Raw genomic sequence first — 54,459 nt, forward strand, 5'->3', positions numbered from 1 at the left:
ATCTCAATCTCATCATATTATACTAAATCAATGATTCGTCATATAAACAAATACATATCATAACATGATTGATCATACATGAATCATAAAGTAAAACTGAACATAATATTCTAAATGATATATACATTCTATTACTGATAAGAAAACACAAAAAAATCATGTATAGTAAAGGATTACTCATGTGATCATAACCAATAAGTTCCCATAGTGTAAGCATGTTGGTATAATTAACATACTTGAGTTAACGACTGTCCTTACCTTACTCAAGTTGTAAATAGATTCAATGATTACCAAGTATGGTCCCAAAATCAGTGTTGATACCCTAGATAATCATACAATTAATGTCAGAGAAGAAAACAATTGAATTGGGGTTCAAATGGATCAAATTGGCTGAGTATAGGGCCTTAACAACTCTTGGTTGACTGGCTTGGTCGACTATCAGTTGACCAAGCAGTCGACCAAGACTTGTTATCTTCAGGACAACAATGGAAACTTGATCCAAAACTGCCCTTCCGGTGCTCCGATCGTCATGAAATTTGGAGGGAATTTTTATAACAGTAAGAGGATACTACACACTAATTTTCATGATGATCCAACGGTTCAATCAAAAATACCCAAATCGAATTTTAGGTTCTATATGATACTTAGCAAGAATTAAATTGGAACTTATAGAAATTGAAAAGGATTATAAGAATCAATCAAATGAGTGCCAAGAATCAAGCTAGAATCTTAATTTCATTACAGCCTAAGCTTATCATGCATATACATATCAGATTAGAATCAAAATAGGTTAGATTGAATAGAATCAAAGTGATGGAGTGCAATTAATCTCATTTGAATCATAGCATAGCAAGAGTGGGGAAGGATTAAGAAATTGAAAGGGGGAAACTCATGGTTAAGTGTTTGCAAGGTTGCAGCATTTCAGCCATGGTTTCAAGATTATTAATTGATAGAAACATGAATAGATTAGAAGAGGAATAGAAGAAATCATACCTTGAGTTGATGATTAGTGTATACAATAAAGAATGGAGTCAAAGATCTTCCCAAACATCAAGGAATAGCCCAAGAGAGTGTCCAACCTCGAGCTCTGGAGTGCAAATGATTAGTTTAGGTCCTCATTCACGAGTTCCAAAAAGGTAGGGGCAAAATGGGAAGAGATTTAGTGCAAACTCGAATTTCATTACTCTTGGTCGACTGGCTGGTCGACTGTCAGTCGACCAAGCACTCGACCAAGCTATGACAGCAACTTCAGGAGTGTATTCGGAAGGCTATACAGGGTCAAATTGAGCGGGATTTTCTCCTACAAGTCAATCAACAAGTCTAGTTTCAGAAAATACCTTCGGATTGATCACGAGGTTCCGGGAAGTGATTCAACTAATTCAATCTTCATCGATGCGCAGATTTTTACTCAACACTGACAAGGTGCAAAAATGAGGGGCATCATTGTCAATGTCCATAGGCTCAGTATCAAGCATTGAATCATCCACTAAGAGGGCCCACAGGTCTCTTCTACCACCACTTCGGGTCTTCAGACCTGCAACAGTATAAAATCCGGGCCAGGTCAGGGTTAGGATAAGGCCGGATTTTACACAGACACCAGTGTAACTAAAGTCATTCAAAATATCAAGGACATACTTATGTTGACATAAGAATAGACTGTGTTTGGAACGGGCAACCTCAATTCCCAAAAAAAAATATTTGAGTTGATCAAGATCCTTGATCTGAAAGGTGTTGCGAAGCATGTTCTAAACATTTCGTGGCAATGAAGCATTAGCTCCAGTAAGGAGAACATCGTCACATATAATAAAAGAACTATGACTACAAAACCTCAACAAAGGATGAAGAGTGCAGGATCGGCAATTGAGTGGCTAAAGCCATAATCACATAAAGCTGTTCAAAATTTAGAATACCATTGGCGAGAGGCCTACTTGAGGCCATAAAGTGACTTATGGAGATGACAAACAAGTTCTCCTCCCTTTCGTCGATATCTTGGGAGGGGTCATGTACACTTTCTCATCCATTTCACCATGTAAAAAGGCATTATTTGAAGTCCATTTGTTGGAGGGGCCAACCATGAGCAGCAACGACAACCAATATAATACGAACAATGACAAGTTTGGCTACTGGAGCAAATGTATCCTGAAAGTCAACACCCTCAATTTGTGTATATCCCTTGGCAACAAGGCAAGCCTTGTAATGCTCAATATTGTAGTTAGAGTGATGCTTGATTTTACAGACCCATTTAGAACAAATAGCACACATCCTAGGAGGAAGTGGGACAAGAGACCAAGTTTGATTTTGAGATTAAGCCTGTAATTCAGATTGCATATCAACCTTCCATAACTAGTATTTCATTGTCTCAATAAAAGTGGCAGGTTCATGATCAAGAGCAACAAATGTAAGAAGAGCCTTATGAGAAGGATTAAAACGATTAGAAGAAAGATAATTCTATAAAGGATAAAAAGTGATACCTGAAGAAGACAATTGTGAGGGAGTACAAAAGTAATGATAATCCTTAAGATAGGAGTGTGGTTGGCAAAGGGGAGGAGCCTGACTAGTGTGGGAAACTGGTGTAGCTAGGGTTGGTTCAATGGTCACTATAGGGAAAGCGGATTTGTAAGGACTTGATGCTGGTGTGGTGGGAGGTAGTGGGTCAATGGAATCTTCATCAGTAGATGAAACAGGTAAGGGTAAAATAGTGGATCCAACGGGTAGAGGGTTTGGCCTAAGGAAAAATGTGTCCGTGAAGGTGACATCCTGAGTAACACACACTTTTTATTGGAGGTCTAAGACATGATGCCGATTTTGTCCATAGGGATAACCAAGGAAGACCTCTGTGGCTGCCTGTGGATCAAACTTGTGATTGATGGCAATGTTACGACCAAAATAGAAGCACCCAAAAACTCATAAATGAGAAAATGTGGGGGGTTTTATTGTGAAGAACCTCAAATGGAGTTTGCCCATTCAATACAGGGGTAGGTAAATGGTTTATAAAATAAGCGGTAGTCAAAACACATCCACCGCAAACTCAAGAGGAAAGTGAGCTTGGAAATGGAGAGCGCGAGCAACATTGAGAAGATGACGATGCTTACACATAATGATGCCATTCTACTGAGGTGTGCCAACACAATTTGATTGATGAAGCACACTAAGAACTGAAGAAAATTAGAAGAGGGATGATTAAAAAATTCTATAACATTGTCATTTGTCAATATAAATGCATTTGAACAATTAGAAAAAAATTTGGAATTAAATGGTCAACATTAGATTTAGAAGTCATGAGAAATAACTAGATACTTCAAAAAATATCATCCAATAGTTAAAAAATATAGAGCACCAGAAAAAGGAGTATGGAAACATCAAAATGCACAAACTCAAAGCAAAAGGTAGTAGTGATAGAACCAAGGAATGAAATATTGCTGACTCAAGAGTTTTCCCAGCTGGCAAAATGGGAAAAATCCTATATGTCCGTGATATTTTGCTAACATGTAAATGCGGTTCGCGGCTTTCGCTGGTGTGGAGAAGTCTTTCTTTCTTTCTGCTAAAGTGAAGGAAACAGAGGAAAATGCAAAGGATAAGAGTGATGGCCATAGATCAACATTAAAATACAAAAAGAGCTTGTTATTTATATGGGTTACCCAATTTTATATAGAGGATGATAGACATGAAAGTCAGCATGGTGAGAATTGAGAAGAATTTGTTTCTTTTGTGAATCACGTGTGAGTTTGAGAAGCTAATGTGTTTTTTAAGGGAAAACTGTGAAACCCGGCCCTAACCTTAACCCGGATACTCTTTTGTTTGTAGGTCCGAAGACCCGAAGTAGAAGTGAAAGTCAACTAGGGGCTATACTCCAAACCCATGGAGATTGACGATGATGCCCCATACTTGGAGACCTTGTTGGATTTAGAAAAGAGACTACACCTTGATGAAGAGAAGATTGGTTGATGACCTAAGAGCTTGGTTGGACATGATTTGAAGGCATTCCTCCATGCTAGGTGAGTTATAGTTTATGTTGTGAGAAGTTCATTTGATTCCGATAAGAGTTAGGCTCTCAATTCCCTAATTCAGGCTTTACCGTTAGCCTGAGTCGACTAGGCCAATCAACCCAGCCAATCAACCCAAGGAGTCAAAATCTATGCAAGATCTTCTGTTTAGGTTTATGTTGCTATATTTATATAGGACTTCGTATTTTTAGTTTCCCTTGCCTCCAAAACACCTAGAAAATGAAGGGAACTCCTCTCCAAGCCTCTATTAGTGTGGAAGAAGATCAACTCTTGCAACTTTCAAGTTTCCTCTCTTGTTCTTCAATCAAAGGTTAGTAATCACTTTAATATGGTATTGATCTACTCTTACTATGATTCATTCTCTGTACTGAGATTATGAAGAAGATGCTGCATCCTTGCAAATATCTCTTTTAAAATCTCCATTCATTCTTTCATGCTATGATCTTCATATTCAATCCTAACCATGATTCTTATGATTTTCTTCATGAAACTATGATCATACTCTTATTATGATTTCTCTAACATTATAGATGCATCTTCATGATTATTCATACCCTTGATTTACTGTGTTAATCTACTAGAATGAGATCTCATCATCTCTAGTTCTTCTCTTGAATTCATAGCTTGTTTTCATTGAAAACTATGATTTTTATCAAATTAGAAAGTATGATTCTAAATTAGTAAGTATTGGTTAACCTATGCAAGTTAGTCTTAGATTACTGTGTTAGACATTCTCTCCAAGTTTCGTAGTGTTTCGGATCTTGTAGAATAGGTTTCGGAAAAAAAATCAGATTTTGGATGCATACTGTTCACTGGGTCGACTGCTTGGGTCGACTAGACCAATCGACCTAACCAGTCTTCCCAGCATGACAACAAGGGATTTCTTTGACCGTTTTGATTCGTTTGATGCTTATTCTTTTAGGATTGCTTCCTAATGATTGTATGATGCTTATCTAGGGTTTGTTTGCTAACTTTGGATCCATTCTCTTGTTCGTCCGAATATGTTCGAATCTATTTAAGGTAAGGACAATTGTTACCATATTAACATAGATCGCATGAATCCTAGTTTCTGAATTGGGAAACACCTAGATTTGCTACTGATATTGTAGTTTCTAATTATGATATGAATGCTGTAAGTATAGTAGGATCTTACTTTTAATTTCCTTTATGTACTTGATCATGTATGGACACTTACTCATGTATGTTGCTTATTCAATTGATCTTGTCTTTATGTATTCTTTCATATGATGTGATATCAGTTGTGCACTTTATAACTGAATTGGGATTGTGATTGATTAGGTATGATTTGGGATTTGGGAATGTCCTTTTGACATTTCTGTCCTTGGACATCAATGGGAATAGTATGGGATATTTCTGATGGTGCCCTTTGACGCTTTCCTGGATTATTGGTTGTCATACCTAGGGCTGTCTAGCGGTGTTTGGCTAGGATGTCTCTGTTATATTAGACCTAATTCAGAAGGGTATTGAGACCGAACGACTCGTGGTAGCAATGGGGATTTGTGGTGCTCAAGACCGGTAACCAACTCGTGAGAGGACATGAATCACATTGTGGGGGCCATTCATTGGTAGGGTCTCATTTAGTAGACTTGGGCTCATGGGTGCTCAAGACCAGTAGCCAATTCGTGAGGGGTCATGAGAGCTTCCCGTCTACTATTTGTGGATGACCAATAGGGTTGATGAGTCTGTAGTCCGGGACTATGCTGACTTTAGTGTGAAGGATACCGGAAAAGATCGCCCGGGGCGAGGAATGGACATATATGGATCAGAGTTGATATAACCAAGTAGATGACTTGCATTTGGCTAGGCTTTACCCTGACATGCGCAAATACTTAGACCAAATGGTGATGTGAGAGAGAGGTGACCTAAACCCCAACCATGGAATGTCCAAGAGGGATCCAAGACCCAACTACCATTGGCAGAGCCCAAGATGCCTAGATGGCTGAGGGAGAGTGAATGACCTTCCCAAAGAAGTATGGTGCTATGACTTAAAGCATGTCTGCTATAGAGACCAACATACATAGAGTTAGACTCATACATGCATTGTCTATCTTATATCATACTGCATCATGTTATGTTTCTGCTATCATGTTATTTATGTTGTTATGGAATAACTTGCCTTGTTGAGTTCTCTTGAACTCACTCCTTTCATGCAAATATCTTTTGTTAGATTATTATACAGATATAGATGAGTATGAGGGCCAATACGAGGAAGCGTAAGCTGAAGAGGCGTACTTCATGCAAGGTCTTGGCAGTTATGAAGATCTCAATGATGATCCCTCGTGTGATCATGCTATGTACCATGATTAGCTCTACTGTGGAGTGGGAGCATCCGTGCTTAATTTCTGAAGTTTATGTTTATGAAGACGTTCTTTATAAAGTAGAATAAACTCTAGCTTAGTTTGATTACTTCTTTCTTTCTTTTCTCTTGGAACCGGTTGTAATCTTCTTTTGACTTTCGAGCTACATTCAGCTGTATCCGTGGAGTGAGATTCCGCCTCACTCTACATTTTGATTATATATATATATTGGTATCATTTCCGCACTCTGATGTATTTCGTTACTTTGCTTTGATGTACTAATTAATATTGATAACCTTGATTTAGTCTTGTTCTTGATTATATTATTGTGAATGTGGGAGGTTGATTTCCTCGATATTGATCTTCGGGGCTGTGGATCACACACTCGGGTATGCCAGGTAGGGTACCGGCTGGGTGGATGAGAGAGAGAGAGAGAGAGAGAAGAGATCGCAGAGATGAGAGAAGCAAAGAGCAACATTGAAGGACGAGAGATGAGAGAGATTTACTGAGGGAAGAGAAGGAAGATGAGAAATCGACGAGTGCAAATGTAGATTTGGAATCTAAAACTTTCGATATTTTTGGAAATTTTCTTGATATTTTAAAGTTATCGGTGATATCGACCTTTCGATAATATATCGCGATATTATTGGTGATTTGTCGCCGATTTTTCCTTCCTTGGATAGAACTAGGGGAAAATGGAAGGCAAGGTTGTTTCGCCACAGGACATGTAACTACATTTATTAGAAAAGGAAATAGAGGAAGATAAACAATGAACAAAGGGAATGGTAGAAGAACTGGGATGGCTTAGCCTCCAATGCCAAAGATCAAAATGATTACCTGGGGTGGCTACAACAATAAATGTGGGGCTTGTATACAGAAAGGAGACCACCATGCTTAATTACTCCCCATCGCAATAGTCTTCTTCAAAAGCAAGTCCTGAAAAATATAGGAATTATGAGAAAAGGTAACAAGAACACTAGAAGCATAAGTAAACTTACTAATAGATATTAAGTTAACTTTGAATGAAGGAACAATAAGAACACAATCAAGGAGAAAACCAAGAAACAATGTCATAATATCAATATGAGAAATGGGAGGAATCATTGGGTAAAGTAATTGGTAAATAAGATTTGCAAGGTGTAAGTGAAGTGAAGAAAGAGGCATCAAAGGCAATGTGCTCAGTTGCACCGGAATCCAAAATCCAAGTAGAGGGAAGAAGTGGAAAATTGCTTGTCATATTGACTAAGGAATGATTACCAGATGATTGAGAAGAAGAATGCATACATGCACTAATCGGATCGCTAGCAATGATTGCATCAATAAATGACTAAGAGTCATAATGATGCACAACGCAAACAACATATCCACGAAGTAGAGTTGTGCCAACCATGGCGGAAAAGAAAGAGGATCAAATTCTTAGGCTCTGATATCATGCTAATCATAGAATAATCAAACAATTTGTGTGAAAATGGCTGCATTCTCTTTACAATAAGAATGCAATTTATACACGAATGTTTCCTAATCTACTCATACTAGTTAGAAATTATAATCAAGATGACTTACAAAATCTTACACAATAATACAAGATAGAAAAGATGAAGTGGGAGGATAATGATGTGATGAGGATGGTGATTTGGAGAATCTTGGTACATATGGAAATATGAGGTGGGGGGATAATGTGATGAGGATGGAGATATGGGAGATCTTAGTGATGTGAAGAATCTTAGTAGATAATAGTTGCTAATTCGTAGTTTTGGGTTCTACCACCGTCGCTTAGAGTTTGAGCGGTTTCGGTGAAGTTGTTCTTTCACTGTTGTTTTGAGTTGAGCGGTTTCTATTGAGTTCCATATTCCTTTTTAAACTAAATTAGGTGACATCAACAGTTGTTTTCATTTTGGAACACTTGCAAGCTCTCAAGATAAGACAATAGGATTATGACACGTGGACAAGTTTTTTTATTTTTTGTATTTATCAGTGTATTTTGGGTCTTAAATGGGCGGGCAAGGTTGCTTGATTAAGCTTATTGTAGCCTCTTGAAGAGATTCAAAAGTTGCCTTCATCTTTCATTTTCCTTAGTTTTAACTAAGGCATCATTTGATTGTTACATAAAAAGGGGTGGGAAAATAGACACATGGGACCTACATGCAATGGACTGGGAGAGTAGAAAAGTAAAGGAAAGGATTTTTGGAAAAGTTGGAAATGTGGGCCCCACATTTATCATATCCCTTGCTTTCCCCAAAAGCCCCACTGATTTAATGGGACCTTAAGAAAGGGTCCGGTGGGGAGAATAGGGTGCCATGTCAACAGACATGGTTCCTTAAATTTCTATTTGTTTTCTAGTAACAAAGCATTTTTATTGAGATGGCTAACGAAGGAAACATAAGTACATAGAGTTTGTAACCAAGGAGTGGATATGGGCTAGCTAGTTGAGCACGTCAATGACTTGGCCCTCCTTGCTAGGAGATCCACTACAACATTAATCTTCTTAGGAACATGGAGGAAGTGCATTCCTCAAAGTATGTACTCATGTGTAGTACATCTAAAATCAAGGGACAGTGTTCAAGAGGAGGCATATGGCAGTTGTGGAGAAGATGTATCAAGTACTACTAGTCTAGTTCCACTAGAATGCAAATGACACCCTCTACCAAAGCTTGAATTAGGGCTTCCTTAATGCTTGAGTCTTCTCCATGACTGCAAAAGTGGCATGGCCTAGTTGAGAAACTGCCCAGACTGGTTCTCTAACTATATTTCTCAAAATAAACCCAAGCCCCATTAGTCCAGGGCTGTTCTTCTAGCCCAAATTGGGACTTAATCAAGGATGGAGAACTAGAGGTGGGTACAGAGTATCAATGAGGCTCAAAAATTCAGTCATTATGGGTGTGAAATCCCCTAAGATCCTAACCCGAAAATCTTTATTGTAGGTTCAAAAACTTGAAGTGCAGGAAGAAGGCAACTATGGGCCATCTAGGTAGAAACCATTAGGTTGGATTCCAAACCAATGGAAATAGATGAAGATGATGCTGAATTAGGAGTTTTGTCAGAGTTGGGAAAGAGATCTAATTCAGACATTGACGGACTTGGTAGATGGATCAAGTATATTGTGATGACACGTGTAGAAAGTCTCGAAAATCAGGTAAGACTCTTCTATAGTATAGAATAGGAACTAGGGCAGAGCATGGGCTTTCAAGGCCTTGATTCTACTCCTGGAAAAAAAGCTCCAGGGGTTGGTTGATTGCCCTAGTCACCTAGCCGACTAGCCCAGGAAACCAGCCCTGTTCTAGGTGAAAAAGGGCAATTTTGAAAATTTGATTTTGAAGCCCTATTAATGTGTTTTCTTTCCAAAATGTGTCATTATAATCTAAAGTCTTTAGAGAACGTTAGAGCTGGTTCACAGTTGTCTGGAATAGTGGAGGTCGCTTGACCAATCAACCTCCCCAAGCAACCGGTTGGTTCACAGTTGTTAGGAATAGTTGTTGCTCTGTTTTGACTATCTTTCTTAATGTAACTTTGTAACCTATCTTTAGGTGATCTCTAAGGTTTACTGGGACTGTTGTTAGAGAGGTTTGATTGCACTTTTATAAGTCTTTCCAACTCTAATAGGTAAGGACACATTCTTATATATATATATATATATGTAGAGATATGATCTATGATGAATTGTCTCATTATTGCATGCATCATTGTTCTTATAACTTGCTGTAATAGTAGGATTCAATGATTCGTAGTTGAATATATACAGTGAATAATGTTTAGATGTATTTCAATTACTTTATGATGTTGAATGACTGATTATGTAATGATGAGTTATGATGTGCTATAACTGTGATGGAGGGTGTCCTGTTGGGTATCCATTGCTTGGAATATCAGGGGTTTTGGTATGGGACACTGCCTACTGATGCCCCCAACACTATCATGGTTGCTAGATGACATACCTAGGAAGTCTAGAATGCATGGCTAGGTACCCATACATACTACTACCACCCTTTTGGTAGGAGAATTGAAGCCGAATGACCGGTGATAGCAGTGAGGTGACTCTATTTCATCCTACAGAGGTAGCCAATCCGTGCGAAGATTCAGTGGTCCATTATTAATCATGCATTGGTAGGGTTGCATATGTTAGGGTTAGGCCCATGGGCATCCAAGGAGTGGCCGAGAGTCGTGAGGGGTTATGAAAGCTTCTGCCCCAACAATATGTGGATGACCATAGGGTTAGGGAATGGAGTCCAACAGAGGTGGCCAGCCCGTGAGGATTTTCATTCCTAGGTAGGGAAGGATACTGAATCGAGTTGGTTGATGCCATAGGGGAAGTATCTGGACTACATGTAGTATGTCACTAAATGACTTTGCATTGGATTAGAAACCCTGACATGCGCTAGTACTCATGCCAATGGTCGTGGTGAGAGAGTGTAGACCTAAACCCCAGCCATGGTTGAGTGACGAGGACTGAACCCCTTGCCCAGGATCCCAACAGAGATAAACAGTCCGTGAGGGATTAGAGTGACTAGACCTACCCAGAGGAGGGCTAGTGTTATATCTTAAAGCATGTCTGCCATTTAGAGACTTTCATAATTAGATTCTAGCTGCATCCATATACTTGCATATCATTCTTTATATATGTTGATTGCCATGATACAATGTCGATATGTATGTGAGATGTGTTTCCTTATTGAGTTAGTTAGAGCTCATTCCTTTTTGTATGTTGCATTTTATTATACAGATGGGTATTTTGGATCAGGAAAAATTCCGTGTGACTGGAATGACTCTTGTGAAGAAGTTATGGAGGTGCCAATGGGAAACAAAGATATATGTCATGAAGCCACTTGTGGATGCTTGGAGTGCGTTTATAGCACCCATTGATGGCAGGAGGAGGCAGATAGTGCGCCATTTTGAGAAGTTAGTGGAGGAAAGTTGGATGGCTCCCTTCATCGCAAAATTAGAAAAAAAAAAAAAAAAAAAAAAAAAAAAAAAAAAAGAAAGAAAGAAAGAAAAAGACCCTTGCCCTTAAGAGAACTGAAAGAATCAATTAGAATTTATTTAGCTTTTGCTTCTGCTGAACTCTATAAATTTTGGAACATATTACTTTATTTATTTTCTTTGACTCATCCTTTGGAGTATTTGGACTCCTGTCATTCCTTTCAATTAATTATTTGAATTTATTCTTGCTCTTGATTATTATTGTGTGTATTTCTTATCATTGATGGTAAACCGTGGATCTTGTGATTGTGCATTGCACCCACGGGTTGTCGGGCGGGACCGATATTAGCAGGTGGGGTGTGAAGTTGAGTGTCCAACTTGGTTAGCCAACGTTGTGATGGTGCAGAAGGCAAACAAGAAATGGCTGATGTGTACTAAAAGACCTCAATAAAGCTTGCCCGAAGGACTGCTGCCCTCTACCCCGAGTAAATCTCTTGATTGATGCAACAACTGGCTATGAAGCTTTGAGTTTCATGGATGTGTACTCGGGATACAATTAGATCTTGATGAATGTTGAGGATGAAAGTTCACTGCATTCATGACCGATCGTGAAAGCTTCTATTACAAGGTCATGCCGTTCAGGCTAAAGATTGTGGGAGCAACCTATCAAAGGGCGGTGATCAAAATCTTCAAGCACCTGATCGGGAAAAACATGGAGGTGTATGTCGATGACATGCTCATGAAAAGCCTTCAGCTTTCGGGACATATTTCAAACTTGATAGAAGTTTTCTCTGTTTTAAGGAAATACCAAATGAGACTTAATCTTGAGAAGTGTGCCTTTGGGGTATCTTCCAGAAAGTTCTTGGGATTCATGGTTTCCCAATAGGGGATCGAAGAAAATCCAGTCAAAAGACAAGCTTTGATTGACATGGTCGGGAGCAAACTCCCAAAACCATTCGGGATGTGCAGTGCTTAACAGGCAAAGTAGCAGCTTTGAATAGATTCATTGAATAGTCGAGAGAAAGATGTTTGCCTTTCTTCAAGGCTCTGAAAGATCCAAGGGGAAGCAAAGAGGCACGATGGACAAAGAAGTGCCAGAAAGCGTTTGAGAACATAAAGTTAATGCTAGGCAAGCCACCTCTGGTTATTCCAACCGAAAAGGTGAAACTTTGCAAGTTTACTTGGCAACCTTGTCCTCTGCTGTAAGTTCTCGTTCGGGAAAAGGACAAGAAGCATTGGCTAGTCTATTATATTATCCATGTGCTCTTAGATGCTAAAACAAGGTACTCGGAGATCGAGAAGCAAGCTTTGGCCCTTATGATGGTAGCAAGGAAATTGAGACCTTACTTTTGGGCGCACCCGATTGAAGTATTAACTACTTTTCCCGTGAAAGTACTTTATAATCTAGATCTGTCAGGAAGGATGGTAGCATGGTCGATAGAACTTGGAGAATTCCAAGTGGATTTTAAACCTCGAACAACTATAAAGACCCAGGCCTTAGCTGATTTTATGATGGAAACTACGACCCCTATAGAGGAAGTAATCAAACAAACATTCCCGCCCACATCAAACATTTAAGTGGACGTTCGAGCAACAAGCAAGGAGATGGAGCAGGAGTGCTATTAGAGAGTCCAGGGGTGTAATATCCAGCCTTATTTTGACCCTGACCCTAGCCTGGATCCACTGTTGTATTTATGTCCGAAGACCTGAAGCGGTGGTAGAAGAGACTTATGGACCATTCTGATTGATGATCATGATTCGGAGACCGAGCCCATGGACATTGACGATGATACCCCTTGCTTAAATGCTTTGTCAGTGTTTAAGGAAAGTCTGCGCATCGGAGAAGATTAATCTAGTTGATGTATCTAATGACCTCCTATGCACAATCCGAAGGTATTCCCCGAAACTAGACTTCTTGATTGAATTGTAGAAGAAAACCTCACTCAAATTGACCTTGTATAGCCTTTCAAAACCCTACTTGAAGTTGCTGAACTAAACCTGTTTTTCTACTGAGAAACATTTTGGTCGATCCTTTTGGTCGATACCATCGACCAAGGACCATCGACCAAAGTTTCCCAATCTGCCAAGTTAATGATTCCATGGAATATTCCCATTCTATTTATTGTAACCTCGAGCCTTGAGCCCTGTTGCAATCATTTTCTCACCTGAAAACGTGGGGGGAGCTTCCCAAAGCAACTCCTTGGCTAATGTGAAGGGCACTTCACCAAAAACTCATTGTTTATCATTGATTCTTGTCTACATCTTCCACACCAAGGTATGAATCACCATTCCACTCTCTATCCTACCATTTTCTATTCTTTTCTATTCCTATCTTGCTGTTGAGACATTGGAGATGGTGCTGCAACCTTGCAACCACCACTCCAACTGTCTATACATGATTAACCTATGATCTTCTTAGCCATCCATTGATGCTATGCCTCCATCTCATGCCTAGCATATGTATTCCTTAATTTTTCTATTAATATCATGCCATTTTGTACCAAACTGAGTTCTAGGGTATGCTATGTTCATGTATATCACTACTATATGATTTCAATCGAATTCCTATTAGTTTCCCTAGCTATTACATGCCATTTCCATGTCAATGCAATCAATTCCAACTCATGCCATGATGTTTGTCACTTGAACTTGTTAGCTCAATTTGGGGCTTTTTGTTTGGACCATTGGATTGAGTAAATTTCTTGACTTATAGTGTCCTACTACTGTTGTTAAGTATTCCTCCAAGTTTCAGATTGATCCGAACACCGAAAAACCAATTTCGGATGAAAACCCCCAAAATCCACTATTCTGTCCCGAAGAGAATTTTGGTCGATCCTTTTGGTCGATACCATCGACCAAAGTTGTTGTTGACAGCAACCTTGGCCAGTTTTGATCCAATTAGCATCCAATCTTCCCAATTTCTTCTCTAACTTATTATTGATGTTTATTTAGGGTCTTAACAATTCTTTTGGACTATTTCTTGGTATTCTCAATTCATCATCAATTCAACCCAAGGTAAGGATGGTTATCTCCATAAACATATAGATCATCAACTTATGATTTATGTTCTTATTTATGAATAGAATCTCTTGATCACTTTTAATCTTTATAAGATTGTTATATATGTGTTAGAACAGTAGTATTGAAATCTTTATACTCTTGTCATGTTACATTACTATTCTTGTTTAATTATGTCTATGATGATTCATTTCAATATCATGATTTAACTTTTATGATAAGATGTATTGGATGCATGAAAGATGATGAACTTGAATATGTGATTGCCTACGTATAACTTGGGATTGGGGAGTGTCCTATTGACACTTCTGTCCTTTGGCATCGGAGGGAATAGTATGGGATGTTCTCCGATGGTGCCTATCGACACTCTCCCGAGTTATTGGATGACATACATAGGACTGTCTAGTTGGGTGGCTAGGTTTATCCTTGTCGTGTCAGACCCGAATCGGAAGGTCATTGAGACCGAATGACCCGTGGTAGTGTATGGTTGGATGGGCGCTCTAGGCCGGTAACCAATCCGGTAGGGGACATAAACCATGCTACGGATACCTGAGAGGGGTCATTTATTGTTAGGGTTGCAAATAGCTAGACTTGGGCTCACGGGCGCTCAAGACTGGTAACCAACCCGTGAGAGGACGTGAGAGCTTCCCGTTTACTATTTGTGGATGACCAATAGGGTTGATGAGTCCGTAATCCGGGATTACGCCGACTCTAGTGTGAAGGATACCGGAAAGGATCGCCGGGGGCGAGGAATGGACGTATCTAGATCTGACTTGACCGACTGAGTAGATGACTTGCATTAGGCTAGGCTTTACTATGACATGCGCCAGTACTTATACCAAATGGTGATGTGAGAGAGCTGTGACCGATCCCCTTACCATGGTTTTTGAGATGACTTTACCGATATTCCCTTGGCAGACCCAAGATATCTTGTATGATTGAGGGGGAGTGACTGACAACCCAGAGAAGTATTGTGCTATGACTTAAAGCATGTCTACCCTAGAGACTAGCATTTATAGAGTTAGAATCATATTTGCATCATATGTTCCATATCACATTGCATTATGTTATGTTCTGTATGTGTATGATTTCTAATTATGGAATAACTACCTTGCTGAGTTCTTCGAACTCATTCCTTTTGTACAAATGTTTTTAGATTATCCTACAGGTACCGAAGATTATGATGGCACCCCCTTCGAGACGGACTATGATTCCGCATACTACCCTTCGGGTAGTGGCATCTGTGAAGATCCAAGTGTTGGTGCCGAGGAGGATTACTATTCGCACCAGGGTTAGCCCCACGGTTGTGCGGGAGCGGCAGAGCTGGGTTTTCTTTATCCGTACCATTGAGGAGACTATTATTAGAGTAGAAGAAACCCTAGCTTAGTGCCCCATTTCCCTGGTGTATTTATGGAGTATTTGGACCTGTAATTAACTTGTTTGGATTTATCTTTTAGATACTTGGACATGTAACTAACTTTATCACACTTCTTTTCCGCTGCTTTGAGAGGGTGGTTATCACACCTTCTCTCACCTTTATGATTATGTTCACACTTTGATATTATTTGTTTTCCACACTCTGATTTATTTAATCTTACCTTATTCATGATACTTAGTATTAGTTGTTTTTACCCTGATTATTATTGTTCATGATTATGTCATTGTGTATGTGGGAGGCATGGACCTTCGAATCTTGATCCTTGGACTGTGGATCACATTCCCGGGTATTCCAGATGGGGTACCGGCTGGGTGGATGTGACAAGGGGGATTTGTCATCTGTTATGCATTGAGGTTCGGGTTCGAGACAAGTAACAATGAGGCCGAATATGAAGCTTTCCTGGCTGGCCTTCGGTTAGCAAAAGCTCTAGCTATATTAGAGATAGTTGTTTACAGTGACTCTCAGCTCATCATTAATCAAGTACAAGGAGAGTTCGGGACGAAGGAGCCTAGACTAGTGAAGTATCAGGTAATGATACAAGTTCTAAAAAAAGAATTCAAAGAAGTCCATGTTTTTCAGATTCCGAGGAAGGAGAACACTATGGAAGATGAGCTGTCAAGGTTGGCAAATGCGAAGGAGAAGACCCTTGAGCCTTCAGTATACATTGAGGAGCTGAGTTTCCCGAGCACAAAAGGGAAAGAAGTATCATATGTGGAGAATGAACAATGCTGGATGAACCTGATTGTCGAATACATTTAGGCCAACAAGTTGCTCGAAGACCCAAAGGAGGATAGAGTCATTAGGGTTTGAGCACCAAGGTTCACTATCCAGAATGGAAGATTATATTGAAGATCCTATGCTGGGCCATTACTCAAGTGTTTGGGACCCGAAGGATCGTGGAATGCCTTAACAGAAGTGCACGAAGGAATTTGTGGATCTCATATGGGAGGTCGAGCATTGGCACACAAGATATTTAGGCTCGGGGATATATTGGCCGAAAATACAAGAAGACGCTCTTGAGTAGGTACGCCACTGTAAGAACTGCCAAATTCATTCAACGGTGTCAAAGTGACCAGCAACAACCTTGACACCAATCCTTGACCCGATCCCATTCACAATGTGGGGGATTTATCATGGGGAAATTCATCAAAGCTTTTGGTGGTCGAGAATACTTGACCGTGGCAATAGATTACTTCACCAAATGGGTTGAAGCAAGTCCACTGGCAACAATTATAGAGAAAAAGGTAGAGAAATTCGTGTTGGAATACATCATACACATGTTTGGCATCCCAAAGGTCCTTGTGACGACCATGGAACACAGTTTGATAATCCATAGTTCACTCAATTTTGTGGAACTTATATGATTGAGCATCGAATGTCTTCTGTGGCATACCCTCAAAGCAATGGTCAAGTGGAGGTAACTAACCAAACTTTGCCAGATGGAATCAAAAAAAGGTTGGAGTCCAACAAGGCCTTATGGGCAAAAGAGCTCCCGAATGTCCTCTGGGCCTATCGAACAACTATTGGAACAACAAAGGGAGAAACACCATATAAATTGACCTACGTGTCATAAGCTTAGGAAGTAATGGTAGGGATTCGGGACTCTTCGAGAACGGGAGTTTGAAGAAAAAGCTAATGAGCAAGGCTTGATAGATAGCTTAGATATGCTGGCCAAAGTCCGAGCGAGACCATTGCTCGAACTAAGCATTATCAAAAGAACATTGCATCACACTATAATGCCCGAGTGAAACGCCAACAATACCGTTCGGGAGATTTAGTTCTCAAGAACACCCTAGCTTTTGATCCGCGTCATGAAAGAAAGTTGGACCATTCATGGGAAGGACCATACATGATCATGAAACCAATAGGATCGGGGGCCTATAAGTTAAAGAATCCAACAGTTGATTGAGAGCTAGACTGATCATGGAACGCAACACACCTCAAAAAAAATTCTATCCTTAGATGTTATTACAGTTGAAATTTTGTAGGGTAACCTGAATCAAATTTTCAAATTTTAATTTTTAATGCAATTCGAGTTTTGTAAACCAAACCTCTTTTGGATGGGAGGCCATAGAAAGGGTATACAGGATGTACAAAGCAATCAATTCAAAAGGCTTCGGTTTTAACCGATTGAGTCCTTCCAACACCAAACGCTTAGAAAAATTCTCAGGACTTTTCTAAGTAGAGGTCATTATACTTGAATGAGACCTCCAAACACTTAGAAAAATTCTCAACAATTTTCTAAGTAGAGGCATCGGTTAGACCCGAATGAGACCTCCTAACACTTAGAAAAATTCCAAGGAATTTTCTAAGTAGAGGCATCGGTTATACCTGAATGAGACCTCCTAACAACACTTAAGAAAAATTCTTAAAAAATTTTCTAAGTAGAGGCTTCGGTTATATTTGAATGAGACCTCCTAACACTTAGAAAAATTCTCAGGAATTTTCTAAGTTAAGGTTCCTACTATGCCCGAACAAGATCTCTTAGCACTTAGAAAAAAATTCTAAAGGGTTTTCTAAGTAAGGACTTTAGTCATGCTCGAATAAGGTTTCTTAACACTGAGACAATTTCTCAATTAACAGAGCTCGATCAAGGATCTACTGAAGCATAATATTGAGGATTGAAATTTGATGCATACAAGTAGGAAACAACAAACATGAAAAGAAATAGTTTCTTTATGCATAAGCCCAGAGGGGGGCTAACCCTTACACAAAATAATAATAATAATAATAATAATAATAATAATAATAATAATAATAATAACAAAAATAAAAATAAAAGAGAAGTAAAAAGATACCTAATGCAGTCGGTAAAAGTAAAAGAGGAAAAATCATGGAGCTTGTTCGAGATTTACTGCGGCAAGGGCTTGTTGCATCGGGGCTGGATCTTCTTTTGGGGCTTGACCTTGGATTGGGATTGGACTTTGGGAGGAATGTTCTCTTGTAAACCTTCAACCTTGGGAGAGAGGGAAGGAGAATCACTAAGGTAATACTTGATGTTCGGATCAACGGCAGGGGATCCATCTTCTGTTGCACCCAGTCAGGAAGAGGCTGTCAAAGACTCTCGAACACCTCTGGATGGTAAACTTCTTAATGAGGGCTGGTGTCGAACTTGGGATCCACCTTTAAGATCGACTTCCACACTTATTTGGCCCATGCCGATACACCATGGTGTTGTAGGGGACTAACAAATCATTGAAGGGCTTGCTGTTCAGATATTTCCAAACACAAGCCTTCCTAGCTTCGATTGCAATGTGTTCGAGCTCAGAAGGTGCTACCTGATTTTGGTGTTCGTGCTTTTCTTTCACCGAGCTCTCAAACTTGGCCTCTGACTCCTTCAATATTCCTTGAAGTCTCTTGACCTCCCAATCAAGATCTCTGATTCTCCAGATTGCCACCTATAGGTCCCTAGCAATCTTCCCCAGTTTCTGATTCTCCTCCTTTAGTTGAGAAATTTCAGCTCCCTTTGCTTTAATCTCCTTTTCTTGAAGCCTCGTTCGAACATTGAGGCGACTGATTTGAAGGATAGCTTCCATCTGCCTATGGAAACTATCGGCAAGCACCCTGCAAAAAGAAGAAAAAAATTAGCGTTCAGGAAGAAAAACTTTGGACAATTGTAAAAATTTTCTGCAATATGAGTCGAAGAACTTACTTGACTGAGGAGTTGACGAACTTCTCATCGGTAATGGCTCCAAGGATATTGCTCTCCGCAGGCATCTGAGCGAAGGTTCCCCACTCTGGTGCTCGATCAGTGTCTAGTGAAACGCAGTCATTCTCCATTAGCTGCCATCGGGGAATGTATACATTCCCTACATGCTTGGCTTTATTTGAAGCCGCATCATCTTGGAGGTCGTGCTTCCTCTTCTTTAGAATTACCTCATCTTTGGTAAACTCCTCGACGTCTATTGGAGCCTTCCCTCTTTCGGTAGCCCCATGGAGCAGCTTCAGAACTCCCTTTGGGGCATGTGTGGAAGTCTTTGGTGAGGGTGCAGCTGCAGATTTGGGCTCTTTCCTTTTGGACCTGGAGCTCTATCTTTTGAAGCTTCCAACCCTTTGGAAGCCAAGGCTTTAACCGCCTTCGGGTTGTATCTGGGAGGCACTGTATGGAAAAAGAAAAAAAATTAAGTAAAGTATGCAATATAAGGAAAAATACAACAATAAAAGCTGCAAAGGGTTCGGGAGCTCACTCGGGGCTAAACCCCACATCTGGAGGACAACATCGTACTCCATTGCCAAGCCATGGATCTCCTGACATGCCTTGATAGATTTTATCTTCTTGATAGCGCGTTCATTGTCAGGAGACAATGGCAGAGCACGATTCACTTGTATGTAAGAATCAAGCCGATTCTAGGCGATTTGGAAGTTGAGCTCGAATGGGGGCACTCGGCATAAAAAGTACCGATGACGCCATCCCGTATGATTGGAGGGGTAGGTGCCCTCAGCAAGGATACCGCGAGACCACCCTAGTTAAGTCTTGCAGCGTTTGGAAAGAAAAACCCAACTTGGAGGGTTGGACTTGCTAATATAATAAAAGTGAGAGAAAAGAGGAAGTGAGGGGTATATTTCGAGCTCAAAGCAAAGCCCGAGGAAGCCGGCGATGTGGTGCCAATTGTTCGAGAGGAGCATTCCTAGGCAAATCTCCCAGTGATTCAAAATTTCTGAGAATAGAGGAGAAAATAAAGGAAATCTAACACCACTCTATAAGGAGTCTAGATAGATAGAAAATTCCTCGGGAGGGTTAGAGTTAACCCTCTTGTTTGGGTTGGGTACTTGAAGGAGGAAGGAGAAGGGCATGGAGTAGTAATCGGAAGCAGAGGCAAGTTCATCATTGTTAAGATGAGAGACAAAGAAGCTAGGACCTTGGGCTGGTCTCTTAGATGGTCGGGAACTTCCAACGACCACATGTTTGGGGACTTGTTGTTTCGGGAAGTTGAAGGAAAAGTAGTTTTCCTGCTCACCATCTCATTCCCAGTCTGTTCTCTAGGGTTTGGGCTTTGGAAAACGGAGGCTAACCAATGATTGGTTATCCTCTCACATCCATCGCCTGACAGTTCCACTTAAACAGAAAGGGTAGGTTGATCGCCGGAATCTTCCCTCCCAACAGCATGATCAACAAATTCATCGTCAGATGTTTTTCCACTGCCCATTGAAGAGGAAGAAGGGATTTTCTACTGATTTCTACTGGAAGAAGAAACTAAAACTCTAAGAGTGGAGATCCTAAACCTAGAAAAAGAAAAGAAAGAAGAGAACTGAGAAGAACAATGCAGAACGATATGAAAAAACTTACTTGTTCAAATTATGTGATGGAACAAACTCGGATTTGGAGAATTGGGAATCAAAAAAGAAAACACTGAAAGCTTGAGTGCAAATTCAAGAAATAACAAATAAAGTTTGAAACAATAGATGGAATGGTATAAATAGGCTTATGGATAAGAATGTGTACGGTCAGGATGGACTTCAATCAATAGATGAGGACGAACAACGATTCTTCTGATTACACTCAACAAACAAGATTAAGAGATGAAATTTGATGGTTCACGATCATTAGCAGCTCGAACGTCAAAGTAATAATCACTATGGCTGTTAGGGGCTACATGGCATAAGTGACATAGGTTACGAGAAGTGTGTGCAACTCAAGAGATGTACTGTTGCGCAAACAGGTGCAACAAATATGATGTTTGGAGATCGAGTGGACGTTTGGATTTTCACCTACTGGGTCTAGCAAACGTGATCGAGGAAAAACAAACCAAGCCATCGGTCGTTTCATCTTAAGGGCTTGGCCTGGGAGGCTCATGATAAGGATAAAATAACACCGAACCGGGTTCAACCATGGTCGAGTCAATAACCTCGGTCGGGTCAGTTTGACTGATTAACCGGTGAGTAGCGTGAAGAAGAAGGAACTCGATGGTTATGGGAAGAAACGTGCTCTCGTGAAATTCGGGATGCGCAATCGTGCTGTATGAAGAAACCATAACTAACTTTGAAGGATGGGGAGGAAACCCTACAATCGGAAGACCGCCAAAAAGGTTCATAAACGAATCCAACGATCGAGAACAAGAGGTAAACCCTATATAAACTCAAGGGTCACACAAAATAAAGTTATCTGAATCGTTTTCCCTCCACTAGCGTATTCAATTAAGCTTTGTAATCAGCCAGAGCATTGTGGTGTTCCACTTACTAACTTAGGCGTAGGAGGTGGCTACCCGACCGTGCGATCGGCCCATGTCTAACTCTATTTTGTAGGCTAACGTTAAGGAATACAAAGGTTAAACGGTTTTTGGATGGATCACTTTCATATCTCTATTCACATTGCCTCCCTGATGGGAGTAGTTTTGCATCCATAGATAACGTTGATTACAAAGCTTTGGTTTTTTTTTTTTTTTTTTTTTTGTCAAGAACGAGTAAACTTCATTAAATAAAACTGTTCAAGCCAGGAAACCTGGACGATAACAAAGAGGAATTAATCATGAACATTGGTGGAACATGCCACCAAGATCTAGAAAGATCCAAACACCTAGCTCCTTTGGCTAGAAAATCAGCCAAGAGATTGGAGCTCCTAGGGACATAGCAAAACAAACCAGAATTGAAAACTGAGCAAAACCTAATAACCTCTGAGACAAGGATATTACAATTCCAATCAAGGGAAGACTGAAAACCTCTTAAGGCTAAAACCACTGGCAAACAATCTGAGTTAATCCTCATATTTAAAATACCCAAAGCTTCGATTTATTTGTACGTCAACAACCATCAGCATGAAATGGCATGGAGTGACTTTAAAAAAATAATAGAGGAGAAGCTCATACTTGTAGCCTTTGGGCCTTGTAGCATGTGATCACATGATACACAGTAGATGGATTCACCAAGGCACAATACCTGGTATTGACATGATACATGTGGTGCCAACACATGTATATATACGTATTTGTATTTGTATACTAGATATTTTATAATGATGTTTATTGTCCTTGGACATATTTATTTTGATTTAATTATTTAAAGTAATGTTATAGAATCCCAGTTTTACCTGTATGGTCGAATATTTGCCGAACGAGAACACCAATTTAGGTGAGATTATTGGCAAAACCTGCAATTTCAATGTATTTATTGGTAACAAATTAAAATACACACTAAATCTAAGCCTAAAATGATCAAAAATATCTTCTGAAGTAGGGGTTGAAATCTGGCAAAAAACAAGGCAAAATTTGGCGGGTGAACCGGCGAAAATTTAACACCTTGGTCTAGGGCTGCAACTGGGCCGGGCTGGGCCGGGCTTTTGCAATCCCAAGCCCAGCCCTATATGGTATAATTTGAGCCCATTCCCACCCTGGCCCTAGTTCAGGGCCAATAATTATTGTCCCTGGCCCTAAGCCCTACAGGGCCAAGCCAAGCCCATTCCCGCCCTAATTGGCCCTAATTGAGCCGGGTCGGAATGGGTTGGCCCTGATTGGCCCTGTCCCTGGCCCTAATTGGCCCTGTCCCTGGCCCTGATTGGCCCTGTCCCTGGCCCTGATTGGCCCTATTCTTCGCGCTGATTGGCCCAGGCCCTAATTGGCCTTGTCCCTAACTTTAATTGGCCATATCTTTGGTCGTAAATATCAAATGTAAGACAGGTAGTAATTAAAATACATATTAAAGTAATTAAATACTTAAATTCCAAACTCAATTCTGGAAAATAAAATATTAAAGATGTCGACAAATAATCCAAAACTTAGATTCAATATGTATTTAACTATTTATACCCATTCTGTTTTTTCCTTTGGTTTTTCTCCAGCAGCAAAGAGTTAAAATTATTCATGAAATAGAATAAGTAGAGAGAATAATTGTAATTAAATTTAGGCATATTTGAAAGTCAAGTCAATTATAGAGAATGTCACACAAACTCTTTTTGTAAACTTAGAAACATCAGAGATTCATAATTCAAAAGGAATCTGATAAATGAAAATTTTATCTTCAAAGTCAAGAATTTAAGCCATAGGTAGGTATGTTTTCATTCACAACTGTTCAATAAATTGATATCTTTATTCAATACAAAAAAAATCATATTCAAAACCTTGTTAACAAGTAAATCGACAATAATTTAGTATTCAACAAAAAAAAAAGTATTTTTTTCATAGTTAAAGAAAATGATGTTTTAGTTACAAACATAGCTATATGTTTTTAATAATTTTTTTTGAAATATCACAGTAGATTTGTTAGATATTCATGATGAGAAGTTAGGGTATAGATTTGTTAGATATTAATTCTTTATGTAATAGTTTTTATTATTTATAATATATTATCTCGCCTTAGTCAAAAAACAAAATCCATATTTTATTGAACTAAAAATGACTTTGTTGGAAAATTAAAAATTACCTTAAAAATAATATAAAAAGTGAATTTATAGTCTAATATGATCAAAGTGACTAAATATCAAAATCAAGACTCATATCAATGTTAGTATGAAGATCAGGGTAAAAATCTAGTACTGTAGTACATGATCATCGTCAAATTATTATTAAGATTAGAGCCAAAATTATGGTCAGGATCAGGGCCAAAATCAAATAGATGCTTATTACATTGGTAATGAGGTTATAATTTATTTTTATTAATTTTCTACAAAACATGATCATGTTTTTAAAATTTGACACGTGTTAAGTATCCACCTATATGTATTACAATTAATTCCTCTCCATGTGGGTGGAGGGTCCAGAGTCTTTAGACTCAAATCAGGGCCAGGATCAGGGTCATGGCTAATATCAGGGCCAAAATCAGGGCTAGGATCAGGGCCAAAATCAGGGCCTGGGTCGGGGGGCCCATGGCTAATATCGGGGGCCAAAATCGGGGCTAGGATCGGGGCCAAAATCGGGGCCTGGGTCGGGCGTAGAAATCGGGCCTGGGTCGGGGCCGAAATCGGGGCCTGGGTCGGGGCCTTGGTCGGGGTCAAGATCGGGGCCAAAATCGGGGCCAAGATCGGGGCCAAAATCGGGGCTAAAAATCGAGGACGGGCGGGATGGATGGGCGGGGCGCAGAGTAATCCCAGGCCCGCCCTTGGCCCTAGTTCAGGGCCAGAATATTTTGGCCGTAACCCGCCCTTAGGGCCAAAATCTTTAGCCCAAGCCCTATTCGGGCTCAGGGCGGGCTTAGGGCGGGTCAGGGCCGCCAGGGCCAAACTTGCACCCCTACCTTGGTCTCCTCAAAAGTCATGTTCCATTTTTTTTTTTTTTTTGGCCAAAACAAACAATTAAAGTCATGTTCCTAACCATTTAAAGAATGAGAGTACCACAGGTCCACAGTACTGCCCGTTTGCTGAAGTCGAACCCGTTAGTCTGTGTATGTGTGTGCTTTTTCTTTTCATTTCTCGTCTTTCCTTCTTCCAAAGGAATGACTTTTCAGTTCACGATTTAAGTTGGAGAATTGAAAAGTCTTTCGGTTGTAGAAATTGAAGAGGTTTTGCATTGTCGAAGTCCATGAGAATTGATGAGTGGTTCTGTGAATTGTGTGATGGTTGTTTTTGGCAATTTTAATTTTAATTACAGAGAAAGAAGGTTTGAGAGGAGGTGCGTTGGAATTGCTGAGGCTTGAGAGTGATTACTTTCGGTGGTGGCGTTGGTGGTGGTGGAACGGTGAGTACGGCGGCGATGGCGACCGGTGGAGTTGCAGAGGCGCACTATCAAAAGGCGAAAACGTCGGTTTGGTGGGACATTGAGAACTGCGCTGTTCCGAGAGGCTGCAACCCACATGTGATCACCCAGAACATAAGCTCTGCATTGACCGAGATGAACTACTCCGGTCCGATCACTATCTCAGCTTACGGCGATACTAATGGTATCCCTATCCCTGTTCAAAAGGCACTCTCCAGCACTGGAATCGCTCTCAATCACGTCCCTGCCGGTAAAGATTCCTTTGATTTCCTCTCAATTTATGATTACTACTGTATAACTCCACTGAGTGGAACTATTTTCTACCTTTTTCTGTTGATCCCGTAGATTAAACCAAAGATTAGCTCTTATAGCTTTATCTTTTCCCGTTTTCGTTCATCATTTACTCATCGGTGACGTGCCAACTGTAATTCACTGTTTGCTCTGTTGTTTAATTATCTGACGATTATCTCCTGAATTTGTCATTGTTAAGTTGAAAATTGTGAACGAACGAAGAAAAATTCGGTTGTTTTGACGGTATTGCTGCTCCTGTCTTTGATAATTTCATACTTGTTTCAATGAAATTTGGGCTTGACTCCTAAAACTTAGTCATTTGATGACTAATTTTGTAAATGTCTAGCTCTCACGAGTATAGATTTGCTTGTTTGTCTTCTTTTTGAGGAGGTCCATCTTTTATTTTCATTTTATTAAGATTCATGAGCTTCAGTCTGTTGTATGCAACTAGTAAATGGTGTTACTACTGAAGCACAAATCCATACTCAGGATCCATTTTATTTCTGAATGTAAAATTTTGAGGCATTAGAAACTAGGTATTACAGCCTTGCTAAGTTACCATTGACAGGATACCTGCTGTAATGCAAGACGATGTTCCATATTGATGTAATCATTTAGTATTCCTGAATAAGGTGTCATGCTTAAGAAAACAGACACCAAGTTTCACTGGTCCTTTTTTTTCACTTGTTTCTGGCACACTGCACATGTTGGTTCCAATTTTATTGTGAATCAAAGGAATACAACTTTATAAATAGTGAAGGCTATCAAGTTGGGCCTAACAGTCAGTTTGCTCCTTTTTCTGATGCAATATGATTCTTGGGGATGGCACAGACTTTGTCTGTGTATCTTGGGGGGAGTCTGGTATTTCGAGAACTGGTTGTTAGCATGCTTTTCTAATTAGAAGAACAGCTTTATATCAAAATGTGTTCTAGGAGCCATAAGGGTCTTGTGGCAGTGGTGGAACAGCAAGAATGTGTTCCAGACACATTTCTAAACTGTATCATAGATTTTTCTTCTGCATACCGGTGATCAATTAATAACATGTTAGGGTATCCAATCATGGGATAGATGAGGAATTTTTGGTGGCCAACATTCACATCTGCATTGCTTGACCATAAGACAAACCATATATTTATGGTATTTTAGATCATCTGACCATTTGTTTCATAGATTAGATTGATTTTACATCCATCTTTCTACCCGTTATTCTACCTCTTGGTGAACTCTATGATGCAAAAGTGAGTTGATGGGAACATGTTGCTTTATGTCCACAAACATATGGGTGCCAACTAAGCTGCCAGATCAAAAATACCTTCCATTTACAGTTTTAAACTATGATTCTTGTTATTGTTCCATTGTTAATATATGCTTCAATCTACTTCCTCGTGTCTCCTAGTATACAATAGATATGTATTTACCTGTCTTACATCTCATCAAATGGTTGTATTCCTATCTAATTTTGCCTGTTTCCTTTCTAATCTGTCTCTAATCATTATATCTGAAGATCTCTCTATCAATCTCTGATTGTTAGTCATAATGGTGTTAATTCATATTTCTGTTATAAGTTCCCCTAGTTTCAAGTGCTATTTTCTAATGTTATGTCTTTACGTATTGATATTTGTACATGGCCTGAGCCTTGTCCATTTTTCCATGATTTCTGGAGGCTCTCAGTATGCTCAACAACATTCGGGGCTTGGTGCTTAGTACCGGTGCAACATACCTAGGAATCATTGTCTTAGTCAGACTCTCCTGTTACCTTTCAATGACCCATTTTTACCACATTGTGTTATAGAAGTACTTGTGTTAAACTTTAATCACTGGCATGCTAATTCAAACAGGTGTTAAAGATGCCAGTGACAAGAAGATTCTTGTGGATTTGCTGTTTGGGCTTTGGATAATCCTGCTCCAGCAAACTTCCTGCTGATTTCTGGTGACCGTGATTTCTCCAGTGCACTCCATCGGTTGCGTTTGAGGAGATATAATGTTCTTCTTGCACAACCGACGTATGCTTCTGCTGCACTTGCTGCTGCTGCAAAACATGTCTGGCTTTGGACAAGTCTGGTTGGAGTTACAGATGGCGAATCATTGGAGCATGCTAGCAGTAATGGTTCAACCAATGGTGAGAATTCACAAACACCAACAGCTAACCCTGGACAGACAAACCACTTTGTTGATCCCAATTCTAAAATCCGAACATCTCGAAGTAAAAAGTTAGTCACCACTAAAAGGGCTGGTGATAATAAACATAAAGGGATACTTGTTCGGAAGATACAAATTGGTGTAAGTCGAAGGCAACCCAACACATCAAGAACTTCAAGTGTGCCGGTTGGGATTCCAGGGGGTCAAACCACTGCTAGCAACAGCCCACCTGCAGCGGCAGCCACTGACAGCTCTCAGCCTCTGCAGCAGCATGCTCCGCTGCCATTGTCCAGCAACAGCAGTAGCAGCAACCGCAGACGCCAAGCTGCAGTAGTAGCCAGTGCCACTGCCCAGCCGCAGCAGCTACTGTCACTGCCCACCACCATCACCAGCAGTAGCAGCAGCATCCGCCGCCGCCGAGCAGGCCAGCAGCCACGGTCAGTGTTAGTGTCCAGCAGCTGCAGCCACCCATCAGCCACTACCACTGCTCTGGCCCCGCAGCAGTTGCTCCCATCAGTCAGCAGCAATGGCAACTGCTGCTCCCACCAACCAACAGCAGCCACAGTCACCCCCACCAGTGCCCAGAAGCCGCATCATCTGAAAAAGGAAGAGGTTAAGGGGAAGGAGGAGAAACAGGAGAAGAAGAAGAAGAAGATACAGGAACTAGAGACAAAGAAGAAGGATCCAGAGAAGGAGGAAGCGGAGATGAAGAAGAATAATAAGGTTGAACTGGACCAGAAGAAGAAGAAGAAGAAGAAGGAAGAGGAGAACGAAAAAAAAGAAGTAATTCACCTGACGGCAGTAGTAAAATAGAAGGTAGAACTTGGAAGTGCTGCATGCATTACTGGAAGTATATTTCACGAGATTATGATGGCTCATCTGTTATGCGTTCAATTAGATCTTCAGCTTTCATTAGTAGTTGTGTAATTAGTTTTTCTTCTGACCTTCATTTAGTAAAAGTTGGTTAAAACCATCACAACGTAAGTTCAATGCGAGCAAGCTTTCAACTCAGTTGTTTCAGCATGCTCTAGTCTAGTGTGTAAGCTATAAAAACAGCATAACTAGTATGATATAATGCTGTCAGGATTATGCCTTGAAATGTTACTGGATTTTAATTTTATTGGTAGTGGCTCCAGACACAGTTTATGGTGAATAGATTATTACAGTTTGTCTCAACTTTCTCAACAAGTGGTTTGGAAGTTTGCATTTGTCCGATCAGAAGCACATAAAGCATGACCAAAGAACAAAAAGAAGCATGTAATGTAATATGTGGCTCTCAAAAGTGAAGTTTGCAATAGAAAGAGATACTCTGCTAATAAGAAGAAAGCTGTGCTTAATGCTAGAGATACTCTGCTGAAGGGATAGAGTTGTTCTTTTGGAACTGATACCTTTATATTTAAGGGTTGAGGGGTGTTGGAGGGAGAGAGAAAACTATTAAATATATATAACGTTTGGCCCTTGATTCTAAAGAGATTTGAATTGTTGATTTTATACTATCAGACATTGGTCTTTATTGATTGAATCATCCCCTTGGGGTTGGAGAGACAGAATTATTCTTAAATGAATTTTTTGTAATCAGATTTCACAGATGTCTTCAAGATCACCTCCTGAATAGAACTAACTTCGCTCTTTAGTTTTCTCATACTCCTGTTACTCTTAGATGCAAGGAACTTAGTTTTGCCGGGTTCGCTACCGAACTGACGAAATATCGCCGATATTTCGCCCCTAATTTTTTTGAGTATTTTTACTCAATAATTTTGGTAAATTTGATGCCTATCTTAATTTGATGCAAATATGTGGTAAATTTGAATTATTTCCTAACAATTATTCCATTTAAATTCTCTTACCTAGTCACATTTAATATGTTACCTTATGAGGCCCTACATCATTAGGACATAATTGGAATGATTATCAAATCACTCTGAAGATTCTTTTATAAGATTCATTAATAATTTAAATTGTTTCCATAAATTATTTCATGCATACACTCTTCCCTAATCACATTTGGCATGTTGACTTTGATAATTTTCACCCACCAGTTTCGGGGTATTTTTTTGTCATTTTGAGCCCTAATTTGATGCAAATACGTGGTAAATTTAAATTATTTCTTAATAAATATTTCCATTTAAATCTCCTGCCTACCACATTTAACGTGTTACCTTTTAAGGCCTAAATCATTCGGACATAGTTGGAACGATTAACCGACATTCTATTACAAAATCTCTTCATAATTTAAATTGTTTCCATAAATTATTTCATGTATATACTCTTCCCTAACCACATTTGGCATGTTGACTTTTGAGGACTAGATCACTAGAATATAGTTGGTAAGATTGCTCATTAATCTTGAAGATTTTGCTATAAAATGTTTTCCTATTTATAAGTTATTCTATGTAGATTCTCCTCCTAATTACATTTAGCACATTAACTTTTGAGTATTGAATCATTGTGATAAAATTGGTAAGATTGTGATAGAATCACGAGAGAAATCGCCTAAAAAGTGCAAGAAATAGTATAAAAATTACACATAAAAAAATTAAAAAAATAGATTTTTCCAAAATATCACTATATATCGCCGATATCTGGTAAATATCGTTTCGCCTCCTGGCAAATTTTCTCCGATATTTTGGCAAAATTTACCGAAATTAAGTTCCATGCTTAAATGTAACAAAATTCAGTTATTGGAACAAAGATTACTTGTGGAACCCAGATCATAAAATTGGATAATCTATGCATTAAAAGATGGACCGGGAGGTCCCACACTCAAGTTGGCATAATTTTTTTCTATTCTCAACGTACTTAGTCCACAAAACTGCTCCGCCTATTCCGTGATAGTTTATCACATTTTCGTCAAAAGCCTAACTGCAAAGATGGATCAATAATTTCTTTGCCAGGTAATGAAGGCTCACTAGACCATTGGACGGTTTGCAAGCCATCTAGAAGAGCCAAGATTTCAAAATGGGGAGAACTATGGCTGGTATTTCACACATGGAAAGAGGGTACAATCGTCTCCCAAGGAAAATTTAAAAAAAATCAGGGGAGGCAAGTACTTTCATTTCACAAAAATACCCTCTTAATATCTTTCCATTTGCATTGGGGCCATAAGAAGACTTGATCACAAAGAAATACTGAAGAAATTCAATGTCACCCCTTGAGTTACTAAATTAATACCACCTTTGAGTTACCTATTTTATTAGTTATTAGACACCTTATTATTATTATTATTTTTATTTTTTTTTTTTGAATCCGAAGAGTTTATATATAGGGTGAGGGGAATATTACTAATATAGGTGCCGCCGGATGGATGCGAACCCAGGACCTCCCCGTGGGAAGTTGGGCTTTTAACCGCTCTACTAATCCACCATTGACTATTAGACACTTTATTACTGACACATTTTAGTCTCAATTAGTTTTTATCGTTCATTTCCAATGTTACTCCAACATCCTAAGGGAAGATAGAGCAAAGAACGAGAAAATATTCAGGGGAAAATAGAAATCATGTAGACGACGTTAAAATGGAAGAAGTGGAACAGTTGTAAGCTGTAAAAGAAGACAAAGATAATGAGCATTCTTCACTCAAGGATATTTTTGTTGTTTTGAAAAATTTAATTTGCTTTTACCAAAAAAAAAAAAGAAAAATTTAGTTTGCTGTTGAAAATTTATCAGATATTCTTTCAATTCTTCTATTTTGCTTCTAATCATGTTTTTTTCTTAATGGGTGTTGTAGACACTTCCAATCCTTCTAGTTGGAAGTTTCTAGTGGATAACATGGTTCTTACCTAAGCTGATCCAGTGAGTATATTTCAAAAGCACTATGATTAATAGTGTCCCTACAGCTAATATAGGCCGAAAGTAAAAGTTGAAAAAAGAAAAATCAAAGATATAAAGAGTGTTCAGAGAATAAAGAAGAAAATGCACATGGGTTGTGAAGCAAGTGAAGTTTCTTCCTTAAGCTAGTGAAAATCATTGCTAAGTGTTTGATCAATAGGCTTAAACCCATCTTAGGGTCCAAAGTTAGTCAAACCCATCTTAATGGTGGACATATGCTTAAGAGGGCCTTCGTCCCTGGGAGAGCAATTTCTGATAATGTCTACCTAGTCCATGAATATCTTCATTTCCTCAAAAATTTTCAAACTAAAAATGATTATATGGCCTTGAAACTTGGCTTATGTAAAGCTTATGACAACCTTGAATGATCTTTTATTGAACAAGCACTTACGGCCAGTTTGGTTATGTGAATCTAGAGATTTAAAATCTCTGGATTCACAAATGGGAGATTTTTACTTATTTGGTTATGTGAATCCCTAGATTTATGAAATCTAGGGATTCACCTTTTTACACTAAAAATCCAGAGATTTCACCCCTACCATCAAAGCGTTAAACATTTGAACCATAATTCAATAAATATTTTTTAAAGATAAATTTACAAATTTCATTTCAAAAATTCAAGCTATCCAAATACTTAATTTTATGAACCATGAATCCAGAGATTTGAAGCCTATAGATTTTTTAAATTTACAGACTTAAGTAACCCAACAGGCCCTTAAACAATTGGGTTTTACTGAAAATAGATTTAATGGGTTATGTAATATATCACAACTGTTGAGTTTTAGATTAAGTTCAATGAGGCCCTTTCTGAAAAAATTATTCCACAACGGGGAATTAGGCAAGGTGACAATTTGAATCCATACATCTTTATCATGTGTCAGGAAACACTTTCTCAAAGACTAACTTCCCATTTGAGCATCCCTAGACTGTCTGGTATTAGTATTCAGCATGCTCATACTATTAATCACTTTTTTTTTGCCAATGACTACATGCTTTTTTCTCCTACATCTATTGAAAATGCATCTTTAATTAATGTTTTCTTACAGGATTATGAGCTAGTTTTTGACCTTCATATCAACTTTGACAAATCTACAATTCTCTTCAGCCCTAGGATTCCTACCTCCCTTATTGATATCATTTCTACCCTAGATATCAAAAAAGTCATATCCCATAGAATATACATCGGTCTCCTGTCTTTGTTTGGTAGATAAAAAACCTAAACCTTTTCATTCATTTTAGATAGGCTTAAATCCAAACTGTTAGGGTGAAAGTCAAAACTTTCCATCTCAGGCTAGGAAAGAAGTATTAATTAAAGCAGTGGCTTCATCTCCACTAGTGTATCCAATGTCTTGCTTTCTTTTACCCACTGATTTATATCATAAAAGGGAACAAGCCATAAGATCGTTTTGGTGGAAGAATGATACAAGCAAGGGTATGGAAAACTCTTTGTAAGAAAAAAAATGAAGGTGGTTTTGGTTTTAGGGACTTTAAGTGAATCAATAAGGCCCTTCTTGGCAAACAATGTTGGAGGATTCTCACAAATCTTACTAGTTTGTGGGCCCAGGTTGTTAAAGCCAAATGCCTTAGAAACCACTCTTTAGTTGAAGTCACAGTTAGATCTAATTGTACTTATTCTTGCAGGTAGATATTTATTACTTTCAAGTCTGATCAAACATATAGGAAATGGTCTCAACACTTTGATCTATATAGACCCCATGGCTACTTTGATCTATATAGACCCATGGCTACATATGTCCCCTTTTAAAGGAATATTAAGCCCTCAAACTCCTAATGGTCCAACTTTAGTGGTTGAGTTGATATACTGGCATCTGATGAGATGGAATGTCCTACTCTTAAATACTCTCTTCTTTATCCGTGAGGTAAAAGCAATCCAAGCCATTCCAATCCAATCCAATCCCCAAATCCTTCTGACAAATGGGTATGAACCAAATCAAGAAATGGAATTTTCACTATCAAAACAGCTTACCATTTACATATGATTACTCTTAATCTTTATGAAACTTACAAAGTCTTCATTTTTAAAGATCAAAAAATTTTCAGGGCATGGGTAAGTCTTTGTAATGTTTTTTTTAGTCCTTTAATTGACATAGACCCAAGAGCTCTAGTAGAATAAATTGCACGATGAGGTGATTGGAATATTCAATTAGAGGTAACACCTTTTAGTACTATCTCTTTGGAAATTATGAACATCTATGATCAAAATTATTTATAACACTTTCTATTTATATTTTTTTTAGTGGTCTGGAGAACTCATAAATTCCATTACTAAAACCGAAAAAATACATAAAGAGAGATTTGCAATAAAGGGTGGTGGTGAATGATTTCAGAGCAGCATCTGTATTAAATTTTTTTTTTTTTTTTTTTTTTTTTTTTTTTTTTTTTCTGCAGGTGGGTCCAACTCTGCGAGGGCGAAGAGGGCGCTGGTGAGGTTGGATTCTAAGGTTTGCTGTCCACGAGCTCTAAAAAATCTTTTTTTCTTGTTGTGCTACTTCGATTGGTGAGCAGTTCCTTCATTTGAAGATTGAGTTCAGGTAAACGGGGAATTGGATTCATTATCAGCGATGCAAGAGGGGTGAAGGTTTCGGTCACTCATCCGATGGAGTTTGATTCAGCTTCCCAAGGGGAAGCCTTAGCAGTAAGGGAAAGCCTACTTTATTGTGTCTCGGAGGGATGGATGGATCTAGAGCTGGAATCGGACTGCCTTTGTAACAACCCCCATATTTCTAACCCAAGATCCCTATTGTAGGTCCGAGAACCGAAAGGTCTAATCGGGTAAGTTTGTGGAGTGTCCAGATAGAAGTCCATGATCCATACCCTGAACCCATGGATCTGGATCCTTTGTCTGAAGAGCCTGCCTTGCTTGGTAGTTGGTCTTCTGGAAGACAAGTGTTGTTCGGAGATGTCCGGAATGAAGGTAAGATCTCCCCCATCTCTTCTTTAGGGCTAGGTTGTACTTGAATATCAACCCCCTAGCAAAAGCACCCTTGTATGGCAAATTACATGGGGGTGGTTGCTAGTGGCGGTCGATCAAACCAAGCGACCGCTTGGAGCGACCGCCCGGTCTGTTTCCAGAGTTTTTGCCCTATTTTGCCTCCTGACTTCTATAAAAGGTAACCCTCGTCCAAGTAACGAATATTTTATTCGTGCTTGCTAATTTTGGAGGTTAGACGACTGCGGGGAAGTTCCGAAAGTGGATCTGAAGTGCTGGCAGTGATCTGGAGATTAGTCATTCCTTTTTTCTGGCTTTCCGAAGTGAGGTAATGAATTCACCCTTCATTCTTTATCTTCTTTGATCATTGTGACTCTCTTTCCAATCTACTTGAGGTGACTCATCCGAAAACGAAACCTGCTTGTCGTGAAAAGGATAATCCAATCAAGGGGAGAGTTCTGGGTAACCCAATGATGGTAATTGTTAGGATTTCCTTCACCCTTTGGCTTTGGGAGTATTAGATTTGAGACTTAGGCCATGATCACTCGAAATTCGGATTGAAAATGGGTGATCAGAAGCCTGAGTTTTGGATTGAAACTCTTTGTTTTTGGGGCGGTCACTAGCGGCGGTCGCTCATAAGCGACCGGTTGGTAAACAGTGACCAAATGACTTTTGGTTCTGATTCACTTTGATTCAATTAACTCATATAATATTGTAACACTGTGTTTAGGTATACTCTGTTTGAAAAGAAAGACTTGTAATAGTTAAGGGATCTCTTTTTACTGGCAGTTTACTTATATGCAGGTAAGGACAATCAATCCTATCTTTTGAATAGACTTGAACATGCTAGTCCAGTGTCTATTAGAATTAGTATTTCTTTATATATGTTGCTGTATTCATGTCTTATATATTAATCTTGTTATATTACTGCTGTTTGTCTTGTTTACATATATACTTTGTTGATTATGAATGTTATGTATTGATAATGGTTAGTATATGGTTTTGATGGAAGAGTATATGCCTGCTGATGTCTCCAGCATTGTCATGATTATTGAATGACATTATTAGGTAGAGTCTAGAATTGCATGGCTAGGTACCCCACATGCTACTACCCTTTCGGTAGGGGGATTGAAACCGAGTGACCCGTGATGACAGTGATGTGACGTTGGTCCACTATTAGTCATATAAATGGGAGGGTTGCATATGTTAGGGTTGGGCTCATGGACGTCCAAGGAACGGACCAGGTGTCGTGAGGAGTCATGAGAGCTTCCGCCCCAATAATATGTGGATGACCATAGGGTTAAGGAGTGGAGTCCAATAGCGGTAGCCAGTCCATGAGGATTCTCATTCCTAGGTTGCGAAGGATACTGAACCGAGTTGGTTGGTGCCATAGGGGATGTATCTGGACTTCATGTAGACATGTTACCAGTATGACCTTGCATTGGATTAGAAACCCCGACATGCGCCAGTACTCATTACCAATGGTCGTGGTGAGAGAGTGTTGGCTTAACCCCAGCCATGGTTTGAGAGCCAGGTGTGGACTTTCGCTTTTGCCTAGGATCCCTACAGAGGTAACCAGTCCTTGCTGGATCAGTGCGACTAGACCTACCCAGAGGAGGGCTGGTGTATATCTTAAAGCATGCCAACTGTTACAGACCTGCATAGTTAGAAATCATGGTATCATTCATACCTTGCACTCATTCATATCATTTATGTATTTATGCTTTGTTGGATAATTGATGGGATTTGTGATTGTTTCTTACTGAGTTTTTTAGAACTCACGCCTTTATTTTGTATATGTTTATTAGCCTACACAGAAGAAGGAATTGTACAGGAAGATGGACTGGTTTCCTATGAAGGAACCATCCCGTATGAAGAGGATGTCACACCGTCAGTGGGAAATGGAGATAGCTTGTGCGGGAGTCCCTGCGGGTGCATGGAGTGCGCTCATCGCACCTATTGATGGTCAAAGACGGAAGGTGGTTAGAAAGTTTGATCAGCGAATGGAGAAGAACTGGAGGACTCCTCACCTTGTTAAACTTGAGTCTAAGTTTATAGCCTTAGAAAAGGAAACTGGAAAGAAATTGATATAACTCTTTTGTTTACTTCCGCTGAACTCGTATTCGTTTTATTTATTATTCTTTCCTTTTATTATTGTTATTGGAGTATTTGGACTCCTGTAATTCCTTTAATTCATTTATTGAACATTTATTGCTCTTGATTATCTTTATTTGTATTTAATATTGTTGATACTAAAACCGTGGATCCTATGATGGATCACTCCCACGGGTTGTCGGGAGGGTAACCGAGACCGGCGGGTGGGGTGTGACAGCCTTGGTCTTGTTAACACATTGAACAAAAACTCCCCTCCTCCATTGGATAGTTGGGGAATTGTCCAGGATGTTTTTAAATTGGCCAATTGTGTAAGGCCTATCACCTTTATTCATATTCCTAGGGAGCTTAACAGCTTGGTTGACTCCCTGGCAAAAGTTGCTCTATCTGCTACGAGCAGGATGGAGCGAAACTATCCTCCTTGGGTGGTTGAGTCTGGTTCAGTTCCCTTGCTTTCGTCTCGCTCTTATGAATGAACATCTTTTGACAAAAAAAAGAACTCGACCAAACTGAGATAATTTAAAATGGGAACAACTAATGCCAAAAAATCCGAATGTAATTTTCTTTTTTCTTTTTTGTACCAAAGAAATCCGAATGTAATTTTCGGACCTACAAAAATGTCTTCACTAAACCGAAGCAAAACTTCAAACGAGTTGGGACATAATCTCCAAAATTACAGTAGTAGCCTAGTCCACCTATGCTTCTGAGCCGTTAAGCCAAGAAATAATAGGAAACTGACTGAGAAGACAGAGATGTGATCCAACTTTAAGGCTGCCACAAAATGTGGAGCATCTGCACAAGCTTCCGCCTCCATGGCAGTAGCAAAAAACAACACGCCATACATCACCTTGCAGCTTCAAACCCATCTCCTGGTCCCACACAGCCACACTCCCTTTCTCTTTTGAGTCCCCCTTCCACACTCCATAGGTACAAATATGTTTTTGTTTTTGTTATGAATGTTTGGCTTGAGCCTCTGGCCCAGGTGAACCAACCAAACCAATACTTTGGTTCGGTCTTGATTCATTAAATTCGTAAGGTACTTCTTGGCGAGGTATTTTGGCCCTGATTCTGGCCTTGATTCTAGCCCTGATTTTGACCCTAATCTTGGCCCTGATTTTGACCCTGATCTTGGCCCTAACTTAGACGCATGATTTTGGCCTTGATTTTGACCCTACTTTTGAGTATGGACTCTTCACCCATATGGAGAGGAATTAATTATAATCCACATGGGTGATTCACTTGACACATGTCAATTTTTTAAAACATGATCATGCTTTGTAAAAAAATAATAAAAATAAATTAAATCTTCATTACCCATGTAGTAAGCATCATCTGATTTGGCCTGATCCTGACCCTAGTTTTGGCTCTAATCTTAATGTTAATTTAACTTTGATCATGTACTAGATTTTTACCATAATCTTCATATTAAAATTTATATAACTGTTGGAAAATGCCATGTCAGCATTTGCCACATCAGCCTCCATTGGTTTTGATGATAACAAACATGAATTACTAATGGCTATATTGAGTTGTGATGTTTTAGTTCAAGATGAGAACAAGTGGACCAACTCCAAGTCAAAGCCATATGCTCATACTCAAGTCAAGCCCAAGCCAAGATCATGCCAAAATGGACATAAAGATGGACAAGAAATCTAAGTCAAGATGACCATGCCAAGATGAACATGAGAATGATCATGGAGTACAAGAAGGCTCAAGAACTTCAATGATCAAGACTTAGATGAAATTAGGACTTAGGACACTTCCATATGCACTTTAATGTAATTGTATGTAATCATGTGCATATCATGTCACTAGACTAACCTAGAACATAGTAGGAAGGTGTATGAGGCTTAGGGTTGAACAAAAAGTCCAAAAACCCAAGCCAAGTCCATGTCCTAAAGTAGGACAGCAAACAGGGCACCAGACAGTCGACCGTCTGGGCAGACGAACGACCGTTTGGTTTGCTGTGACTGATTCTAAGTCATAGAAGCTCAGACGGAATTCTTCCTGCAAGACGGCTGACCATCTGAGACGGAATTCCGTCTGGTTTAACGAAACCATAACGGCTAGTTTTGAACGGATCTTTTCCAGACGGACGACCGTCTGACTAGACGGACGACTGTCTGGACTGAAAATTGGACTAAAATTATGTCCATTTTCTATCCATTGGGGATTGGGCTAAGGCACTCAAAGGCCATCTATTTAAGCCCAATTCACCCCTTTTGAGAGAGTTGAACCTCACACTTGATCAACTACTCCCCAAGTAATCTTAAGCTCTCAAAATACAAGAAAGCCATTGGGTTTTGCCTCTCACCCTCTCTCCAACCTTGAAGAACATACCATGGTGTTAAAGTAAGCTTGCGTGGAAGTCAAGCTTGAGGTGATTGAAGGCTTTGGTGGTGCATGCATTTCATATCTTGAGCATACAACTCTTATTGCATCACATACACACAAGAGGTAAGTGTCACACATCTTGTTAAGGTAACATCCTTCTCTTAGAATTGTTTTCAATTTTAGTCTAGGTAGATTAGAATTGGTTTTAGGTACTCTTGCCCGTGAATAAAGATTGGTTGGGTGCTCTTGCCCATGAACAAAAATTGAAGAGGGTGCTATTGCCCTAAGATAAATAAAGATTGTAAAGGGTGCTCTTGCCCCGTAACAAAAATTGTAAAGGGTTTGATCTTTACCCATTGTATTGAAAAAGAATCACTAGTGAAATACTCTCTTGAGGCCAAGAGAGGAGTGGACGTAGACTTGCAAAGTCAAACCACTATAAAATATTGTCTTGTGGTTGATTGTATTGTTTAATTTCATTTGAATTCTCAATTTACCTTGTATTTCTGCACAAACCGAAAAATTGGGACAATCTACGAGTTGCAACCTAATCACCCCCCTCTAAATTGCACCAACAATAACTATAAGTCTTGACTTTGGCCTTCAGTCATTTTGATCATATTAAACTATGAGTTCACTTTTTATATTATTTTTAAGATAATTTTTATTTTTCGAACTAAATCATTGATTTTTTTTTTGGGACTAAGACAAGATAATATATTATAAATAATAAAAGCTACTATATAGAGAATTAATATCTAAAAAAAAAAACTTATTATGGACAAATAGCTATATTTGTAACTAAAATATAATTTTCTTTAACTACAAAAAAATATCAATACTAAATTATCATTGATTTACTTGTTAATAAAGTTTTGGATATGTTTTTTTTTTTTTTTTTTTTTTTTTTTTTTGAATAAGGATATCAATTGGAGGGGTTTTCAATTTCTATCATCAAAGTAATGGGAGAGGTTTACGATTTTCATCACCAAAGCAATGAGAGACTTTTAGAGCTCGATATAGAATTATGGAGTATGAATTTATTTATGTTTAAAGCAAAACTATCAACTTATTTATTATTTTATCATTTTGTATGAGCTTGAATCATCTTATATTTCTATGAATTTTATTTTTAAATTTTCTTATATATATTTTTTTATGAATTTACATTTGATATTTTAGGTCAAAGGATATGACCAATTAAAGCTAGGGCTGAGATAGGGCCAATTAGGGCCAGGGACAAGGCTAATTAGGGTCAGGGACAGGGACAAGGCCAATCAGGGTCAGGGCCAGGGCCAATTAGGGCCAACCCATCCCGACCTGACCCAGTTAGGGCAGGAATGGGATTGACTTGGCCTTGTAGGGCTTAGGGCTAGGGACAATAATCCTTGGCCCTGAACTAAGGTCAGGGTGGAAATGGGCTCAGATTATAACATATAAGGCTGGGCTAGGGATTACAAAAGCCCGGCCCAGTTGCAGACCTAATCCACGTAGTTTACCTGTTTCTTCTTGAAAAAGATGTGTTCCACCAAAGTGTGGTTTGCACGTGCCAACATAGCGATTGGGTCTGGTATGACATGCTTGAAGGTGAAACAATTCCTTGATTTCCATACCTGCTGCCATACAATACAATTCATGATGTTCATAGCCAAGTTATGTCGTCCATATCCGTGCCCTTGAACCTTCCTTGAATGAAACAAATTAAAACCAGTTCCTAAGTCAATACTATGGTAGTTTGGTGTACAAAATCGAGGAGGGAGGGGGAGATTTCCCAAGTGATTGTAGAGTGGGAACATCGAAAGCGAGCATGTACCAGAGATTCATCATCACCTTTGCAGATTGGACAACGAGTATCAACCATAATTTGTCTATTATCACACAGGTTCTTAATTGTTCACTGCAACAACATTGCTGTGGCATTTCCAAGTAAAGGTGATTTACTTTACTTTGTTGAACAAATCACATTTGTATTTTTTTTAGTTGAATAATATTATTTACTTCTTACCTGATTGAATTAAATTCTACTTTTGCCCCTGTTGGGGTAATCTGGTCATTTACTTCTAAGTCATGTAACAAGTGAACCGGTTTGGTTCATTCGGTTTAAGTCATTGTATATGAGAGGCTTTGGGGTTGGTTCATGGTTAAATGCAATTCATTTTCTGATTCAAGGGCAATCGTTTTTTCACATTTGTATCTGTTCTGTTCTACGGTTCTTGAAGAACTCTTGGAGGTTTTCCATGGCAGCCATGCTCGAGCACCTACAACTCTGAGTTCCTTTGGATCTTGACGACGATTGTTGAGGGCTTTTGATCAGCAGGAAAGGGCGATCACTCGATGGTAGTTTGGGAGCATTTTGTTGCCCTGTACAGGTGTATTCGTGAACTTCTCCTTTCTTCTTCTTGTCTATAACATCCTTTACTTAGTGCAATTGGATTCAGTCCTGAATCCCGGAGAGTAGGCATATTGCCGACCTCCGTAATCATCTCTGTGTCTCTTCTTCTTCTTCTTGCTTCTGTTTTCTTGGTAATTCACATGACCGAATGGTTAGGCTAGGTTAGGGTTTACAGGTTGCGTTTCTTCTTATTGATTCAATTGATAATTCATATATGTTAATCACCTAATGCGAACATGAAATAAGATCTGGGAACATCAAATTGGCATCAGAGCTGAGGTTACCCTGTTAGCCTGAGACTGCCTATTTTTTTTTTGGTTAGGTGATTCGGTGGAATAGCCTGAGACTGCCTATGTATTTTGGTTAGGTGAATCGATGGAATCATTGATTAATTTTGATTAATCTGATCTCATAGATATTACAGATTTTTTATTGTTAATACTTTTGATCTGAAAATTGCTTCTGCTGATTATAATTCGGATGATGCTACTGCTGGTTATATAATCTGATTTTTTTTTTTATAATTTCAGCAAGTGTTAACCTGTTAGCCATGTTAGTCTATTAAATTGATAGCATGTGTTTCGGTTAATATATAGAATGATTTATTGCTTCTGCTGCTTACCATTCTGGTCTGCTGATTATTTATTGGTTCATTTCCACTGTTAATCTATATATAAGGATTGGTGATTCTGATTAGATTAATTTGCTGAATTAATCTCATATGAATATAGGTTGATTACTATTATATGTTGGTCATATATACTACTGCTGCTCCTGTTTGTTACCAGTATGTATTTGGTTCTAATTTTTTATGACCTGTTTTGACTTTGTAATTGTGATAATCTATGTATGAGATTTATTCTGTTTTTTTATTTAACTGTTAATTGATCACTGGTTATATAATTTCTGCTAGAATTTTATACAAGACTGCAGTAGTGATCTCAATTGATAACTTAGGTACTTTATTTGGTTTATATTGGCCTATTGAGTTAATAAATGTTTGATTGAATACTGCTAACACATGTATATAAGTAGATAATAAAATTGTGATCGATTAATTCTATTTATTATATTTTTCAGAATTGCTTATATCAGTATTGTGATTTTATTCCAATATATACTGATTGTGTGTGATTTACCTGCTCCAAAGTGGAGTTAAGCAAGGGATTTGGTCTACCAGGGGAGGGCACTCCTCCCAGTGTGGTCAGTGGGTTACCACAGGCTCGAGTAGAGCAGTAGGTCTAGGGGAAAGTCCTAGTTACCTAAGTTTAGATACTCCTATGGCGGGGTTCCAGGGTAGATATTGAGAAGTTTGATGGCACAGGGGATTTTGGGATTTGGAAGAGGAAGGTTCGAGCCTTAATGGCTCAGCCAAAGCTCCTAAGATCAATAGATGACCCAGATGCTTTCTTTGAAAGTATTGATCCAGTCTTAAGGACTGAAGTGATGGAGAATGCAATTGGTTGCATGCTCTGGAACATCACTGATGGGGTTATCAGGTGTCTTGATAATGATGACAATACTCCTATTAAAGTTTGGAATAAGCTTGAACAGATCTATCAGAAAAAGAATCTAGGTAACAAAGTTTATTTAAATGAGAGGTTGTATGGGTTTAAGATGGACCCTACAATCAGCCTTGACAAGAACCTAGATATGTTTAAGAAGTTGATTCAAGACTTAGCCAATACAGGGGAGAAGACTAAATTGGAAAATCAGGACTTGTCTATTATCCTATTGAATTCACTTCATAATGATTATCTTGTTGTTAAGAACTCAATCAAGTATGCTTGTCAAAACATTTCCCTAGAACAAATGATTGATGCCTTAAAGAATAGGGAGTCTGAACTATTGGCTTCTGGTAAGACTAAGGACAGTGGGGAAAATCTGTTTGTTAAGGGCAAAGGCTCTTACAAACAAGGGAGACCCAAAGGGAAGGGAAAAATATTTGAAAGTCATGAGAATAACAATAAGAATAATAATGGAAACAACAATTCTGATGCAAACCTCAAGAGATGCTTCTTTTGCAAGAAAGTAGGACACTTTAAGAAAAATTGTTTTGCTTATAAGAGAAAATTGCAAGAAGATGAGACATCTAATAATAATATACCTAATTCTGGTGAATTAAATATGTTTGAGGTTTTTTGATGACCTAGGTGCTTTCTATGTTAGCATAGACCTTGTTTTAAGACCTAGTGTTTGGTTTTCCATTGAGTGCACACTTTGGTTTATCCTATTTTGTTCCTTTGTTAAAAGGAGGTGGTCTATTTATCATTAAGGTGATATGCTTGTGTAAGGAAGCTGTTTATTTTCATAAATCTGAGACAACATGTTTTATGCCTGATTTTCTATTGGTTAAGATATGCCTTGTTGTGTGAGAATTCTTGACCAATTATGATAGTGTTGGCATGTTATGTATTTGTTGTTGTTTTTTGTACTCTCATGGATACTTTTATTTGCTTTGGTATACATGTCTGACTAAGTTTTGTAATGCTAGAGTGATAATAGGTGGTGTTGAGACTGTTTATTACAGTTGGTTACACATGAGGATTCCTATTTCACTTGGTATAGCATTAGGTGTATCCCTAGTGTTTGGAGAGGTATAGTTTCCATGTTTAGCATGAGTGCTGGTTTTTTGACACAGTGTTGTCAAGTGTTTGGAGAGGTTGGTCTCCAGGGGGAGAGGTTTGTTCTCCAGTTCTGCATTGGTGCTGGTCTTGACATAGGTGTTGTCAATAGGGTGTGTCCTCACAGGTTGGGGTTCACATGAGATTCAGGGGATATGGTCTGTCAGCTTGTATGATTTTGAATGGGAGTAGTTATTGTCAGATTTATTGAGTTGTCTGGTTAGATGACTTGCACCAGTTTTATTGGTTAGGTTATGTCTTGTTTGCAGTTATATTTTTATGTGGTCATTGAGTCTGGTCTTGTAGGTCAGAGTTGTTAAGTCTTATTGAGTTTACTTCTTTTATCTCTGGTTTGGTTTCTACTCTAGGTGACCTGGATGTGTCTAGTTGTGACTTGTGCCTGTCATGTGTGGTGAGTGGGTGAAGAGGTCCTAGTTTGAGTAGTGGTAGTAAGCCAGTGATGGATTGAGGAGCGTTATTGCCTATTTGGGTTTGTTTAGAATATTTTCATCTTGTTGGTTAAATGTAAGGCTATTAGAATATTTGCTATCTTGAGTTACTCTCTTCATTATTTTAATGGGTAATTGGATACTTGTTGTCTTTCTTTACTTTAGTGTGGAAGAAAGAAAGATTTGCAACTTCTTTAGCATTTTAACAGCTGAATTTGAAAATATGACTTGTTAATGAATCCTGTTGTGATTTCATTTGAATACCCTTGGCATTGATATATAAGACTTGATGTTTGAGTTTTTTGCATTGTATTTGCATTTTAGGTTGACAGTTGCCTCTAGTTTCTCATTTTATTTTTTGTGTCTTATATCTGCATCTATGTGGTTTACATATTGATTGCATGATTGTATTCCTTGGGGAAGGTTTTAAAATCAGAATTTTGAAATGAAAATACATGGATTTGTTAGGAATTTCCTAAGTTTTGGGATCTACTGGTTGAGGGGGAGAGATTTATGTTTACGTTATATATTTGAATTGTTTAATCTCTCTTCTCTAGGTTGGTTAAGTTCTCTTATGTATCATGTGATATGTTTTAGACTTGACTTGGCTTATATTGTAAGCATTTGTAGATTCATAGGCTGTGTTGGCATTGTCAATTATGTCTGGATCCATGTTGTTCATCTGTTGATGTGTGTGAGGTTCTGTTAATCTAGGTTGTTTTTTGGATATCACCATGGATTTCTTGAAGTTATACTTGTCTCTTGTTTAAAGTTTTACTTGTTTTAATTCATATATTTATTATGCTTTAGTTAGCATGAGTAAGTCTATGTGGTGGGCTATTATCTTTTGTGGAGATTGTATACTTGTTTTTCATTTATCTATGGTGTGGTGATGTCCAGGTATGTTTGTGTTTGTTTATCAGGTTTTGCATTTGTTGCAGTTTTAGGGGAGATGCTGCCCAAATTTTTATAACTCTTTCTTTGTTTGTCTCAGTTATGAGATATTTGCCTGGTGTGTGCATATGTGCTCTTTATAGTTATATGAGTGAGTTGTGAGTTATGAGTTATGATTAGGGTTGCTCTACCTGGTGCAATTTGTTGCATGGTGTATCTGCATGGAGTCCTTAGTGTTGCATAGTTAGTATATGTCTAGGTATTTTGCATCTTTATTATTTGCTTTATACTGTGGTCTCTTTTGTTTTGTGTGCGCAGGTACACTTGGATGATGATGGTTGTTATCCAGCTCACTATAGTCATTTTGGATGTACAGATTAAGGGGGAGATTGTTGGGGTAATCTGGTCATTTACTTCTAAGTCATGTAACAAGTGAACCGGTTTGGTTCATTCAGTTTAAGTCATTGTATATGAGAGGCTTTGGGGTTGGTTCATGGTTAGATGCAATTCATTTTCTGATTCAAGGGCAATCGTTTTTTCACATTTGTATCTGTTCTGTTCTACGGTTCTTGAAGAACTCTTGTAGGTTTTCCATGGCAGCCATGTTCGAGCACCTGCAACTCTGAGTTCCTTTGGATCTTGACGACGATTGTTGAGGGCTTTTGATCAGTAGGAAAGGGCGATCACTCGATGGTAGTTTAGGAGCATTTTGTTGCCTGTACCAGGTGTATTCGTGAACTTCTCCTTTCTTCTTCTTGTCTGTAACATCCTTTACTTAGTGCAATTGGATTCAATCCTGAATCCTGGAGAGTAGGCATATTGCCGACCTCCGTAATCATCTCTGTGTCTCTTCTTCTTCTTGCTTCTGTTTTCTTGGTAATTCACACGACCGAATGGTTAGGCTAGGTTAGGGTTTACAGGTTGCGTTTCTTCTTATTGATTCAATTGATAATTCATATATGTTAATCACCTAATGCGAACATGAAATAAGATCTGGGAACATCAGCCCCCAAATATTTTTCTAAATCCCAAATTAAACTTAACTGAAATGATATTTTATGTTTGAATTTTCTACATAAGCCCCTTCCGTTTCCACTAGAAACAAGGCGTACTCTTCCAAAATCAAAATGTTAAGAAGACCCCGACACTGAACACTGTTATTGAGCAGATGCCTTGGACTGTTAAAATTCAAATTGAGTTTTTAATACAACCATATTAACCCCCCAGTTGGGATAAAATGTCCATACTGCCCCCACTTTAAATTCTTATTTTTTAAGTTGTATCATCATCAATGCCAACCCTCATTCCTCCCAAGTAAATTCAACACTGATGACTACCATCACAACCTTCTCACTTGGAGCTGCGGCGGCACTCGTAGAAGATATGCGGCAGCCAAGGATTGGTAATTCCAGTGCCAATATCATGAGGGTCGACACTAATGATTTTATTCTTTATTCTACGTATAACACAATACCCCAGTTGAAGAAAAAAATCATAATCTGAAAGGGTTGAGCTAGAAGAGGCACTATGTTACATTGCAGGTGGATCTCATGGCTGCTGGAGGTATATCGAAACCAAGGAAGAAGAGAGGAGGGAAGGGAATAATACTAGGATATACTAGTCATTCAGATATAGTTTTAAAATAATTTATATAAAGTAATGATAAAAGCGTAAAATCACATCTCATTTTAATATGTTAGTAACAACACTAAAAGTAGAGGGGCTCTTAGTAAGATTTTTATTTTGACAAAAGATGCACCCTATTTCCTATGGAAATGGAAGGAACTCATGTAAAATTTTATTTTATTATTATTTTAAATCACAAATTACTTGCAATTGTACTAGTACTTAAACCCCTAAATCATCCTCAACTAATATTATTATTGAAACTTTAAAATACTCTCTATTATCTTAGCATTTAAAATGCTAAATTACTTGAAAAAGATTGGAGTTGAATTTGAAAGTAGGTTAGGGCTTTTTCACGGAATTTACTTTCAAGTAGGATAAAAATTTAATGTTTTAACTGAGTCTTTTAATATTCACTAGACACTATTGGAAGATATCCTCTGAAGAGAGTTAGCAGGCATGCAAGATAATTACACCATATCCTCCGAATCCAAGCTGATTCAGACATGCAAGATATAATAAGATTCCGATGGAAAAGAGATTCGGTAGGAAAAAGCAACAAATAAAAATTTCTTATTAACGTAAGCAAATTGCAAATGAAAGGATTCCTTCGTAGAGGGGTAAGAGACGTGGCAGGTTAACAACACGGTTTCTTTAAAGTTTATGTACGGAAAATGGTCGATTCAAGCACCAAACAGAGACTGACTGACTGAGAGACCCTTGATGCTTTGTTTTTTTTTCAACTTTCCGTACATATGATTGCTTTCCCAACTGCCCTTCCCTTTCCCTTTCCCTTTCCTTTCCTTTCCTTTCCTTTCAAGAGGAGGACTGACTGGAGAAGGTAATGTGAAGGTAACGCGGCTAAGGAAGATGGTAGTAGTGTGTGCATGTGTGTGTGATTTTTCTTTCATTTCTCGTCTGTTTTTACCCAAAGGAATAACTTTTCAGTTCACCATTTAAGTTGGAGTATCGATTGAGTTTTTTAAGGATTTCAGTTGTAGAAACTCAAGAGGTTTTCCAATGTCGGAGTGGTTGTTCTGTGAATTGTGTGATGGTTGTTTTCAGCCTTTTTGATTACAGAGAAAGAAGGTTTGAGAGGTGGTGGGTTGGAATTGCTGAGGCTTGAGAGTGAGTGATATATACTTTCTTTCAGTGGTGGCGTTGGTGGTGGTGGTGGTGGTGGAACGGTGAGTACGGCGTCAACGGCGGCAATGGCGAGCGGTGGAGTTGCAGATGCACAGTTTCAAAAGGCGAAAACGTCGGTTTGGTGGGACATTGAGAACTGCGCTGTTCCGAGAGCCTGCGACCCAGATGCGATCGCGCAGAAAATAAGCTCTGCATTGTCCGAGATGAGCTACTCCGGTCCGATCACCATCTCAGCTTACGGCGATACGAATGGTATCCCTAACCCTGTCCAAAAGGCACTCTGGAGCACCGGAATCGCTCTCAATCACGTTCCTGCCGGTAAAGATTTCTTTGATTTCCTCTCGATTTTCTACCTTTTCCTGTTGTTCCCTGTTCTTCCCTGTTCGCTGTTGGCGACCTTTATCTTTTCCCAGTTTCGTCCACCATTTACTCATTCGTGACTTGCCAACCGTAATTCACTTTTTGCTTTCTTCTTTGATTATCTGATCATAATCTCCTGAATTATTTGTCTCTTTGTTAAAAGGAAAATTGTGAACGAAGGAAGAAAAGTTCTTTTGTTTTGATGGTAGTCCTGCCCCTGTCTTTGATAGTCTCATTCTTGTTTCAATGAAATTTGGGCTTGACTCTTAACACTTATTCAATTGATGGCTAATTTTGTACATCTCTGAAACTCACGAGTATATCTTTTGCTTGTTTGTCTTCTTTTTGAGGAGGTTCATCTTTTTATTTCATTTTATTAAGATTCACGAGCTTCGCAATCTGTTGCATGCAACTAGTAAATGGTGTTCCTACTGAAGCACAAATCCATACACATGATCCCATTTCTTTTCTAAATTTTAACTTTCAAATGTGGGAATTTTGAGGCCTTAGAATGTAGGTTTTACAGCCTTGCTAAGTTACCATTGGCAGGATACTTGCTGTAATGCAAGATGATGTTCCATATTGATGTAATCGTCTAAAATTTCTGAATAAGGTGTCATGCTCAAGAAAATGGGCACCAAGTTTCACTGCTCCTTCTGTTTTTCACTGGTTTCTGGCACACTGCACATGTTGGTTCCAATTTTATTGTGAATCAAAGGAATACAACTGCATAAATAGAGAAGGCTATCAAGTTGGGCCTACCAGTCAGTTTACTTCTTTTTCTGATGCACTATGATTCTTGGGGGGGGGGGGGGGATGGGGGAGTCTGGTATTTCGAGAACTGGTTGTTAGCATGCATTTCTAATTAGAACAACAGCTTTGTATCAAAATGTGTTCTAGGAGCCATTAGGGTCTTGTGGCAGTGGTGGAACAGCAACAATGTGTTCCAGACACATTTCTAAACTGTATCATAGATTTTTCTTCTGTATGCCGGTGACCAATTAATAACATGTAAGGGTATCCAATCATGGGATAGATGAGGAATTTTTGGTGGCCAACACTCACATCCGCATTGCTTGACCATAAAACAAACCATATATTTATGGTATTTTAGATCATCTGACCATTTGTTTCATAGATTGATTTTTCACCCATCTTTCAACCCGGTATTTTACCTCATGGTGAACTCTATGATGCAAAAATGAGTTGATGGGAACATGTGGCTTTATGTCCACAAACATATGGTGCCAATTAAGCTGCCAGATCTAAAATACCTTTCATTTACAGTTTTAAACTATGATTCTTGTTATTGTTCCATTGTTAATATATGCTTCAGTCTTCTTCCTCGTGTCTCCCAGTATACAATAGATATGTATTTACCTGTCTTACATCTCATCAAATGGTTGTATTCCTATCTAACTTTGTCTGTTCTCCTTTCTAATATGTCTCTAATCATTATATCTGAATATCTTTCTATCAATCTCTGATTATTAGTCATAAATATTTCTGTTATAAGTTCCCCTAGTTTCAAGTGCTATCTTCTAATGTTATGTCTTTACGTACTGATATTTGTACATGGCCGGCCGGAGCCTCATCCATTTTTCCAAAATGTCTGGAGGTGCAATATGCTAAACAACATTTGGTGCTGGGTGCTTAGTACCAGTGCAACATACCTAGGGATCATTGTCTTAGTCAGAGTCTCTTGTTACGTTTCAATGAGCCAATTTTACCACATTGTGTTATAAAAGTACTTGTGTTAAACTTTGCATGCTAATTCAAACAGGTGTTAAAGATGCCAGTGACAAGAAGATTCTTGTGGATATGCTGCTTTGGGCTGTGGATAATCCTGCTCCAGCAAACTTGCTGCTGATTTCTGGTGATCGTGATTTCTCCAATGCACTCCATCAGTTGAGTATGAGGAGATATAACATTCTTCTTGCACAACCGAAGCAGGCATCTGCCGTGCTTGCTGCTGCAGCAAAACATGTCTGGCTTTGGACAAGTCTGGTTGGAGTTGGAGTTACAAATGGTGAATCATTGGAGCATGCTAGCAGTAATGGTTCAACCGATGGTGACAATTCACAAACACCAACGGCTAACCCTGGACAGACAAACCATTTTGTTTATCCTAATTCTAAAAGCCGAACATCTCGAAGTAAAAAGTCAGTCACCACTAAAAGGTCTGGTGATAATAAACATAAAGGGATACATGTTCGGAAGATACAAATTGGTATAAGCCGGAGCCAACCCAACACATCAAGAACTTCATGTGTGCCGGTTGGGATTCCAGGGGGTCAAACTAGTGGTAGTGACAGCCCACCTGCAGCGGCAGCCACTGTCAGCACTCAGCCTCTGCAGCAGCGTGCTCCACTGCCATTGTTGAGCAACAGAGGTAGCAGAAACCGCAGATGCCGCCCCCGTCAAGCTGCAGTAGTAGCCAGTGTCACTGCCCAGCAGCCGAAGCAGCAGCTACTGTCATTGCCCACCACCATCAGCAGTAGCCGCCGCAGCCGCCGCAGCCGACCGGCCAAGCAGCCGAAGCAGCAGCTACTGTCATTGCCCACCACCATCAGCAGCAGTAGCCGACCGGCCAAGCAGCAGCTACTGTCATTGCCCACCACCCTCAGCAGCAGTAGCTGCCGCAGCCGACCGGCCAAGCAGCCACAACCATTGTTAGTGTCCAGCAGCAGTACTGGCTGCTGCAGCCACCCAGCAGTGACTACCACTGCTCTGGCTCAGCGGAAGCCACTGCCAACAGTCAGCAGCAATGGCAACCGCTGCTCCCACCAACCAACAGCAGCCACTGCCACCGCTGCCCAGAAGCAGCATCTTCTGAAAAAGGAAAAGGTTAAGGGGAAGGAGCAGAAACAGGAGAAGAAGAAGAAAAAGGAACCAGAGAAGAAGAAGGAACCGGAGAAGAAGAAGAATAAGGTGGAACTGGACCACAAGAAGAAGAAGAAGGAAGAGGAGAAGAAAAAAAAGAAGTAATTCACCTAACGGCAATAGTAAAATAGATTATGATGCATGTACTTCATGAGATTATGATGGTTCATCTGTTATGAGTTCAATTAAGTCCTGTGCCTTCATTAGTAGCTGCGTGATTAGTTTTTCTTTTGACCTTTATTCAGTAAGGTTAGTTGAAACCATCACAAAGCAAGTTCAATGCTAGCAATATAAGCTTTATAGTCAGTTGTTTCAGCATGCTCTAGTCTCAGTTTGTAATCTATCAAAACAGCATAATTAATATATTTTAATGCTGTACATCATGCTTATGCCTTGAAAAGTTGTTGGATTTTAATTTTGTGGGTACTGGCTCCAGATTAAGTTCCTGGTGAAGATTATTACAGTTTGTCTCAGACTTTCTCATCAAGTGGTTTGTAAGTTTGCATTTGTCCGAACAGAATCACATAAAGCATAACCAAAGAACAAAAGAGCAACACGTAATGTTATGTGGGTTTTGTAATAGAAAGACGAACACTTCATATAAGATTGGGCGCCTTCAGGTAAGTATGCAACAGAGGCCATTCGCTTGCCATTTAGTTTTGCTACTGAAGGCTGTGCTTAATACTAGAGATACTTCACCCCTGGCTTGATTCAAAGAGGTAGGGGCTCTTGATCTTATACTATGAAGCATTGGTTTTGTCACGACAACTTAATCGTTTTTAAATGATCAATTATGAAAGAAATGTCTTTCTCATAGTCAAATTGCACAATAATACGACCAACCACAACACAAATGCCTTCAAGAACAGTGTTGTCAGATGCCCGAGGTGGATAACTTGTTTCTCTTTATGGATGTACCTGTCCACAAAACTTCAGCTCCACCTATTCCTTAATGGGTTTATCATCAAACTTGGAAACTATAGGGCTTCATCGAAATCTTTTGCAACATTTTTCGTTTGAAATCAAAAGAAAATTTTGATACATGTAAGAAGAAAAAGAAAGGAGAAACTTTTCCTTTGCTAGGTAAGGAAGGCTCGATGGATGATAGTCACCCCTAAGGTTTGCAAACGATGTAGACTTTTAGTATTTTTTTTAAGGACCCTCTTAATATCTTTCCATTCTCACTAGGGCTGTAAGGGGGGTTTTTTGTTTTTTCCGGTGGGATGACACCAAAAAAAAAAATACAACATGTTACTTGTCCTATCAAAATAATTAAAATCAACAACCCTATCATCTTTTACAAATTTTACGGCACCATCCATGTGCAGAGGTGGGGTGAGAAAAAGAGGATGAAAAAAATTAATATGTGAAACCCTAAATATAATATAGTGGGAGAATAAAAGAAAAACAAAAAGATTTTATATGTAAGTCTCATTTTTTTTCATATTTTCTTACAAAATTCTACATGTTTAGTAGGATTTTGAAAATGGATGAAGTGAAAAAATTTCAGCATGCCACATAACAGACAAGCTGTCAACTTTCTCACCCCATTGAAACAAACAAATTATACTTTTGAGATTTCATGAAAAAATATATTTTTTTAAAATTTTTTTGTACCACTTCACTTGAGATTCAGGAAAAAAAAAAAGGGCCAACATGATGCTGAGACAACTATATGGCCAACGATACTGATAAAAGAAGAGGTGTCTAGATATTAACTGGTTGGGAAAGGGATAGGTGCCAACAATTGTAATCCAAGATATTTTTATAAGCTCGTCGTAATCCCAAGATATGGGTATATTGAAGTCCTTGATAAAGTGGATCATCTGCTCTTAGCTGCCTCCATATATACTCCGCTACTCCTACTCTCACAAGAGTGTGGGGTCTGCACTGTGTTAGGCCTGTCGAGAGCAGAGGATTTGGACTCTAGTAAGGGTAAGAGCAATGGTGTATGGACAGCTTGGGAGCAGAGGATTTGGACTCTTGTAAGAATGGTAGCATTCCCATTGTCCCTTTTTCATGTCGGCATTATAAGAATCTGGCACCACAGGAGCAATAGTACAATTGGGTTGGACGAGAAGTGAATCTGAGAGAATCGATCATTGAACTTAGACCAAGGTGCATTATCCATATGGTAAAGCCACTGATTTATCAAGAAAAGAAAAGAGTCCTTGTGTTTCTCATATTTGTAGATTACTTGGTTCTTACCTAACCTGCTGATACTGTATGTTTCAAAAGCTCTATGCATGATTTTATGGTGTCCCTTCAGCTATTAAACCAAAAGTAAAAGTTGCAAAAAGGAAAAATCAAAGATATTAAAGAGGGTTTAGAGAATAAAGAAGCAAAGTAGATAAAGAAAATTCACATGGCTTCTGAAGCATGTGAAGCTTCTTCGTTGAGCTAATGCCAAAAAGAAATTCTTGCTTAAGATGCACTCATCACCTTTGCTACAGAGACCAAACCATTTCAGATTATATTTCTTTAATTTATATTTTTGATAAACAATTTTTAATTGCCCATAACTGCATCTGATCTGGCCGTGGATCAGAACCAGTTTATTATAGATATGGTTTTCTCAAACACCAACAGATTTAGACCGGATTTAACTGTGGAAGCCCAGAGAAGAATCTTAATCAATCAACTCAAACTGGCCAAGCATAGGCCGAACCGGGTTTGTTTAATGGTATCTCAATCTGGACCCGTTTCTTTTTAATTTTGCCTGTCTTATTTCTAAGTTTGTTAAAATGATATGGAAATAAAAGGGTTTCGAAAATTGATTTGAAAATGAGATGTTCTTGGTATCATCAAATGATTTAATATAATGCACATTTTTTTGAGCACAAGTAAAATGACATCAATACCCCATAACATAAAAAAGTTTGTGCCATGGTTGAAGGAAAACTCAGATCTAAAACAAATTAGTTTGTAAATTGTTTGACACTTTTTTTTTAATGAATTGTTAGATACCTTGAGAGATATCAATAAATAAATCACTCAACATCTTGTCTTTTTCTTATAACTAATTCTTATAGAGTAAATTACATATACTCTCTCTGGGTTTCGAACTATTATATTTCGAGTAAATTACATTGGCATTTCAAAATGGAAGCTTTAAAGCA

General features: G+C 38.8%; 1 protein-coding gene and 1 pseudogene across 2 annotated transcripts; both read left to right on the top strand.

The window, feature by feature from the left end:
* Positions 1-24,983: 24,983 nt before the first annotated feature.
* On the top strand, positions 24,984-28,883 carry LOC149029250 (uncharacterized; annotated as a pseudogene). The gene is made up of 2 exons (XR_016172401.1): positions 24,984-25,562; positions 27,442-28,883. The product of XR_016172401.1 is annotated as an uncharacterized LOC149029250 (transcript).
* An 18,829-nt stretch (positions 28,884-47,712) lies between these two features.
* LOC149029251 (uncharacterized) lies at positions 47,713-51,909 on the top strand. Its single transcript, XM_089141280.1, has 2 exons — positions 47,713-48,415; positions 50,241-51,909. The coding sequence occupies exons 1-2, from the start codon at positions 48,163-48,165 to the stop codon at positions 51,443-51,445; spliced, it is 1,458 nt and encodes a 485-aa protein (XP_088997406.1). The 5' UTR covers positions 47,713-48,162; the 3' UTR covers positions 51,446-51,909.
* Positions 51,910-54,459: the final 2,550 nt, after the last annotated feature.

The sequence above is a fragment of the Hakea prostrata genome, chromosome 1, assembly GCF_041222555.1.
Source record: "Hakea prostrata isolate BN-2017 chromosome 1, UWA_Hpros_2, whole genome shotgun sequence".
Taxonomy (NCBI): Eukaryota; Viridiplantae; Streptophyta; class Magnoliopsida; order Proteales; family Proteaceae; genus Hakea; species Hakea prostrata.

Bases quoted from the DNA above. Each gene is read 5' to 3' on its own strand.
- LOC149029251 (XM_089141280.1), top strand. From the start codon at position 48,163: ATGGCGAGCGGTGGAGTTGCAGATGCACAGTTTCAAAAGGCGAAAACG. The intron at 48,416-50,240 runs GTAAAGATTTCT...TAATTCAAACAG, and splicing joins TCTCAATCACGTTCCTGCCG to GTGTTAAAGATGCCAGTGAC.